This window comes from Impatiens glandulifera, chromosome 1 (assembly GCF_907164915.1).
Source record: "Impatiens glandulifera chromosome 1, dImpGla2.1, whole genome shotgun sequence".
NCBI classification, from domain to species: domain Eukaryota; kingdom Viridiplantae; phylum Streptophyta; class Magnoliopsida; order Ericales; family Balsaminaceae; genus Impatiens; species Impatiens glandulifera.
The window spans coordinates 132,918,433-132,979,380 of NC_061862.1; the positions used below are offsets into that span (position 1 = coordinate 132,918,433).

A 60,948-nucleotide genomic window follows, 5' to 3' on the forward strand; every position below is an offset into this window, starting at 1 on the left:
GGCCAAGAGAGAGAAGAGACCACCGACGACTAGTTGATTGGATTGGATGGACGGCCTTCCATCCAAGTGTGTAGATAGATAACTTACTTTTATTTCTTATTAATGGCCCAATATTGAAATTGACATAATATTTAAAATTATATAATTTTTTTTTTAAATGGTAAAATGTTTTCATTAGGGCACCTTATAATCAAAAATCATGTGACCATGGTAAAATATTCAAAAGAGGAACTCATGATCAAACAAAAGACATTGATCCCATGAGATCTCAAAGCTCGAGATCTAGAATCTACATGAAAGAAAAGGTAAGGTTGATATTATATCATGCCCATAGTAAGCTGATCTTCCTTCATCATGTGACTTACCTAATAGGCATATGAATTTGTCTATTTGTGCGGGCCTTAAAGCCTTCAAAGAGCTTCTTGATCCTCCCCCTCAATCAAAAGTGAGGTCCCATGACCACCTTTTTCAATGATGAATTTGAGACATAACATCTTTCATTTCAATGTGTTTTGCCCTTATCGCATTTTGGAGTTACTCAATATTAGTGTTAGAGGCTTAAATATAATGTAAGAAAAAATGATATCCCACTAAGTTAGTTTAGTGGTAAGAGTCGGTTTAAGAAACTAAAATGTTACGAATTTGATTTCATCTAAAAACGCTTTAAATATAAGAGGAACATGCTTGTGGAATGTTATGTTAGTTCTCCTTTAATTCTAAAATCTAAAAAAAAAAATCAAATTTTTTTTTTTTTTTTAAAAAAGAATCAAACTAATGGTAACATATACACAATTTATCTTTATAACCTTAAACTATTGATCTATTATATATTTCAAAAAAAATGAATGGGCTTAAACAGAATATTGTCACTACATAAATCCACTCATAGAGGCACCTTAGTTTGTGTCTCCTTCAGAAAGTCCCGTCAAACAGTCTCTTCTTAGTTTAACTTTTGATATCAATCACTATCAAAACTTCTTGTTTGAACATAAAATCTATTTTCTCATATAACATAATGAGCATAGCTCATTATTACCTTGTTTGATCTTTGGAATTTTAGATTTTTTAATGGACTTTGATCTAAAGTTTAACTGATATAAATTATTTTTTTATGTATTAAAATACAAAAATTATATTTGATTCAATTATTTAAAATTAATTTATCATTCAATATACATTTAAAATTTTATGTTATTTTCTTATTTATTGATTTGTTTTATTACTTCTCTTTTATAACGTTTGATCGCATATTGCGTTATTTTCAATAAAAATATGACATTTTTTATAAAAAAAAATTATCATTCAAGAGAGAAAAAATATTTTAGTATTCAATCAACAAAAAAAAATCATTTTTTTAATGGTTCCCGGAGCGACACAATATTGATAGAAGCTTCTTTTTCATTATTGGACAATGAAATCGAGAAAATTCACTTGATAGTTTATGGAGCTATTATCCATAACTTTTAGGGCGATTAAAATAGAAAAAAAAAACTACCCAAGTTCTAACGAGCTAGGTGTTCCATAATGAATTTTTTAATTTATTTTTTAATTTTTTTAATTGTTTGATAAAAGAGTGAGTTATTTAAGATAAATGAATTATTAGATGTAGTGTTAGAGTTTAAATTAAAATTTTATACAAGGAAATTTTATTTGATGAATTAATGATATAATACATAATTATTTTTAAAAAGGACACCCTAAAAAAGCATCAACATTTTGGGGATCCAAGCTTATCTAACTTGCTTGTCTAACAAAACTTTGTTCATTTTCATTAAAATCAATAAACCCCATTCCTCTACAACCTTATCTTCTTGTCATAAAGTCTCATATGTTTCAGACCTATCCTGTTGGTAATTTGTAAATATTTCCCCCCAAAAGTACTTGGCTATCCAATGTAGTCAAGTTAAAAGGGTTTTATTTCAACTTTAGACCCTTACTTGCAACTCTGTCTAGGGTCCACTTCAGAGTCACATTCATGGACCTATGCTACTATAAAGGCATCCCCAAATATGCATCAAAATCATCAGATCATTGAATTGCTACAACTAAATTTATCTCTATATACTAAATCAGGCTGTAAATGCTAAAACACATCACAGATTAATTCAAGTAAATATGTTGACTTGTTGCTATACCCAAGTATGACAAATCCTGAAGAATGATCTGCAGGCAGAGCTTGTAATACCTTTCAGTGAGCAATAATAGCAACATGAATTAATGAACTCGTCTTCAAAGTTAAAGACATCAAAATCCAAATCAATTAAATCTATAATAATAATAGTAATAATAATAATAAACCCCACCCCAAAAAATAACAAGATCCATAAAAAACAAAAACAAAAATCTCTAAAGGGATAAAAGAAAAATGAGTGAGGATAATAATATTCTTGAAAATTTTCCGACAGCATATCCAAAATAGGATATGATCTGTCACAAAATGACACTATTCAATGCCTCCCAACTACAAAATGGGGGGAACCAAAACAAAACCTGATGCTTTGATGTTGATGGTTAGTTTCTCAAGCTGTTGCAGAAACATGGGGCATGGCGGTTGTGGCTTTAGCTTCTCCACCACCACCACCACCACCATTAAACCCGCCAGAATGATTTACACGGCTTCCATTATTGCCACCACCACCAGCACCTCGGTTCGGGAAACCTCCCCAATTGCCACCCCTATTATTATTGTTACCAAAATCATTCCTACCATTGAAATCACCTCTTGAATTATTATAACCTCCTCCTCTACCATAGTTCCCTCGCCCTCCTCCTCCTCCTCTTGGTCCTTCGTTCCTAAATCCAGACATTCTTCCTCCTTGAAATCTCCCTCCCCTATTGTTGACTGCAAGGACAAGATATAATCAATTCTTTTTTTAATATTCATGTCAATAACAACTTGAGGAGGCTAGCACGACCCCACATAAATCAGGGCGTTTTTAGTGGGAATCAAACTTGAGACCTTCGGTGAATATAATGTTTTTTAACTCTTCAATAAAATGAGGAACAGATATTTTGATTTTGTCATGTTTTCGAGGCAAGTGCTTATTTTCAGGCGTGCAAGTTAGCTTACCATGGGAGTTATTGTTGGACATCTTTTCCTGGACAAAAACCTGACGCCCACCAATCGTTATTGGGGAAGCCTGAAACAATTAAGTCAATGCTAAAAGGGTTAGGATGGTCCACAAACCACTCAATTACTAGGCGATATGAAAAAGTGTTGTGGAGAAAATTAACAAAAATAAAAGGAACACTGTGAGACCACCACTACAAAAGAAAGCAAATAGCCTTAAGATGCTGGGCTTAATAATATTACTATCAAGTGTCCTGAGATTCAATAGCTGAAGTACGAATGCAGTTTATTCAACAACAAATATGATGAATTCAAAATTGCAATCACGAGTTAAGCAATTATTTCATGGCTAAGAATTTCTTCTCTATCTACATAAATCAAGGCAGGTGCACCTAAATGGCTAAATGTCAAATTGTTGTGCTCCTAGCAACCCAGGTTAAGTATTTAATCATTGCCTTCTCAGCAAAAGTACTTAAGCCTTGTTTGATATGGGGTCATTTGAATAGCCAAGTGAATATTTCCAAATAGCCTTGTTAATGCTAGTTATAGAAAAACAGGCTATTTGAGGTGTTTTGTTTGGGGGTTATTATGATTAGGAATTGTAACCCCATAAGAATGTACAAGCATTTTCCCTAAGCACATAAGCATCTTTAGTATTTATTAGACAATAATATCAGTACCTCAATTGCTTTTTCAACTGCAGAGGCAGCCTCAAATTCCACAAAGCCAAAACAAAACCCTTGCTGCAGTCACAAAAGACCATTAATACCAATTACAAAGATCAAAATTGTATGAAGAAATAAACTAACTGTATACGTACTTTACTTCTAACTTGAATCCCACCACTTTTAATTGTTCCAAACTTCTTGAATTCTTCCTCAAGAAGGCCAGGGTTTGCAGTTAAAGGCAGGCCCTTGATGTAAATTGAGTAACCATCAGCTGTAAACGGAAATGAGAATTATGAATAGTTAACAAACTTATATAATTTCCACTAAATCAGCCACAGGAAAGAATAATAAGATGTGAATGCCAAATTAATTTGTTCAGGAATTTCAGCATACCTTCAGTCTCTTGGTTATTCGCATCTTCAGCAGCACCTGGCCCAGACAAGGGAATTTCAGCTGCTGAAACTGATGCTTGTACAAGATTGGCCTGCTGTTCTTGGATCTTAGGGGCGATTTTACGAGGAGCAGGAGTAGGAGATGAAATAGCTGGTCCATTTCCCTTCATGACCATGACCTAAAACAGCAATTGGAGAGAATTATTTCATTTGATCTGGTCGCATGTTTGCAGCACCAAAAGAATGTGCAATACTTCAACCAACGCAATAATATGGTAAGAATAATTTATTTACTTTTTAGAGCAAAGATTTTTTTCCTTAAAGGAGGCTAACACAACATCCTACTGCAATGACCGCAACTTCAGTCAAGGTTCTTTCAGTGGGACTCGAATAACCTCACTCTTAAGTTTTCAAGACTATTACCACTTGAGTTACCCTTTTTGGTGAATATGGTAAGGATAATAAACTAACAGTGGGATGATTTTCCCAACTAATCGGTTAATCTATTCAGAAAGCTATCAAACCAATATTAGGAAAAGGAAAATCAGAATCCCAGTATAATAACTACTTACAATGGAAGCATAAGACTTCTTTGGCTCCTGGACTTTGGAGTCGGATACAACCTTTTTCAGAGGCTCATTTGGTACTTCAACCACAACTTTAGCAACGGGAACCTCCTCCTTTACAACCACTACCTCTCCATTATCAGCAGCGTCTACAGAAGTTTCCACATTTACTGGAACAACAATCTGTTCACTCTCCACTACAGGAGAAGGAACTTACAACAAGAAGCAACAGGATCAATAATACATACAAGATGCTACATTTACAATTCAACTAGATTCTTAATTGTTACCTTGTTGTGGAGCTGATGCTGATCTATCCACCACATTATTGGAGGAGACAGTGATTTCAGTCGAATTGTTTGCATCCCCTGTGTAGCGTAACATGTCATTCAAGACAAAGTACCCTTTCTCTTGTGTCGCAAGGAAAAAGGTTTGAGTGAAGTTCTGAATTACGTTGTCCTTCCCCACCAGACAACCCGTTACAAGAACATGAACACCACCATTACAAGATTCTTGTGCATCCACAGTCTTAATCTCAGGTGTCAACTCAGAATAGTTTTGAGACAATATCTTTGCATCAATAGCCTGTCAATTAACCAATAATTACAAAAGGGCGTTTCAGGATGGATACAATAAGCCCAATTCCCTAAAACTTTCTATTAAATCCCTTCAACTTCAAAACTTAAAAATCAAAACTTAGTTCATCAGATGCATGGGGGTGAACATATAAAGTAGATGAAAGGGGACACCACCTCCATAGTAGTAGTAATGGTCATGGACCCATCAACAGAAGGACGGCCAAGTTGGCTGATATCCTGATAAAATTGATGAACAAGGGACGGAGACTGATGCAGTATATGGTAGTACTGCTGAACAAAAGCATTACCGACCTAAAAAAACAAGGGTAAAAGTCTATCACATGAAAACATGATCTATATATAAAAAAAAAAAAAAAAAGATCACAGATTGAATCAGAATGAGATTGACATACAACTTGAGGAACGGGCGGTTGAACCGAAGTCGCCATCTGAAAGTGATCCACAATGCTGCGATAAAACCCTAGAACAAAAACGAAGAAACCCTAAATAATAAAAACTAGATCATTGAAGAAGTAAAAAAGTGATGAAATCATAATGAGAGCTAATGATTGTGATGATAAGAGTAAAGAAAGGAGATTTCATCGTGATCTTTTTAGTACCTGATGGATCGCTTTTCTTGAGCAGAGCAAGTGCCGGCGGAGAAGAGAGAATATGTAATGTTTCTTTTTCCTTTATTTATAATTGGGGTAATTCACAAACATAAGGTATCTAAGCTAAGCTGAATTTTATTATTTATTTGGGGCTCTTTATTTTGGCCCAATGTTATTTTGAATTTTTTTTCTTTCAAATTTTATTATTTGGGCCTTCTTATTATTTGTTTGGATGGTATTTTATTTAATTAATTAATTTTATATTTAAAAATTAATGTTTTCTCCTCTATTTTTAATTATATATTTCCTCCTTTTTATTTTTTTAATCGAAAAATTATTATTTGTAATACTCAAGGACGGATCTATGTATAAGTCTACCGGATTGTAACCCGAGTAGTCCAAAATATTTTGTATGTAAATGACAATAACGACAAAAAATAATGTCGTTGTTGATAATTTTGTCGCTAAAAGAGATTAGCGACGGTAAACTACATATATTTTGTTTGTTAGTTTGATATTATTATCATTTTAATCAGGATAAATTTTATGAAAAGTATTTAGTATGAGTATATTTTAAATTTTAGCTCCTTCCTTCTAGATAGATGAAATTTGGGGATTAAGGGATGGTAACTTAAATCGAGAACAAATCTTGATAGTAAAAGATTTGTTGATTCTACTCTTTATAGATCAATAGAAGTTGAAATATGTAAATAGATTGATTCCTTCTTTTTCTTATATGTTGTTTTATAAGCATGCATATTAGGAACAAGATGGTTAATTTATGAAAAGTGATTAATTAGGTTGTGTATTGCAACAAATGTTGCACTTTTAGAACTAGTTAGTAATTATTAATTCTTTAATCCAATTCCAATGTATATAGGTTTTGACTTTCATGGTAACAATTTAAACACTATGTCAACAAATGAATAATCCATGCTTTAGAGTTAGGTGAACATAAATATATATATATCAAAATGATGTTCTGTTTTTTTATATACATATACATCATTTTTAAGATTGAGTATTTTATCGATAATTGAAATGTATGGTTGAAAAACATTTAAGTAAATATTTAATCGAGCAATTAAGGTGCAATGATTAAAAAAAATTGATAAATTTTTAAAATTCTACATTAAGGCCTCGTTTGATCTTTGGGTTATTGGGATAAAATCTATGTTTTATCCCAAACCCCAACAATCACATTACAACTCAAATCAATCATTTTATTAATTAAAATACCAAAACTACCCTTTAATTAAATTTAATATTATTTTTATTAATTACCTTAAATAAAAATAAAAACCCCATATAAATCTAACTATAACATATCATATTATTTATCATAACATTTAAATTTTAAATAATTCAAATAAATAAATAATTATACTAAAAAAATAAAGTTTATATATTTATTTAATAAATATTAATTAATTTATAAAAATACCTCATCTAAATTAAATATTTATAAAAAAAATTATTTTAACTTTTTTTTATATATAAAAAAAATTCTAAATAAATATATTAATTAATTTAAGTTCAAAAAATATGAACTGAAATCAAATTTGAGATCAAATCTGATTTGGGTTAGAAAGAACCTGAATCAGATATTTGATAATGAATTAGTGGAAAATGAAATTGGAGAGGAGAAGATAGAAATAAGTAAAAAATTAGAAAGGTAGAACTGGAAGAAAAAATAAAAACTTGGGTTTTATCTAATTGGATCAAACATGAGTTTTTAGAGAAGAAACCCAGGTATTATCCTTATAACCCAAAGATCAAACGAGGCATAAATTAACATACCTTATATCATTTATAAATATATATAAATTAAATTAAAGAGAAAGGAATTCTATCAAATAAAAAAAAATGAAGATTTTGATGAAAATAATTAAAGAATTAGTGAAATAAAATCAAAATATATTTATTTACAAACAACTCGAACAGGAAATTGAAAAAAAAAAAATCAACGTAAAACTATAGAAAGAATTATGGTATATAAAAGAAGTAAGGTATATAAATCTAATATATATTTGAAAAACTGTTCATTTACAATTTTATTATTATATATATTATAATATAATATATTTTTTAATTTAAAAAAATAATCAACTAATAATAATTTTTTTCTAAACCTCAGCCCACTTGAACCATAACTAGATTTGTCTAGGATGTCAACAATCCAAGAAGGTGACCCAAAATGTTTTTATATATAATTTAAGTGGGAAGTATTTTATGACTTGTTTTAACTTATTTACGCCATTCATGTCTTCCCTCCTTCTTCCAAAGTTTTTTTAGTCTGGATAGAGATTTCAAATCTTAACTCAGCTCTTCAACATAAAAATCAATTACAATTCATTGAAATAGATAACAATACACCATTTGTGTTCAAATATATAACATGGGAAATTGTCTCTTGATAATCAATTATAAATACTAAGTCATAATTTCAATTCTCTACATTTATCATTAAGAATTGTAATCCATGTATACACTAATTTGAATGGAAACTTTAAACTCTTTTGTCATATTTTGCAATCTTTTTTGTAAATTAAGATGAATTAACTACTTATTTGACAATATTATTTTTCTTATAAATGTTCTTCATTTTTAACTTTACTATTTTGTTTATTATAACTCATTTTCTTTAAAAATTATTTCATACCAATACTTCCAACTTATTATTTTAGTAAAGAAAAATTAAAATTTAAGGTGTAACAAATATTGTTAGGATCTAGGTAGCCGCTGGAGGACCGGGGGTTGGACCGGTTAGCGGTTCTCACTCGAAGGGTGGTGGTTAATCCGGTTAAAGATTAACACCGGGGTTTCAATACTACACAACCTGTCACAAACCCTTGAACTAGGTTCAAGCGCGGAAGAGGTTTGCTTTCAAGTTGAAGCGGCACGCTTGTATGATAGGCAGAAGCGGTATTGTATAATGGAGGTTTGAAGTTTGATGGGTCGGCTTCGGTAACCTGGAAGTTTGGCTTGGATAGGATTAAGTCGGTTGAAGTGGTATAAATCGGTCAAGTAATGAAACCGGGAGACAGTAAATAACAAGACAGATTTTATGGATGTTCGGAGATAAAACTCCTACGTCACCCCTTCCTCTCGAAACCGCGAGAAGGATATTCACTAAGGAATACAAGTACAAACCGATCGAGACTTATTTCCTGCTCGATAACACTCTTACAATTTACACCGAAATTGTAAAACACACTTTAACTTTTAACACTTAGGCTTTCTAAAACAACACAATCTTATCACTTGTAGTAAATGCTCTTAGCGCTCGTTAACTCAAAATGTATGTCTCTAGTTGTCCCGCATTTACTCTTCTTCAACTGCCCCTTTTTATAGGTGAAATATGTCAACGGTCATATTTCACTGCCTTGAGTCTGATTGGCTGAGCAGAGGTGCAGTGATTCAGTGTTTCAGACCTGCGGTCGTTTCCTCAGACCTGATGGTCAACCTCAGACCTGGTATTCTGTCTCAGACCTGCCGGTCTGTTCTTCCGGTTTGTAAGACAAACCTGCCGGGTTTGTCTTTTACTTGATGTAGACACTGTCTGTTGGACAGTTGTCTATACTTGGAAGATTTCCTTTCTGCCTTATCCCGAAGTGGAAAGATTCGGTAGTACTGTCTTCTGCAGCCTACAGTCTTTCCTCAGACTTGCATGAATATGGAAGTGTTCAGTCTGTTCCTTTGATATCGTTTTCAACAGATACCCAAATTGTCTTCTTGTACTGGTCGGCCGCTTGACTTAGCCGAGTGGCTTTTGGTATGAGTAATGTAACCGGACTTCTTCCGGCTATTTCTCTGCCTTGTGAATGATCGGCTGTTTGATGATTCCGGTTTTAAGCTTTGGCCGATCCTTTCTTTGTGCGGTCACGTTCTGAATACTCTTGGTCGGTTTGGTAGCTTGACCGGCTAGTTTTCTTAGCTGGTTCTTTTGTTTATCTGGTCCGGTTCCTTGTTCCTGCATGGAAAGTTTATTTAAGTTAGGTTTATTTGAACCGGTCTTATTTTATCTAACAATTTCTCCCTTTTTGATTATTTTATTTAAAATTATCAAAATCATGTAAGTTTGCAACCGTAGGCCGGTTGTTTTGTTTGGCCGGATTTTTGAAACTGACTTGGGAGAATTTTTCGAAAAATGTTGAGAAAAATTTGGAAGAGTCTTTATAAGAGTCTTTATCTTTTATCTTATCAATTTCTCCATTTTTGATTATTTTATTTAAAATTATCAAAACTAAGTAGAAATGCAAAAGATGGCCGGTTTCAAAAAGTAACTTTATATATATATATATAGATAACCGAAAGAGACAAAATATATATATAAAAGCACTAAGGCAATAAGAGGAAAGATAGTCCCTATTCAGAGTCCGTGAAGTCATATAGGTTCTTCTTTTTCTTCGGTTGCTGTTGACCGGTCGGTTCGGAAGATCGGCGTCTTGAAGACCGGGACCGCAGTTGTTCTTCGACTTCATCTTCGACTTGGTCGGCCTGCTGCGATGCACTCGGGATGACCGGTTCAGAGACCTCTCTGAGCAGCTCGGCAATTTGAACCTTCTTAAGGGCCTCCTTCTTAGGGGCCTCCCTCTTCCGCTTTTTCGGCGCTGAGGCGGAGGCGGTCGCCTTTTTCTTCTTGTGTTCCTTAGCGAAGCCGTCCAGCCTCCGTGCTTCCCTTTCCAACCGTGCGGCATCCTCCGCAGCCTGAGCGGCTACTTTCTCAGCAAACCCTGGGTACTTAGCCTCTGCAATTCGAAGTCGCTCGGCCTCTGCTTCTTCTTCGGTGAGTGGAGTGGAACGCGGTGCCTCCTTTTCTTTACTCATTTCGGCATCCAGCGCATCATGGATCCTTTTAGCCGTCTCAGCATCGGCCGCTATAGCCGCGGCATCCGCGTTCACCTTTGCCTTTAGCAGTTCGGCAACCTATTCAGAGAGCGCCTTTAGTTCGGTCACGAGACCCACATTCGTCTTTTCGAGTTCGGAGACCCGGTCAAGTGTCGTGCCGACCAGATCAACACTCATCGCAGTCAACCGTTGATCGGTTTCTCTCTCAAACCGGTCGAAATCTTTCTTTAAATCGGAGGTTACGTCCTCCAGAATTGCAGTTCGCTGAACAAATTTATCGCGCTGAACCGCCTCTTCCTGCAGACATTCGCCGAGTTCCGAGAACCGTTCTTGATTTCTCTCCAGAAGATGCCTTGTGACGTCGGCGAACTTGAGGGCCGAATCAACTATTCTGTTGTATCTATCCTTGAAAGGTTGAACCACTGTATCTTCGAACTCTTGAATACGGTCATCAATCCGTACCGATGTGGATGCTTCAAGCTTTTGAAGTCGGTCCTCAACCCATTCTTTAGTAAAGTCTGAAACAGGGACTTCCGGTAGTGGGGGAGGTGATTGCTCGGCGAGATTTGGATCGGCTCCTTCACTAGATTCTATCGGTGCCGCATTCTCCCTTGGAGGTGTTAGGCAGTTAGCCGGAAACCTTTCGATCTTGGGAGCAGTATAGACCGGTACCTGCATTCGACTGCAAATGGCTTCCAGCCGCTCGACTTCTTGAATTAGTTCCCCTTTGGCTTTTTCAAGCCTTGCTAACACCCGCGGCGCTACGGTGTCCACCGATTCCATCTTGTTGAGCTCTTCCGTAATTTTCCGGATTTTTGTCGTTAGTTTCCGAAGTTGAACCTTCGGTAACAAGAGACAAGTTCGGTGTTGTACCTCTTGGAGTGTGTTGGAGTTCGTAATGTTCATCATCAGGTCCTCCACTTCCTCCAGTCTGTTTATGCATTGCTCATTTGTGTGGCCCGGTAGGATCTCTCTATACGGTGTATCAAACCGGTGCTCGTGCCACTCCAGGTATAGTTCTTCAACCGACTCGGCTCTTCTTCTGATGCATTGAAGGAGTTTCCTAGCTATCCTGTCGGCCTCTGCTTCTTCGGCCTCCTCCCTCTCTGTGTTGCCGCCTTCATCATCGGCTTCTTTATTAACCTCTTCTCCACCCTCGGTGGTCTCAGGGTTGGTGTTTGGTGCGGCATTATTGGGGCTCTGGGCCGAACCGTCTTCATTGACCGTTCTATCATCCTCGGTCTTCTCCGTGTCGGTTCTCTCAGAGACCCACTCCTCATCTTCTGTGTGTTGCGGTGGTTCTGAGAAAGTTACATGCTCTTTTCCTTTGCCTTCGGCCTTCGCTTTGGCTGGGGCAGCTTTCTTGGCGGTTTTCTTCTTTTGGCCACCTATGGAACCGGGGGCCGGCTGTGTCCTTTCAAGGAATTGCCTTGATCTGATGAGGCAACGTTCTGCTACAGCGACGCCGGGACTGATGTCGAGATTTAGGTGGAGGAAGATCTTACCGAGGGGCACGGCGTATCCCCACGACCGGTTTGAATCCGGTTTCACCATGTCATTAGGTTGCTGAACACCGATCTTGCTCAGTTGACCTCTCTTCCCTCCATCAGACCGATCAGCATCTTGATTTTGTCTCTTGTGAGGTTGTTGAGGTTTCCTCCCCTCGCCAGGATCGCCCTTGTGAAGATGTCACATATCGGGATATATTCCGGCTTCAACATTTGTTTGCTGCCGGATGTTTTGATCGGCTCTTTAGTGGCCGATAAAATCTGGCAAGCCGCCTCAAAGGTGTCCTGTTCTATTTCTGCCGTTGCATCCTGGCCGGTTGTCGGAAGACACAGGCTCTCGGCCACCAATGCTTCGGTGAGCACTATTTCAGAACCGCATACAGTCGCGGTGATCTTGTCGTAGGAGATGGTTGCGGTTTTGAAGAACTCTTCGACCGCATCCTTGTATATAACATGAGGACCGCCGAGGAAATATTCCAGACCGGTTTTGATTACCCGGTCAATAACTTCCTTCGCCTCGGGCGTACCATTCAACCAGATTTCCTCGAAATCCACCTGAGAATAGAGTCTGAACAAAGCCGAATCACGCCCCATGTTAAAGAATTTGAGAATGTGAGAGATAACCGCTTTAGAGAGTGAGAGAGCTTAGAGAGAGAAAGCAGATTCGCGTGAGAATGAAATAAAATGACCGAAAGTCCCTTTTATAGATGCGGTTTGGAAGCCCAACCGTCCCATCAATAATGGGCGGGAATTTTCCCTCCAAATTGAAATGAGCGTTAAACCGTGTGCGCCAAACTATGGGCGGTAAACCAAAAAGGAGGGCGGCAGTTTTTGGGCGGGAAATCTCCCTCCAAAAGCCTTTGCTTATGTCATTGATGACGCACTCTTCTTCTGGAAACCGATTGATGATACGGTTTCTAAGTCTAACCGGTCAGTTTGAGTGATCAGAGTGTTAACAGATTATTTTAAGCAGATTTTATGTGACCGGATAAGAACGCGGTTATAGTTTGAAGATGTGAACCGGTTACTTAGATAAATGTTCAAAGAATTAAGAAGACACGGTTATTTAAACTGAAATGATATTAAAATTCAAGAAATAGTAGAGAAAGGGAACCGACATAAGATTCGGTACAGAGATAGGCATACAGAAATAATGTAAAGTACAGCCTATTGAAAAGACATTCTACAGATTCGGTCTATTGCCGAATCCTTGTCGAGGATGTTTGAGGAAGAAGCCGGTGTGCCCGGTCCGAACTCTGGCCGGTACCCAAGAATCAGCTTGCTGATATGCGGTGCATACCCGAGACCTTTCTTAGTCAGCACCATGTTCTTAAGATTTTCGAATATGACCGTTGACCAGTTAATGGCCGATTCGCAAAGAATGTGGGTCATTATGTTGTAGGTATTCCTAGAATACCGTTGATTCGGTGATTGACACAGAATCGACCGGGTCACGATTTCGAGCAGTAGCTGACCGTGACTAGCAAGCTGGGTTTTTGGCCCAAAGTGTTCCACCGGAGAAGAGGTGGCCGACAGATATTGCGCGGTTTCAAATCCCGCAAGGTCCTGTATAGTCGGAAAGTCAGAGAAACCTTCAGTGGGCAGACCGAATAGTGAGGCAAATTCAACCTCGTCTATCCAGAATGTATGGTCTCTGACAGTAGAGACGATGTACTTTCCCCTGATGCAGGCGCTTCGAAAGAAGGCCTTAACATCGTCTAGGAGAATAGGACCGGCCTCTTCAAGAAAAGGTTGAAGACCGGTTTCAGCGAGAGAGTGATACATGAGTTTCTGCTCAGTAGTACAGTCCCTCTCGCCCATGCAAGAGTTGAAATCAATGCTTAGGAAGTTTCCCAGAGTTTTGCTCGGCATGATTTCGGTATTGAGAGAGACGGGATTCAAGAATATCAGAAGTGAGTTTGTGCTTTCGGATGTAATAAAATGAGTAGAGGATGGCTCCTTATATAGGATCGGTTTTGGAGGGAAAGTCTAAGCATTGATGGTCAGTTTTGTTTTATTAAGGAAGAGAATCTTTACCTTTTCAAGGCGCATGGGGAAGCGGCAGATTGTGAAGCCCGAGGTAGATGTTAGTTGGGAAGTAACTAGGTTAGTTGGATTTTAAATGTGCAGGTGGTTGGAGTTATCTCATTAATTGGGAATAATCTCATTAAATGCACTTAAACATAACCGAGATTAATTAGAGTGAAACCGAAAATAACATAGAACAATGCCGAAAATGACATGAAGAACGATGAAGGAAACATGAGATCAAGAAAGACACAAATAAAGCCGAAAGAGACATAGAAGAGGCCGAAACGATCAAACTTGAGTTGGATAAGAATACACCCGGTGCATGAAGCAAAACGATCGGGTGCAAGAGGGAGTGACTTAGTGTGCACGGGAAGGGGCTTCGCGGGGGCGATTGAAGTTCCTCCTCCTCCAGGCTCTCTCAAACTGATCATAGAATGAGTCGGTTATCTCTCTAGTTAACACCTGGGCATGGTTCAATCCCTCGCCAGGACATGTTGGGACACCAAGTTCCACGAGAAGGCTGCTTATTTGGGGAATGAGTCCGACCGACCGGATGCCGACCATCCAGATGAGGACGTCGAATAGCACCCGGGACTAGTTGACCGGCGTGCTAGTGACAATAGCCGCCATCATGTTGAAAGTCGCGGCGCAGTAAGTGTTGGTGACATCCCTTCCAAAGATGCCCCTACCTATTACATCGTTGAGAAGCTGATATTCAGCCCTCAAGTGTGACTTAGAGCCATGATCATCAACAGGCTCATCCGACCGGGCAAGAGAGAGGGAGACCTCAGCTTTAATGTCGGCCGGTGGGTTGAGGTCTGTGAGCCCTTGTTTGGGCAGACTGAAGCACCGAGCGAAGTCCTGCTCGGTGAAATCGAAGATTATATCCCCAACCTTGGATTGAATGTGGGTATCAAAATGAGGAGTACCCCTGAATACTCTGGCATTATAGAAAAACTCCAAAATGGATTCAGGGTAGACAGTTTGCTTATCGTCCAGAAAATACTGAAGGCCAGTATCTTCCAGAGCCTTAATCATCCTATATACTTCATAGTGCTCGGTACTGGAGCAGGATTCAAAATCAACTTGAAGAATGTTTGGGAACTGAGACATGGTTGCCTTAGTGAGAGGATGTGTTTTGTCTTGTGAATGTTTTAGTGAATGTGTGTTTTCCTTAAGTACTAGTTTAGGGACTATCCTATTGTCCAGGTATTAAATGAGATGATATGTATTAACTGCAGGATAAAAGATTTTGCATGAAATAGGCAGGTTTGCAGTCTAGGTGTCGGTCATAGGCCTGGACTGTGAAAGATATCAAAAGATCTTCACGTCTTTTTAGGCGCGACCAGTTTTTCTTTGAGAGGTAATGTTTCAGAACAGATATCCTTAAACCCTGATAATTATTCCTCTTCTGTTTGAAATCCAAATAATCTAGGATAGCCTTCTTCCGAACCGATCAGGTATCAGTTGTTCATCCCGATGCGGTTATTTGGTGCATGCACCAAGTAGCCGGTCGGTTTACTCTATCTGATAGACTGGGCGGTTCTTCCACAGACACCCTGAAGATTCGAAGTTCAACAGTTTAGGAAGAATTACCGGTTTTGTCTGTCTGAACCAGTTTCCCTTTAAGCATCCTTTGGAAGGATTTGGCTAATGTCGGTTAAGCCGAGAGTAAGCCTGAATTGAGAAAACTTAGCTTCCTGTAGAGGCTTCGTGAAGATATCGGCTACTTGTTGATCAGTCGATACGTATTTCAGCCGGATATGCTTCAGCGTGACATGCTCCCGGATGAAGTGATGTCTTATGTCGATATGCTTGGTTCTGGAGTGGAGAACCGGGTTGTAGGTGATTGCAATGGCACTTGTATTGTCACAGAAGATCGGGGACTCTTCGGCTATGACACCGAAGTCCTTCAGCTGTTGTTGGATCCAGAGGAGTTGAGAACAGCAACTTCCGGCCGCCAAGTATTCAGCTTCCGCGGTTGATGTGGCCACCGATGTCTGTTTCTTGCTGTGCCATGACACCAGCCGGTCACCTAAGAACTGACATGTTCCACTGGTACTCTTTCTGTCAATCTTACACCCTGCATAATCTGCATCTGAGTAGCTTGTTAGATTAAAAGATGAGTCCTTTGGATACCACAGACCGACATCAGGTGTGCCCTTTAGATACTTCAATATCCTCTTTGCGGCTGTGTAGTGGGATTGCTTTGGATTTGCTTGGAATCTCCCACAAACACCAACTGCAAACAGGATGTCCGGTCTACTCGCCGTCAGGTATAGAAGGGATCCGATCATTCCCCGGTATGCAATCTGATCTACCGATTGGCCCTCATCATCCCTGTCCAGTTTGATTGATGAGCTCATTGGAGTAGCTGCCGAGGAGCAGGTGTCCATCCCGAATTTCTTCAGTAGCTCCTTGGTGTACTTAGGTTGACTGATGAATGTTCCTTCTTTGAGTTGTTTGACCTGAAGACCTAGGAAGAAACTTAATTCTCCCATCATACTCATTTCAAACTTGTCAGTCATCATTTTTGAAAACTTATCACATAGCTTAGGATCGGTAGAGCCAAAAATGATATCATCTACGTAGATTTGAACAAGTAGGATATGTTCCTTCTTTTCAAATTTAAACAATGTTTTATCCACCGAACCGATGGTGAAATCATGTTGTAATAGAAATACGGTTAGTGTATCATACCAGACTCTAGGTGTTTGCTTTAGACCGTATAAAGCTTTATTTAGCCGGTATACATGGTTTGGAAATGCAGCGCTTTTGAAACCGGGTGGTTGTTCAACGTACACTTCTTCACGTAGATCACCGTTCAAAAACGCACTTTTAACATCCATTTGAAAAACTTTAAAGTTTTTGAAAGCAGCAAAAGCAAGGAAAATTCGAATGGCTTCAATCCTGGCTACAGGGGCAAATGACTCTTCAAAATCAATGCCTTCTTCCTGTTTGTAGCCTTGAGCCACTAATCTGGCTTTGTTTCTCGTGACCAAACCGTCCTCATTGAGTTTGTTTCTGAATACCCATCTTGTTCCTATGACCGATTGATCTTTCGGTTTGGGAACTAGGTACCAGACTTTACTACTCTCGAACTGGTTCAGCTCTTCTTGCATTCCTAAGATCCAATCCGGATCTGACAATGCTTCATCTATTCTTTTCGGTTCAATCTGGGATATGAAAGCGGAATTAAAATATCCTTCCAGAAGTTGACCCCTAGTTCGAACAGGTTCTGAAGGGTCACCTATAATTTGCTCAGGAGGATGTTTACTATTTCTTCTGAGATTTAGTTCAGGAGTGTCTACCAAATTACCGTTAATTTGATCAAGGCTAGACATGTCGGTAGGCTGAACGAGATTGTCAGGCCGACCGACTTCCTCGGATTGGACCGAAGTGTCAGCTTCCTGTTGTGGAACAGCTTGATCCGGCTGGGTTTCAATATTACCCATTTGGTCATGGACAAACCGCCTGAAGACCAGAGTCTCATCTTCACTATCAGAATGAATATCGTTATTTTCCAATCTGTTGTGTAGATCAAAGCATGAAGCAATGTTGCTTTCAACCGATTCATCGAAAATAACGTGAATTGTTTCCTCTATGGTTGCAGTTCTATTATTATAAACTCTATATGCTTTGCTTACTGCTGAGTATCCAAGCATGATGCCGGTATCGGTTTTTGCATCAAAAACGGTGAGTTGGGTTTTACCATTTATGTGTATATAACACTTACAACCGAAAATCCTGAGGTACTTGAGTTTAGGAACCCTGTTAAAGTAAACCTCATACGGCGTTTTGTTGTGAAATTTGTTTATTAAAGACCGGTTTTGTGTATAACATGCGGTGTTGATAGCCTCAGCCCAAAATTTCTGAGCAATGCCGGAATCGGCTATCATGGACCGTGCGGCTTCCTTGAGAGTCCGGTTTCTTCTCTCGGCCAGGCCATTTTGTTGAGGAGTCCTAGCACTAGACAACTCGTGTCTAATGCCGGATTCATCAAGATATGCAGTTAATGTACTATTGGTAAATTCGGTACCTCGATCACTTCGAATGCTATTAATGCGAGTTGATTTTTCATTTTGCAGTCGCTTAAGTAGTGTAATCAGGTTTGATACGGTTTCACGTTTAGATGGTAGGAATATTACCCATGTAAATCTAGAATAATCATCAATAACTACCATGGTGTAAAGCATACCTCCTAGGCTAATGACCTGAATCGGTCCAAATAAATCCATGTGAAGAAGATCTAAGCATCGGCTAGATTGGATATTTCCTTTACTCTTAAAAGATGACCTAGTCTGTTCACCCATTTGACATGCTGAGCAAACCTTATCTTGGTTAAATACTATGTCAGGAATACCTTCAACTAGCTTTTTACCGCGAATGTAGTTTAAGGTTTTCATGTTTAGATGGTTTAGTCTCTTGTGCCATAGTCAGGTTTGATCAGTCTTAGCTATCATGCATATAGGATATTCTACTCTAGTTTTCCAGTCTACCTTGTAAATGTTACTTATCCTATTTCCGGTTAGTAGTACGATACCTTGAGAGTTCTTAACTAAGCATGCATGTTTAAGAAATTCTATAGTGTATCCAGCATCACACATCTGACTAATGCTAAGCAGGTTAAAACGTAGGTTTTCAACTAAAAGTACATTATCAATAGTTAGGTTACCATGAACAATCTTACCCTTGCCCACAGTTTTACCTTTTGAATTGTCACCAAAAGTGATTAAAGCACTGGTTGCTGTTCTGATGTCGGTTAGCAGATTGCTGTTTCCGGTCATGTGCTTGGAGCAACCGCTGTCCAAGAACCATTCGGAGTTTCCTAGCCATTTCTTTGGATCCTGCAAAATGTACATATTTACAACTATTTGGTACCCACATTTACTTGGGTCCACATGCGATTAGTCCCTTGGGTACCCAAACCTTGATAAACCGGACGGTCTTCTTTGCTAGGGTCTTAACTGTCCTTTTGACACTCGGTCTCGTGTATCTAGGTTTTCCTTCAAATGTTCTAAATGGTGATGGTCTTTGGTTCGGTGATCTATAGTTTGACCTACGTGGTTCAGGAAAGGCTTTCTTATGTCTGAGGATTTCGGCTTTTCTTTTCACAGGGTCAAGCCATGATCCGGTTGGACCAACATAGTCGTATTTTAGCTTTTCTTCCCTATAGTATGCGGTCTCCTCTTCTTCAGCGGTCCAGGAGCTCTTAAGAAATTTTATAAAGGGAAAGTTTCATCTTGTAAGCCTTGTTTTCTCTATGGGTTTTCGATCTTTAGAGCTATTCTCTGTGTATCCCAGGCCACGCTTACAACGAGGATGCCTGTAGTGTTTATTCATGTTCTTTACTATGTCGCTAGATCTCTTATAGGCGGCCATCTTATATTGAAGTCGGGCATTTTCTTCCTCGGTTAGTTCTCTAGTTGGTTCACTAGATTGTTCGGTCTTAGGATCTAATTCGGTTTCTAAGGTGTGGGTATCATCAGGTTGTATGACCTCCGGTTCGGTTATGATGAGTACCTCTGGTTCTGTCGGAATGGGTACTATGGAATCTGTTCTGATGTTGAGGTGCTTAGGTAGCATGGTTAGTAGGTTCTTATATTCTTCTACCATGTCATTCAATGCATTATATAGCTCATCTTTAGTGAATTCCTCACAAGGAGAGTCAAATACCTGTTCCTCATTTGCCATGAGACATGTGAGTTCATCGTCGCTGTCACTGTGAGCCCATAGACTTCCTCCATCGTCGGCTATCAGTGCTTTCGGTACCTCACTTCCTTCACCGGTTTGTTGATAATTGTTTCTGTCATTTTGATAGTCCGGTTTCTAGGTATCCCTCCTCGGTTTCCTGCATTCCCACTTAAAATGTCCCAAACAGTTACAGTTATAGCATCTTACATTGGATTTGTCACCATAGTAGTTGTTTGTCGGTTGACTCCTTTTCATGAATCTCCCAAACTTCTGTGCAAGCATTGCCATGACATCCTCAGTGAACTGTTCGGCGGTTCTGATCGGTGCGGGTGCAGGAACCGGTATCGGTGCAGGTGCAGGAGCAGGTGCAACCGGTTCTGTAGATGTGATTAGTGCTCTGGTTGATGTTGAAGCCGAGACTTCCTCTTCGGTTCTAGATCTCATTTCGAACTCATATGCCTTGAGATCTTCGAATACATCGTATAGTTTCATCTTACGTAGGCTCTTTGATTCCCTCATTACCATTGTCTTTATGTCCCAGGCACTTGGAAGAGATCTCAAAGCCTTCATAACTACCTCTTTGTTCTCATACTTCTTGCCCAGAGTTGCTAGTTCATCTAACACACCAGTGAACCGGTCACTGTATTCCTTCATAGTTTCTCCTGGTTTCATTTTGATGCTTTCAAACTTCTGTGTGGCCATCATTATTTTGTTCTCCCTTGTTCTTTCATTTCCTTCGAAGATCTGGATAACCGTGTTCCATGTCTCCTTCGCGGTTTTGCAGTCTCTGATCTTGCAGTATGTGTTTCTGTCCACGCTGTTGGAGATCCGGTTTCTTGCATGGTTGTCCAGGTTGTTTCTTCTCCTATCTTCAGCCGTCCATTCCTTTATGTCTTTATCAATAAATATCGGTCCTTCGGTCAGAATGGACTCCATTTCATCATCCAATGTGACTAGGTGCAGGTGCATGCGTGCCTTCCAGTTGGCAAAGTCATCACCTTCTAGCATTGGAGGCCTATCTTGATACATGCTTGCTTAAGTATTGAAACTAACTGCTCTGATACCAATTGTTAGGATCTAGGTAGCCGCTGGAGGACCGGGGGTTGGACCGGTTAGCGGTTCTCACTCGAAGGGTGGTGGTTAATCCGGTTAAAGATTAACACCGGGGTTTCAATACTACACAACCTGTCACAAACCCTTGAACTAGGTTCAAGCGCGGAAGATGTTTGCTTTCAAGTTGAAGCGGCACGCTTGTATGATAGGCCGAAGCGGTATTGTATAATGGAGGTTTGAAGTTTGATGGGTCGGCTTCAGTAACCTGGAAGTTCGGCTTGGATAGGATTAAGTCGGTTGAAGTGGTATAAATCGGTCAAGTAATGAAACCGGGAGACAGTAAATAACAAGACAGATTTTATGGATGTTCGGAGATAAAACTCCTACGTCACCCCTTCCTCTCGAAACCGCGAGAAGGATATTCACTAAGGAATACAAGTACAAACCGATCGAGACTTATTTCCTGCTCGATAACACTCTTACAATTTACACCGAAATTATAAAACACACTTTAACTTTTAACACTTAGGCTTTCTAAAACAACACAATCTTATCACTTGTAGTAAATGCTCTTAGCGCTCGTTAACTCAAAATGTATGTCTCTAGTTGTCCCGCATTTACTCTTCTTCAACTGCCCCTTTTTATAGGTGAAATATGCCAACGGTCATATTTCACTGCCTTGAGTCTAATTGGCTGAGCAGAGGTGCAGTGATTCAGTGTTTCAGACCTGCGGTCGTTTCCTCAGACCTGATGGTCAACCTCAGACCTGGTATTCTGTCTCAGACCTGTCGGTCTGTTCTTCCGGTTTGTAAGACAAACCTGCCGGGTTTGTCTTTTACTTGATGTAGGTACTGTCTGTTGGACAGTTGTCTGTACTTGGAAGATTTCCTTTCTGCCTTATCCCGAAGTGGAAAGATCCGGTAGTACTGTCTTCTGCAGCCTACAGTCTTTCCTCAGACTTGCATGAATATGGAAGTGTTCAGTCTGTTCCTTTAATATCGTTCTCAACAGATACCCAAATTGTCTTCTTGTACTGGTCGGCCGCTTGACTTAGCCGAGTGGCTTTTGGTATGAGTAATGTAACCGGACTTCTTCCGGCTATTTCTCTGCCTTGTGAATGATCGGCTGTTTGATGATTCCGGTTTTAAGCTTTGGCCGATCCTTTCTTTGTGCGGTCACGTTCCGAATACTCTTGGTCGGTTTGGTAGCTTGACCGGCTAGTTTTCTTAGCTGGTTCTTTTGTTTATCCGGTCCGGTTCCTTGTTCCTGCATGAAAAGTTTATTTAAGTTAGGTTTATTTGAACCGGTCTTATTTTATTTAACAAATATTATGTCAATTTTGATTTCCAATATTTACAATTTGTATTACACATTTTATGAGTAACATTATTAACAACTCACTTTATCCATTTTATATTATAACATAATTTACAACCTTATTAATATTGGTATTTTTTAAAAATTTTAAAATTTTTTATGATTATTGAAACAATATTTTGCAACTCTTTTATGAGAGAAATTCTTAAATTTTAACAATGAATTTAACAAAAAGCTTGGAAATATTGATTGCAACTTTGGCACTAAATTTGCAATATATTATACTATTTTTGTAACATGATAATTATATATTTTTAATGCATCTTAATATATATATATATATATATTGAATTGTTTTATTATATATGAGATAATGATCATATATGCATAACCTATTATATTTAAAATAAAATAAAAAACTTAAGAAATTTCACACATATATTAGCTATTCTCTCTTGTATACATATAAATAAGTTTATCTTAAACATTTAAGAAGGAAACAAATATTTGGACGGATGAAAATGAGATTTTTTTATTGGGTTTTATATTGTTTGATCTGCTATTGAGTGCCATATTCTATTAACTCGACTTATCATGACTGCTCGTAGAGGAAAAAAAGAACCCTTGAACACTTCAACGGACATGACAATTCAACCATCAATATGGCCTCACTCCACTTCAAAACTAGAATAAGGGATCTTGTCTAAGACCACATAAATGAAAGTGGAGAAGGGGTTTATTTGAGATAATAAAATGAGAAGAAACAATATGTAAAAAGAACTATTGTCCGGACATATTCCACCAAAGAAAATTACTAACTAAAAAACAAATTTGTTCAAATAAAAGTCCTTCAAACTATCAACATAAAAAACTCTAATGGCCCTAAAGACTTTGAAGAGAATAAGTAGAATATATGTTTGAAAACACCCGAAGTTCGAATGAAATCGAATTTAAACAAATTTTTTTTTATTAAATTACTAATATATATAATTAAAGTATATTTCAGCATTATTTCATATAAATTAATCAATATCGAGGTGTTTCTAGGACGATGAAAAAAAACCGAAAAATCGATAATTGAACCGAACCAATATCTTACCGGTTTTATTTTACCGATTTATTGGTTAACCAGTTCTAACGGTTTTTGTTAACCGTTTTTTACTGTTAAACGGTTCAATTTTTGGCTGAGCTATTTTTCTAACGGTTTAACCGGTAAACCGATAATAATTTAATTATATATTTATATTTTATAATTTATATTAGTTATTTTTATAAATATTAGATTATAAATAATATTTAATAATATATGTATATTAATTATTTTTAAAATTTTAAATATAATTTGTATAGAATTATTTTAAAAAACAAATGTAATTTATATAGTTATTAGTTAAAATATATTATATTATTAAAATAATACATATTCTAAATATATCTATAAAATATTATATTATAATAATATGATATATTATAACATAGGATTATAATAATATGGCACAAACAATTATTTTAAATAAAATTATTTAATAAATTTAGTATTTAATTAAAAAAATTGAATTATCAGTTTATGGTTAGTGGATTTAATAAAACCAGAACCAATAAAATCGATACTAATACTAATCGGTTAACCAGTTTGTAAAATAAGAAATAAAATCGATTTTATCCGAAATCGTTTAATCGGTTAACCGATCGGTTGAACACCCACATGTGTTTCTAAAGTAGAAGAATATTATTATTGTTTATTTATTTTATTTTTTTTAATGAATTATGTAGAACTAGTCTTACACCTCATAACAATATTATAGGAAAGAAAAATAAAAAATAAAAAAATTAAATATGAGTGAGGAATATTAAATAAAAAAATATAATAAAAATAATTTTAATATATATTATTTATTTTATTAAAATATTAATTTCATACAATATTATAATAGTTAAAGTGTTAAATAAAATTTAAGTTTTAATTTTTATTAAAAAAAAAAATATTGATTCAAAAGGTTAATTTTATAGATTTAAAAAATAAAAAACACTTTAACCTTTTAAATTCAAAAACAAAATATTGGTTCAACATTTTAACTTTTTAAATTTCAAAATTTTAACTTAATACAAATAAAAATTTTAATATCCTAAATTAAAAAAAATGATTAAACTAAAAACTTTAATTGTATTTTAAATGATAAAACAATAAGTTATTTTGTTTAAAAAAATATAAAAATAAAATAAAATTTGAAATTTAATTTTGAACTAAAAAATAAAATTAAAAATTATAAAAAATTATTAAAATTCTAATTTCAATTCTCTTTATAATTCTTAATATTACACTCTTTAACCAAACAACAGTGTAAAATAAAAAAATTGAGTCTACAAATTTTTATTTAATTTTGTTTGAAAGAAAAAACTATGAAAAAAAGTAAAAATAAAAATAATTAGGCAAAGAAACGGAACAAGGAAAGTTTCCTCTAATTGCGGTGGCCGGCCGGAGCTAGCGTGCAAACACAGTTCTTCAATGCGACCGAGAAGATGATGATCATTGACTTCATTATTCATCGAAATTAGTAGGAGTAGAGAACCAATTGAACGAAGTTACGAAGCTGAATGAATGAATAATGGGTATCGTGTTTATGATATTCTCTCTTCTCTTGTTTGTCTCTATGCCCGCTGGTTCTTTCAAAGCTGAACACATTTTGGATGATCCGAAGAGCGAGATTATAGATGTGGTAGGAGGTCCAGAAGATGTCATCTGGGTCGTTCAGCTTTCTGACCTCCATTTCAGTGTTCATAATCCCGAGCGAGCTCAAGACTTTAAGGAACTAATCGGTCCTGCTCTTTCCTTGGTTAACCCTTCATTGGTCCTTTTAACTGGAGATCTCACAGGTCACACTTTATTTACTGTCTTTATCCATCCTCACATTCTCTTTAGTGGGTTGATTGTATTTGTATATTTAGAACAATTTGTAATTTCAATTTCAATATCAGATGGGAAAAGTAAAGATATGCTGGTAATGAAACAAGATGAAACTGAATGGGTTGAATACCAGAATACGCTGAAACATGTTGTTGAAGAAAGTGGACTCAACAAGAACATTTTTTATGATTTAAGAGGAAATCATGACAGTTTTGGTATGCCTGCTGTTGGCTTTCCTTCAGATTTCTATTCAAGATATAGTGTTAATGCACAGTTGGGTAGAAGTGGCCTGGTCAATGCTTTAACTCTTCAGGTTAGTGATCAATCATTGAGCATTTTAACTGCCAGTTTTATTTGATCTGTTTTATATGATTTTGGGAAGTAATGGAGACAATGTTTATGTTCCTTTTCATTATTCATGCTTACGTTTCTCTGATCTCATTGTAAAAAAGGTTCAAAATGTTGTTTTTAAAATTTGAGAACATTATGCAGATGATGTTTCATTCTTTCTAAGTTTTGTCTCCATTGTTTGTGATGAATCAGAATGGTGCGAGGAAAGTTTTATTTCTTGGATTAGATACTGCATCGAAAGTCGAGTTGCGTGGGCCTACTAATCTCTTTGGACACCCAACTGACAGTTTATTAGCCGAAATAGATTCAAAACTCTCTCAGTGGGATACTAAATCTTCAGAACCAGTTACCAAGATTGCGTTTGGTCATTTCCCACTATCATTTTCAGCAGCATCAGAATCAGGGATCACCCTGAAGGACATTTTCCTCAACCATTCTCTATCTGCTTACTTATGTGGACATTTGCATACTAAATTTGGTAAGAATTTGAAGAGGCATCACTATTCAACTGATTCCATCTTATTTTCCCCTAAAATCCAGAACAATAATGTACTTAAAGAGAACTGTTCCTCTTCACCTGTTAAAGAATTCTGGGAATGGGAAATGGGTGATTGGAGGAAGAGTAAAGTTATGCGTATTTTGGCTGTTGACAGAGGACACGTCTCGTTTCTTGACATTGACTTCCAGTTAGGAGCTAGAAAGACCATCGTTTTTCCAACTTTTCCTCTAGATTCACGTTTCATGTCAAATGAATGTTCTCAGGACCTTTCATCCTATATGACAATAAGAGCTTTGGTTTTTTCTGTTTTCCCTATTGAATCAGTGACGGTTAGAATCCACGATTTGAGTTCAGGCAATCTTCATATTGTTTTGGAAGAATCAATGACAAATAGTGCTTCCGATTCTTCCTCAACAGGAAATCTATATATGGCTCCCTGGAATTTCAAAGCTTTTGAGGATCCATCTCCCAATAGATTTTGGTTACAAATTGAGGTCATTGACATTAATGGAGAATCAACTTTGACTGAACTTAGGCCATTTTCCATCAATGGCCTTAGCTCTAAGTTCTCATGGACTTGGAAAGAGTTCTTGGTCATGGGTTGTCAATGGGATGCTTTATATTACCCAATGCTATGGTCCTTCTATTTTGTTATTCTATCCGTTCTTATTATTCCAAAGGTGTTCCTTATGTTTTCAAAGAGGCAATACAGTTTTAAGAACTTCAAAGGTGAAAAAACCTTTTTGAACGGCATAATTTGGATTTTAAGCGAGATGTATGAGGTTCCTTTTGTATGGTCAAGTACTTTAAGCTATCTCTTCTACCTCATACTTTTCCCTTGGATTTATGGACGTGTCTTTTCAGATGAGAAGACTCGAGGATATATGACTTACAAAGGTTGGGTTCTCAAGTCAGATAATGATATCAGAAATATTACATTTGTTGGATCTCCAGATATAATAGTAGTTGTTCTTCCCCATCTATTGTTGATGGTGCTGCCTTCTATTTTGGTGAGCATAGGATTGGCTGCTGAAAGGACTGCATATCGAGAATATGTTCATTCTCAATCGGGCAAGAAAGCAGATGATAATAGAAATGGAAGCTCTAATGGTTTTGTTGGGAGTCGGTGGATTAGGAAACTTCTAGTTTTGGCTTATGCTGCAATTTGTTGGAAACATTTCAAGGTAGGAAACAAATGGATCAAGTTTTTTCTAGTTTCCATGGTTTTGTAATGACATAAATGAAATGATATTGAATAGAAAGTGACTCTATTATATCTCTAGTTAATGGTTTTTTGTTTTGTTTTTCTGTTTTGCAGAGGTGCAGAGCACTTGTGAAAGCATATGAGATGAACCCACTTATCCATTTTCCTATTTACAGTTTCTTTGTACCCATATTGTTGGCTCATGTCATTTACAAAACCATGAAGATCTCTTGAGAATTTTGTTGAATTTCGTCTAAAAACACTTACTTCTTCTTCATGGGTGAGACTCATACTACTTTAGTTAGATGAGGCCTTGTAGAAAATATGGCTTCATAGAGATTCTTGGGGGGTTTGAGATATATTTTATTATTTTCATCTCATCATCATTATCATTGATTTCTCCTATATTCCAAAGACAAGGTTGATGTATAGACATTTTAACCAATTGGCAATTGGAGTGAATAATTGGCTCTTTCTTTTTATTTTTGATAGAAGAGTTTTATTTTCTTCTACTTCTCTTTTAAAAGATTTTTCTTTAATTGTCAAGCTGCTAGACCAACTCAGTTAGCCTGTTTTACAGCAGTTTTAGAAATTGTTTTATTGCAGTAAGCCAGTAACTGAAATGAATAAATCATTGATTCTTTCGGGACTTCTTTCACGCTAAAATTTTGTTTATTAAGCTTGCTTGATTGCGTTGTAGAATCTTGAAGACTTTGCAATGAAAATTCAATTGGTTTTCCATTCGAGCGTTGTAGAATCTTGAAGACTTTGCAATGAAAATTCAATTGGTTTTCCATTGGATCGAATGGGAGTGTTTTCTAGATGTATAATTTTGATACCAAGTCAGATATTATTAAAGAAAATTTTGAAGAAAAATTAATGGCTATTAGTTTTAGTATTTTGCATGAATTAATTACAATGGTTTCTATGAAATATTATATACACAACTTTGGAAACAATACAAGTCTAAATCTCTATAAATAAACAGACTTATGTTCTAGAATTTTATATTTAGCAACATATCGAGTTTGACAGGAATAACTAAATTTTTTTACTATGGAGTTTAGTATGAAATTATAAACTTTTTTTTTTGGTATTCAGTTACATTTCAGATATCTGGATGTAAGTTAGTTTTTAATAAAATAATAATCTAAAATTTAAGCTCAATCAGATAAATGGATGCATTTTAAAGGGTGGAAAATTAAGGTATTAGGGTTATTATCTATAAGTATATGTAGGGATAATTTGAATAAGCATGAACATGATTCATCATTTAAAATTGGCTAAAAATCTTTCTAAGAACTAAATTACTTCATAGAAATAACTAAGGTAATTAAAATGGCAAGGGTAATACCTATAGCAAAAATCGACGAATTTTATTCTCACTAAGAATGCCTTAAATTGAACGAAGCTTCTTAAATTCAAAAAAATAAAATAACTAACAACTTTGACAATGCCAAAATATTTCGTTGAACCTTTCAGCTAACTTATCATTTATCAAGTCTACATTTGGCCATAAGCCAGCCACACAAATTACACAAGGATAGTAGTAGCACAAATTCATAATGCAGTTTATAGTACAGTAAGAATTCATCAATAGAAGACAAACACATTCAATCATGGCTAGGGAGTGAGCAATTTTTGAGAAAACCCTAAACCCAACAGTCTTTATTGTATTCCGGTAATGATTCATTAAGAATGCCCATGCTTCTTCCACAGGATCACCAAAAGAGACATATGAGTTGGGCAATTGAATATATTTCATTAAAATTAAGAAAATAAACATAGATACAACAATTTCTATTGTAAAAATTGAGTTCCCATATATTTCCCTTTACCTATACCAGCTCTCCTAGTCACAGGAAGGAGACTAAAGCCTCATTTTACTCGGTGTGTCAACTTTTCTACAAACTGGTAAATATATATCTTGTTAAATTTTCCAAAATTCCGTTGGACGATTTCAAATGCTCCACAGAATTTCCTGAAACCAAGTTTCAAATTTAATATTATGACATTATTTGCATTACTAGAAGTTGTTCTCCAGACAAACCAGTTAATATAAAATTTAACATTTCAAAAACAAATACTGTTCCATTCAAAAAGAAAATACAGATGGGAGAGAATAAAAAAGGTTTAACAGAGAAGAGTAAAACTTACCCTATATTTGTCTAAATGGGAAGGAGAGGTGCTCTCTCATCTGGTTCCACTTGATGCCTAGTCTGTGAAAGGAAATTTACAGAAGAAATGAACACCATTTAAATGTTACATGCATAATTGATTACACATGAGGCTGGTGGAGAAGAAGGAAGCCTTACATCCTCATTTGCCCCAGCTGTCATATTAAGGAAGGATTTATCCTTTGACCTGACAAACCAGTAAAATTCATATAAATAGACAAGTAAATCATAGAAAAAATATCAATGTAAATGATTTTCTTTTGCAAAAAAAAAATCTAAAGGCATGGTTAGTGGAAAGAAAGCAGACAATATCGCACCTTAAATTATTTGGACCATCAATAATTTCCAAGCTACCATTTTGTGGCACATTATTGCCTTTTGAAAGAGGTGAAAAGAACTGGTGAAAATAAAACAAGCTAAGTTAAGTCAAGAGAGCGGGAAAGAGAAGGAATGTAGAAACAAAGCGAACACGAAAAGATTGTGTAACCTGATGCATAGAGATGAAGACAATGGAAATCCCAAGAATGAAGTTCATGGTTATTGTATGACCAAACAAAAAAGCAGATGCTATGCCAGTAAAAATTGTGGCAACCGTTGATGAATACTTCTTCAAAATTGTATCTGCAAGCAATGAACAGAGAGACCTTCATTGTGTAATATAATCCATTTTCACATCAGGTCCACTTTTTTAGATTACATATTTATTTAAGATTTCAAGAAGAGATCAGCTTATAAGAAAGAAAAAAAAAAACCATTAGGATGGCTTATATTATTGGTGACAAAGACACAAGAATATGATAATCCACAACACATCAGTCTTTTCAATTATTTCTGTTACGAACCATATCCTATTTGGAAACTGGTATTTTATCACAATCCCTGTCAAAATCACGATTCCATTAGAAAACCGCCAAAATTAAGATTGAGAATGATTTTTTTATAAGATGTTTTCTATATCATGATAAGATTGTTTTCACGATTATATTGTAATTTTTTACTCCATTTGGTATAAAGATGATTTTTTGGATTATGATTAATATTGTAGTGTAACATTTTGTTATAGAGATTTTTTGGGATCATAATTCATATTATTTTCTAGCTCATTATTTTTGGCGAAATAAAGAATGTAGAATTTTTCCGAATCAGATCCTGATGAAAAAAAATGCATACCAAAAACAGCCCAATATCTAAAGTCGGCACACACCTTTGTAGAAATGCTACAGGACCAAGGTTTGAATGAAACATTATTCAGAGAACACAATTTAGAAAGAAACAAAAAAAGAAAATCATACGAGAGATATTTGGTGAATGGTGCTTTGTCCTAATCTCAATCACACTGGAAAATCGTCAAAGAAAAAATTGACGAGATTTTTTTTCATTTGGTATAAGTAAGATTGTTTTCTGGATCATCACCGAGATTATAATATGATTGTTTGAATTGGTATAGATATTATTTTATGGATCTTCCAAATTATTGTGTGATTTTTAACTTCATTTGGCATAAAAACTATTTTCTAGATCATGATCATTGCAAGTTTTTATTACGCGACAAAGTAGATTTTTTTGGATAATGATATGGATCCTAAAATAGTAAACTGTGATAACAAATAGGTCAAATGAATTTTCTTATTAGCAGAAACAACACAAAATTTCTGAACTATAATAGATTAGTATACCCAGACAGACCTGCATATTTGTAAAAGAATGATGACAGGATTCCTTGTGCTGCATTATTGCATATCAAAAACATGGTTGCCTTTGAGTGTCCCTTAAAGATATCCAAGCTCTCAGGACCTGAACAGATTTCAAGTGCTTAGCCTAATAAGATTACAAACTAATAATCCAGAATGTATAATTATTGAACGACTGGAACTTTATAAAGGTTAAGTTGGCAATTCTAGTTTCCCACCTAAATCTTTCTCTCTTCTCATCTCAAGTTGTATTCTCATCCTAGCAGTTGAGATTTTCTCTTCTCATCTAATCTCAATTCCACGAATTCAATCTTTTCTCATCTAATTCTATGTCACATTGCATCGCAATCATAAAAGAAAATATAACACTCATATGCTGTTTTGAGTAGCCAAGAACAAAAAGTGGCCAATCTAAAAGGGTGGAAGATGAATGCACTACAACACGATAATACCATTCCTCACCTTTGTACAAAGCAGTTCCAAGGATGGCTAGTAAGTTGAAGATTGCACCATAACCATATAGAAACAAATTCTGCAAGAAATGCACAAATTCAAGTTAATGGCAGTAGAAGATAAGGGTCACAGAAATATATGGTTAAAATGGGTAGCACAAATGTTCACTAGAAGAGACGGATAATGTAATGAGTCAATACTGAGCCTTACGGTTGACCGCGAAGTAGTAGATAATTATGCTATTTTCATTTCTGTTTTATTTTTATTCTGTGGCCAGCTGGAACCTTGTATTACTGGTCTTGTTTTATTTTATCGAATGCCTGCCATTTGTTAGCTGAGAGAGAGAGCAGCTAGGGTTTTGTTATAAGGGCTGCTGAGGTGTGAGGTTGAGGGTGTTATGTATTTTGTATGAACTCTCTGTATTCTCACCATCCATCAATATATCTTCACATCTCAGTTCTTCTAAGGTCTCATTTCCATTCTTATTCCATTCACATCTCATTTCTAGTTATCATTCTTGGATATCTTGTACTGAATCTATCTCTTGTTTGGTTTAAACTATAATAGATTCAGAGAAATCACAAGCCAACCTATAGATACACGGTTTACGAAGAACCTTGCATAACAAGATCAATGCTGAAGTAAACATAAAGTTAGAAAGACATCAATATCTTGTTTGATCTAGGGTTATTTCAATAACCAAGTGGTTATTTTCAAATAACCTTGTTTGATGTAGGCTATTTAGCTAAAAATATATTAGGGGTATAAATATATAATGAAAAAATATATATTTTAAGCAAATAAAGGGTATTTTAATTCATGATTTGAATGATGCGATTGATGATTAGATTGTTGAATGAATAGCCGGTTATTTGGAACTAATCCCAAATAACCCACATCAAACAAGGTCCAAATGGAGAAGTGCTTCCAAGGGTTGTATCAAATCCTAAGCGAGCTAAAAGTTCAGTAACACCCCATTCATGTTCAGTATGATATTCAACAAAATAGAGAAGACGGGGAACTTGCCTGAATGTAAATGCTTGTGTCAAATTGGCTCTTTAAAGCATACTCATTGTATACTGATGCCAAAGATGGAACAATGATCTGAATCAAGGCAAATAAAATTGGTCATAATAATGGTTAGAAGAATACCAGAATAAGAAAAAAAGTTTTTCCTTAGTTGCAAAAATAAGTAGGATTGTTCATTAGATAAAATAAAACTGCAACCAGAAAGATTTAACACTCTCAGCTCCTTTGACTCTCTCTGATATGTTAACCCCTGACCTAGGGCACTATCAAATTACAAGCATAATAGCCATTCTGTGACCCTAACATTAGTCTTCAGAGTCTAAACAAGTTTAAGGGACAGGAGTCTGAAGGGTAAAAGGTAAGGCTAAAACAAAATAAGAATTGGAGTTCTAAGGGCAGTAAGATAAATTCCTTTGTCCTGTTTCATTGTATAAGTACCAAGACAAGGTCTTACGACTTCAATGTCATTTTGACAGACTTATTATAAGTTGTCTTTTAATAACTAAAGCTTTGAAGATATTATTTTTATTGTTACATTGTCATAAATCTTAATCCCTAATAACAAGTACCTTTAAACATGCATCATACAAGAGTATCGAGATAGATCAACAGATATAAAGAAAAGTGACCCTTCCTACAGCAGACAATAACAACCTAGAATCTACTTCTGTAAATATTTGAATTCTGCATGGCATCTGCTACCAGAATGTCGCCACTATACTATTCAAACGTCACAAACAGTAATTTTTTTTTAAAAAAAAAACAACTATTTCAAAAATTAGTAATTTTGCAAATGTCCTTGAATAAACTAACCACACATAAAAAGAAAAGAGTCCTTCAGCTACATACTTACAAATATCACCGTACATAAATATGCCCCTGCTGCAACTGGAAGACCCAAAGCAGTTGTACCCTCTGGGAGAGAGCGCAACTGGTTGACACTAATACCAATTAGCAAAAGAGCAAGAGCCTCCCACTGTAAAATGCAGCTCAACATCATACACATATAAAAGTAGTAGATCTCTTGCTATATATATGTACTAGTTTAACTCGTCTTATACACCATGCATACTAAAGTAGCTGTCACTTAAACTCACCTGAATTACGGAAAATCGACGCCTCATAATAACCTTCAAGAGAACAGCAATAACCAAGACCTGCAAATAATCAAATTTTACAGGACATAAAATGGGAAGAGATAGAAAAGGGCCTACAAGAATAGGCCGCGGAGATCATTCCCAAGAGGCATTTACTAAGGCCTAGTTTGATGTGAATTATTTGGATTTAATCCAAATAAACCATTTTTCCATCAACAAATACATTTTCCATCAAATCATCAACGAAAATTCCAAAATATCCTTATTTTATTCTTTATAACATTTTAAAAATATTAAATACTAAGTATATTTTGGTCACTTAACCCAAATAATCTTATCCACTTTTCATCAAACAATATTTTTTTCAAAATAACAGAACTCTTTTCAAACAATCCCTAAGAAAATTCTACAGAAATAATTTGACAAATGAGAAATGATCATTCTAATGGTTTGATGTTATGCATATTTTTGAAAGAACAAACAATAGAATTATTATTTATGTGTTCTAGTTTTATGCCATAAACATTTTCCAACAATAAATCATTTTGTACAAGTAGAAACACCACATATCACACATTCATCTCTTTGGAAATACTACATAATCTATATATATAAAAAGGGATCCACATTACTCAATAAAAGGTTCATCCTTTTCTTGGTAAAAAACGGATCAACATAATGCAGTTAAATGAGTATGATTTATTGCTTGCTCGGTTCACAAAATTTAAACAAATATATAGTTAGATTTGATGCCAAAGTTCGACCAAATTGCAGCAAGAAACCACTCGTATACAGAACGAATTAGATGAGTATAAATGATCATAATAAATTGCACATAATATTATATTTAATTCATAAGAAGGTTTTTAATATATTAGAATGCCTGTTACAGTCCAACAAATGAATTAGAACTTTTTCACATTCACAATCAATCCTAGAACATACAAACAGTAAGAGCTTTGAACCATTACAAATTCTCTATCTATCTTTGAAAAGAAAGTTGTTGGTAATGGCAACGAACAAAAGCCTACACATATCTGATTTACAAATATCATGGGATAAAGATCATCTAGCTTGTAGGTGGTAAAAAAACTAAAATGGATAAGAATAATGTTACCTTGAGATTGCTCAACATTTTTACTGTCGATGGATTAAAATATAGCTGAAAAGAAAAAGCACCATGAAAATGGAATGAAGAGCAAACATCAAATTAATATGTCCATATTGATCAACTACTAACTGTCCAAAAGTTAAAAACAAAATTCCATGAAACGTTCCCATTTGGAAACACTTGGTTACAAAAATTGTGGATCCATAAACGTATCTACATGAGATTATATTTAAACAAAACTTATTGATAGACAAATTCAAAATTTTATTGATCCAAATCCAGATACAAAAACAGAAAATTATGAGCCTATTTGGAAACTAGTATTTTGTCATAATCACAAAAGAAAATCGCAAATAAAAAAATAAAATGTGAAAGTGTTTTTTTTTCGTCGAGTATGAGAAGTGGTGATTGAGGCAAATTTTTGGACTGTGATCCAATTTTTTTTTGTCAGTTTCCAGTTAGAGGTTCGTGCCGAACATATAGTATATTGTATTTTGATCAAGTTGACAAAAACCTATACCAAAACAGGTCATAAGTGTTTCCAAATGGCTATCTTTTACACAGTTTTTAGCTCAACCTTGAAGCCCAAGCGGATAAGCAAACATGAAATGCACAAAGCTATAGAAGAATTTAAATACCTGCATTGTGAACTTAAGATAGTTATTTATAGCATAAAGAAGAGCCGGAACAGCAAGGAGCACATTGTTTCGAGCTGCCTGCAGAGAAGAAACAACGTGAGACACAGAGTCATGAGCTAAATATCAGTAAGCTTTGCATGGCAGCATGTTTGTTCATCGATAAAAGGTAATGTTGTAGAACGTACAATCAGACATATACAGAAAATAGGACAAATGATCAAACATCATCATTTTGAAAGGAACAATTGAGAAAAAATATGTTTGTTGAAAGTATCGCCAATATATTGGCAAAGAAGTTGAACTAGTAGAAGAAGGACGTCTGGCTGGAAACATAATTCAATAATCCCCTTCAACTTCTATATGCTACATGATTGTGCCATTTTCAAATGAAGTATGCAAACAACATCAAAATGAAAAGAAAAAACTGACCGGGTATTGTCAGGCATCTATTTGGTTGAATGTAACAACAATGAGAAAAGCAGCAGATATCAACAAGTTCATTACCTGACACAAATTAGATGGTGAGAGAAGGGGTTTCTCTCCAACTTTTTGTTGCCGAGCCTGCAGAAGAATGTGGCCAGCAAGAAACACTCAACCTTCACACACAAAAGGATCCCCATATAAAACAAACTCTATTGCTAACAAATAAAACAAGTTGGGATCATATCTCAAAACTTTCATTGTTAATGTTTCAATGTACCATGATTTACCTACTTATTAACCAATATGAGGAAAGTATATTCAATGGTCTTGGAGCAAATTAAAATGTGAACTCGGATTTGCATATATGTTAACCAATACAAGGAAATATTATTAGATGGTCTTGGAGTACATTAACACGTGATGCTACATGTCAACTAAATTCTGGGTGATTTTCGGTATGATGCTACATAAAACCTGAAGACAAACAACATTAATACCACAAAAAAGATAGGATCTCAATTCCTCATTTGGGACCTATATTATTGAATTGCTTGTACTCAATTCTGAAAATGACACAATATTTGAATTTTCTGCAGCTTGCAATGAATTTTCCTTAAAAAAACAAGACATTTTTCTGAACAAATCAAGAACATTTTTTTTGTAGCCTGGGTTTTCAGGTCAAAAACTTTCGCACACCTAGACTAATCTGGGGCTTAAATAAGAATCGAACATGAGCCTTCATGGTAATAAGCACCTTAGTCCAAAAGTCCATTATCACGGAACTACCTAGGGTGGGTAAAATAAATCAATAAGCTTTTTTTTTTGTAAAACGGCTTATTGTCATTTTATTAAAATAAAATCCCAAATTTGTCTTTACAAACAAGTTTTGCAAAGACATTGAAAATAGTTGTGGTTTCAACACAAACAAGAACAACAAAACAAAATGAAACATTTTGCACAAATTTGAAATCTAATTATAAGTGACTAATACAAATTATTTTAAGAAAGTAAGACTACTAGATAAGAAGCACAACTTTGGTAAGATGACATGACATATTCCATCAAATAGAGAAGCTTCACATACCTCCAACAATAACATAACAATGGCAAATACCACTTTTGTCATCTCTGTTAAAAAGTTAACGCTGACAGGACTGAACTTGAAACTCCCATCCACTTTAGACATGTAAACTAGAATAGGCTAGAAGAAAAGGAAGAAAGATCATAAATGCGAGTTTGATATTCTATAAAAATGGATTCTTCTGCAGAATTTCAAAATGTTCAGCAGAATCACCTGTAAACCAACTAGAATGCAATCCCCACCAACCAATAACACATTGAGGGCACGAACTTTTGATGAAATTTTGCTCCTACGCCTGTCGTATGCCTTTGAGAACGTTCTTGCTGATGGAGACGACAATCTAGAGTGGCAAACACTGCATTCTGTTGCCCCATTCATCTTCAAATACAGTAGGTGATTGAAACCTAAATCCAAAACCCATATTCAGTAATACAAACGATACATCATAGCAGTCATAATTCAGGTCGCTTATTATAATAACACAAACAAAATTTACTATCTTTCAGTATATAGAAAGGAAACCCAACAAGTATATCGTACCTTAAAGAGTATAATCAAATCGGCGAAGATGAGAGGAGGAAACAATCAGATCTGATCTGATCTGATCCGATACGAAAAGGAGACGAAGTTAGGATGGTAAAAAGGGGATTATTAGCTTGGCCCCCGATCGCTCGAACAATGAGGAAAATGTGGATCCCAGAATAAAAACGTATATAAATATAGCAAAGAATATATATTTGCACGTGGGTGTGGTTGTAACGTCGCTGGCTGGCTGGCTGGATGACTGACTTCAAGTCACATACAAACAGACGATGAATATACCGTCAGGTTGGTCGGAATCTTCTAGAGGAATGAGTGAGTGAAGACGACGATTTTCCATTTTTGGTTTCTTTTGATCAACGCCAAAACCTTTCCCTACAATTCTCTTCTTTCTAATATGAAATTTAGAATTGTTTGTTAAGTAGCTTACATATGGAGATAACATTCAAATCCATCTCATTCAAGCCGAACAACTTCTTTTAATTCTCATTAAATCAATTTAAAATTTTCATATATATATATTAAAAATAATTAGTAAATAATATGATTACTAAGTAATCATAATGCAATTTTCTATCCTACAAATGGAGAAGTTCTCTAATTCAATCAAGTGATTGTCTATCCTACATGGGAAATACGACAGAATGACCCTAATAATTGTTTTAAATGAGGGGTGATCCGTCCATAAATATAGCCACTGACCACTTAAAATTTTTGGACGAAATTGTCCCCGTTTTGAGACGCAACCGGATGCCTGTGAAAAGTTCTTTCGTGAATACATCTCGCGAATGCATCTCGCGATTGTGGACTTTTCAAAAAAAAAAATTGCGTTTCGCGATTGCCGGTTGCTTCTTGTAATTGGGGTTGCGTCTCGCGATTTGTGGACTTTTCACATAACATCCGGTTGCGTCTCACGACAGAAAAAAATATGAAGTAGTCACCAACGCATTTAAAATTACGCGCTGGTCACCAGCTCATTTACCCCTATTATGAGGGTCATTTCGTCAAATTTCCTACTACATCTGGAAAATCTCCAAATTCTGATTCTCGTTGTGAAATATCATTTGATGGGTGAATGTATTCACACGAGAACACATTTGGAGAAGCCTCTACTTTGATCCAATGGATCACAGTGCGATTGATTATCATCCTCCTTGTGAAATACCATGTAATGGGTATTCATGTGAGAACATATTTGGAGGAGCCTCTACTATAATAATACATTGGATTTTAGCGCGCGATTGGTTATCTTGCTTGTTGTGAAAAACCTCTTCAAATTTAAATTAATTCATAAATTTTCTTTAGTGAATGAAAATGAGAATTTAGATAAATAAAATTAAATGAAATGAAATTTAAACGAAATTCACACGAAATTCACACATGAATTTGAGTGAAATTTAATACAAATAATTAAATTATTATATTAATTTGTTAATTATTTAATTAATATTTAATGGAAAATAATATAACAAATTGAATTAAGTAGTTGTTAACTGTGTCATTGTAATTTTTAAGATTATTATTATCAATTTATTAATAATTAAAAAAATCATTAATGTGACAATCAATATCAAATATCAACCGTTAGATCAAGAATTAATTGTTGTTTTATTTTTATGACAAATTATTACAATATAAATATTTTTCTATCTAATTCCCACTGCACATCAAAAATCACCCATCCTCTACTCGACAAAACAACACAATTATTTTGATAATTTTTATTAATCTTTTAATATCCTACATAATTATACGAGCGCATATTACAAATAAATATATAAATAAGTATATGAAACTGTACTATTTGACCCTAATTTATTTGTTTTAAATATAATAATTAGTGATTTTTAAAAATAATTAGTGATTTTAGAAATAATTTATTCGTCCATAAAAGTGATAAAGTATATATTACCTCCGTTAGATTTTTTGGACATCGGACCACAAATATAGGTGTGAATGAGCTTCAACGATGATTTTGCTCTCCAAGCTTTCTCTTTCGAAACGTCTCTCGATGAATTTTACCAAGAACACATGTCTCGCAAATATTATGCTTGTCGTCAATATTTGGCAACCCATACACCATATTTTTCTGCTTTGCAATTTCAAGCTCTCAAAGTTCACATGCCCAAGTTGTTTATGTCATAACCATGACATATCTTCAACATCGACCTTCATCGATGCACAACTTGCATGTTTAAGATTAAGAAGAAAATTTTGATTCCTCTCCATCTTGACAACCACAATCAACTCTCTATTATTTTTTTGTCAATTTTTTTACAATAATCATTATCGAAGTACAATGCATTATTATTTTGCATAAGTTGTCAAACATTCGACAAATTTTGAGCTAAATTCGGAACAAACAACACATCATGGATTAACAATTTACCTTTCTTTGAATTTATGGCAATCGTACATCTTCCATTTGATTTCACCACAACACCATTACCCATTATGATCCGAGTTGTGTTGCTCTTGTCAAATTTGCCAAAAATCGACTCATCTCCGATCATGTGATTGATGCATCCACTATCAACATACCACTCGTTATCATTTTTCCGATAGTCGTTTGACATGCAAAAAATGTTCTTCCATCATTTTCACAATTCCTTTTCTCCTCGGTATAATTGGTCTGCTCTCTACTTTGATCTCGACAATCCTTTTACATTTGACCAAACCTCTTACAATTAAAAAATTGTGGTTTACCTTTGTGATAACAATTTTCTTCAACGTGACCCGATCTTTTACAATGATGGCAAACTTTGTTATCATGGAAGTTTCTACCTCTCCCTTGGCCACGCCCTCGATCTCTTCCATAACTTCCACCACCATGAGAATATTGATGTTTACTCGAGCTTTTAGTAGAATCTTCTTTTACACTCACTTTCGATTGAAAGACACTTTCGAGAAAAACTTCAGTATGTCACTACATCCGTTGTTCATGAATCTCAAGAGAACCCATCAAATCGTGAATACTAAGTGACGAGAGGTCTTTCATTTCTTTAATAATGGCCACCATATTGTCATATTTCAGAAAAAGACTTATCAAAATCTTATCGCAAACCGTTTTTTCGGTTAAGTCGTCGTCAAGACACTTGATTTGGTTTACAACTTCGATCACCCTTGAAAAGTACTCTTTTAGAGTTTCTTTCTCATTCATCCTCAAATTTTGAGGCTCTTGTTTGAGAGTCAAGAGTTTCACTGTCTTCATTTTGTCGCTCCCTTCAAATTCCTTTTGTAATATATCACACGCTTTCTTCGATGTACTAACCCCTATTATTCTCGGAAAAAACTTACGAGAGATACTTTGTTGAATAATAAACAAGGCCTTCGCATCTTTTTTTTAGTTCTCCTTTAACTTTTTATTGGATGACTGATCTGATGATCTTGCGGCATCCTGATCTTCAGCGTGTCCGTTCTCCACTAAATATCACAAATCTTGTGAGAGCAGGAGTGTCTTCATCATAACACTTCAATAATCATAATCTTTTTCGTAAAAAACGAGTTGAGTTACTCGTATCGTCCAAGAATCTCCTAGCATCGTCATTAATCTATCTCGAAGCTTTTATACAATTATGTTGGATTAAAGAGAAAAATAAGGAAGGGATGTTACAAAAAGAAATGAAATATTATTTTTTTCTGTTATTCAATCATATCATTAATAGGTAAATATATAATCAAGATAAAAATTTTCTCTATCTTAGGATTAAATAATCTTAATCAATACCACAATTAATTAAAAACATTAATTTCAACAAAATCAAGTACGATAGTTTTGGATGAGTAATTACTCTTGATTTCATCGGTGACTTATTTAAAATTCATTATCGAATCAAGCAATCAACCTTTCTCCAATGACTAAATTCTTCAGCCTCAGTTGGAGCGACGCACTTACCATATATAAATCCAAGTTTCGATTTAGCTTCAAGTGCTAGACGAATATCACTGCTTCAACCGATGTAATTTGCACCGTTGAAAATTATTGTCCGATTTGTGTATAATCATTGAATCGTTGTTGTGTTTCTTAATGTCGGTCACTTTTCTGTCTTTTTGAACCTTCTCTTCGTTCGAACTACTATTTGATGAAGATTCACTTTTTTAGTAAACAAATTCTTCTCTTGAACTACTTTGTGATGATGAGGAAGAATCTATCTTGATCTTCAAATCTATCTTGCTCTGATACCATAGAATGATTTAGAGTTCAGAATAGAGAATATTTAGAAAACCTTGAAATCCATTTGCCCCTATCGGGGATATTTTATATATCTCATAAATTGTAATAATTACAAATTAGTCCTTAAACTATCTTGAGTGTTTAGAAATCAGTATTTAACTAATTATAACATCTAACTAATGTATTCATCTTTCAATACATTATATTTCTTACATTTGCGATGTTGTTTCTAGAACTCCATTCAATCTATTTGACTTAGAAGTCGGCAACATTTGTTGGTGTATCCCATTGTAAATGAATGAGGTTTTGCATGCTCTTGACAATGTTACAATGAAGAAGAATATGATCAATGGATTCTTCATTTTTCAAAAAAGTGTTGTATCTTCTAACATGATGAAATCCTTTTTTTTAGTTTGTTAGATGTCAAGACTCCCCATTGATAGCTTACTAGCCAAAAAAACAAGATTTTTTATGAATTTTTTTATTTTCACACCTCTTTCCAAGAAACCGATATGTAATTCTTTAGAGGGACGCATGATAAATATAAATAGTTTTAAAATCGGGAGATCCCGTCGAAGAAAACATGTTGTCGGTCTCCAAGTTAATCGAAACATGGATAAGAGCATCCATGAGGAGAGTGTCTCTCTCATCTTCTTCGATGGAAGTTGTATATTTAAAAGAATTTTCTAAACATTTTAATTAAATGTAAGACAAAAATAATCTGCTATTTTAGCCTCATCTATATCTATATCTATATCTATATATATATAATGATGCTTAATTTCAAATGTGTCCGGATTGTCGGGTCGAAAGCTGTGGTTAAATTAGATATATATGCGAGAGTAAATGGATACTTGGGTCGAATTGTGGGTTGACCCACCATAAACTTAAAACGGTTAAAAATAAAATTAAAAATGTTATATGTATGTTTTGAACTTGTAACTTAACAAAACAAATACAACCCTTTAACCAACTAGGCTAATAAGACTTTATATTTTAAATTCAATACCAAATTTGATGAATGCAAGACATTTTAACAATATAAGTTCAACTTTTTAACTAACATATATATGTATACATATAATGATGTTTAATTTTAAAGTGTCCGGATTGCCGGATCGAGAGCTGTGGTTAATTTGAATATATATGTGAGAATAAATTGATATTTGGGTCGAATTGTGGGTTGATCCGCCCATAAACTTAAAACTATTAAAAATAAAATTAATTATGTAAGTTTCGAATTGCAACCTAACAAAACAAGTACAATCTTTTAACAAAGTGTGGTTGATATGTTGTTTGTTTAAAGATAATAAGCCGATATCAATTCAAATGGTTAAAAAATATAAATAAAATATTTGATTGACCAAAGTTAGAGGTCATGATGCTAAATGTTAAAAAATATGAATCAAATATTTGATTGAAAATTGAAAGTTAAAGATCACGAGATTAGAGGTTCATTCTGAAAAAATATGTGAAAAAATAAGTTGTTTTATAATAAAATATAAAATGAGAGTGTTCTATTTTTTATTTTAACCTATTATTTGTGATTTATTAAAAAAATTTAAACATTGAATACATATTATTATTAATTAATTTATTTATATTTTTTTTAAAAAAAATTATAATTTTTTTAAAGATCTCACAAATAATAGGAAGAATTTGACAATTTTCTACTAGGGTGCTCTGTATTATTTGAGAAATTTTTTTTTTTTTTTTTTTTAGTAATTCCGCCCAAAGAGATTTTTTTTTTTACCCATAACTCCAAGTCAGAATTACTTTTCTAAATTTTTTTTATTTGATAGGTCGAGTACTAATTTCTTTTTATAAAATATAAGTATATATAATATATATAATCATATTATAAGAATATTATATAGTCAATGAGTAGATATAATATTCTTAATTATTTTTAATGGAAGATGATAACTTCACGTTAATGACATCCATTTTAACATTCAGGTGATTTAAACTTTTGTTTTATTAGATATGAATTTATATATATATATATATATATATATATATATTAAAATATAAATGAAAAAAAATATTTTATTTTTATATTTTCTGCTTAAATTATATGATAAACTCTTTTATTTATATATATATATATATATATATATTATATTATATTTGATAATTAATTTTATTCGAATCAATATTTTATAATTATTGTTAAATTTTAATGCTTTTTCATTACCATACATAATTTGTAACTACTTGATAAAATATTTCCTAACAAACACAATTATTTTATAATTTTTAACAATTCTTTTGTAAAATAATAATTGTGTTTGTGCAAATTACTTGTGCAAAATATTTCTTAACAAACACAATTATTCCTAATAATAAAAGTGATATTACAAATAAATATATAAATTAGTATACAAAACATAAACTCTTCACTTATCTATGATAGTTCTTTTGAGTTTTTAAAATAATTAAAATAAAATAAAATTTTCAATCAATTAATTTTTAACAATTAAATTAATTATTTAATTAACTAAAATACTAAAATAATTTTTATTTTAAATTATTATTTTTCATTTCATTAATTAAAATACTAAAATATCATTTATTTTAAATTTTTATTTTTTATTTTATTTATATATATAAATACTTAAATTTTTTACCAAAAATAATTATCAATTACTCAAAATTATTAATAATTATTATTTATATATATAATTTATTTATTTATTTAATATAAATATAATAATTAGTGATTTTAGAAATAATTTACCGGATACCGCACCTTCCATAGGCTGCCGTTGTTAGTACTTAATAGTCTCTCTTTCTCTTTCGTCTCTTTCTCTCCCATTGATAATGGCTCCGGCAGACAATCGACTTTCTCTTCCATCCAAGTCTCTAATCATGGCGAATCAAAACCCTAATCTTTACCCAACAACTGGAAATGGTTCAAACAACAAAACCCTTAACCACCCACCTGCACATTACAACCGCAACAACAACAGTCTTCGTCAGTTCTGCGATTGGTTAGACAAGACTGAAAAGAATAATCCTAACGCTTCATGTTCGTCTTCAATTCCGACATCGGCAATGGAAATTGAAGAACTTGAGGCGGATTCAATCCTTTCAAAATCGGAAGTCTTGACTAGAGAAGAAGTTCTCAAACGACGGTCTATCCAGATGAAACGTCTTATAAAGTTGTATAAAGAACATTACTGGACAATGATGGAGGAACTGAAGAGTAGACATAAAGATTACTATTGGGAGTATGGAACAAGTCCTTTTCAAGATGATGAAGGTGCTGGAGGAGTTGTAGATGGTTATAATAACTCTCTACCAGGAACATCCAATAATAATGGGAGTAATAATTTCAACAAGTCAGTTGTGGGGTTTAATGGGAATCGGTGTGAGGTTCATAGTTGTAAATTGAAGCCGATGGCATTGACACGGTTTTGCTTTGCGCATATATTGTCAGATTCGAAACAGAAGCTTTACAAAGGCTGCTCATATGTAATCAAAAGGTATGATGCTTTCTCTATTAGAAACTATATGTGTATTGATAATTTAACCTCTTACTTTTCATTCTTGATTAATATGCAATCTCATCTTAATATGAATTTGAGGGCCAAAGGGATTGTAACAGTCCATTTGCTTATGGAAATTGGAGCATACATAGATTAAATAACTTCAAAGAGTTTGAGAGTATTTAGAAAGGAAAGGGTACCCTTTAGCTTGTTTTTATGATTATGAATCTTCTACAAAGTCTTTTACCTTACCCCCCTATTGTTTGTTTCTAGATTGTTGGGGGATATTCTGTGAATAGGAAACTTCAATTCTCTTTGGACCAAAAACCTGCATTTCATTCTCGTCATGTATCTGTCCTTAACTATGCCCAGTAATTTAAAAATCACTTTGGCGAGTCCTATGTCTTAGTCCAATTATGGCATGTATATTCTCTTTGTTGGAATGCAGGAGCATTCTTGAATAACGGTTCATTCTCTTCTTCAAATTGATCATTTGCTACTATTGTGTATTGGTTTGCTCCTATATTATCCTTTTTATTTATTTATTTATGATGTTTGTTTGATGAACATATGTCTATAGTGAATGTTGAACATTGTAGAAACAAGGGAAAAGGAAAGGTAGCATCTTCTAGGGTTTAGGGAGTTGGGAGTTGGGAGTTTTCATTGCCTATGAGTCATAGACATGGCAAGAGGGCCATTCTAGAATACAATCATTTTTGGTGATTCATTTAGTGGATGCTTTGTTTTCTTGATCAGTTCTTTAGTAAATGGAATGGCCAAATTTTGTCAAGATGCCGGTTGATACAATTCTGGTTGGTTTATAAGTGACATTTCCCAATTCTACATTTTCTTTTAGATGATTGATTGTTGCAAACATTGATACATTACTAGATACATTTAATTTAAGTCTAAGGGTGCTTTTGATATAATTGAGAATGAAGTGTTGAATAAATCAAATGAAAATATCTGAATTTAAGTGCTTGATATGTGAGTTGTTTTCATAAAATGTTGAACTAATGACGAGAAAGTACTTAATTTTAATTAATTTTACTCTTGTATTGATGTAATTTAATTAATTTTGAAGGGTTTATGTTGTCTTTCGTACGTTCTTACTATATAATTAAGTTAAGGCATTCATATCGTACTGAATTAAACCGATTTTTTAAACTTAATTCAAGCTGAATCTAAATAATTAAGATTTATTTTAAATGAAAATTATCTAATGAACTTAATTCAAATAAGCACTTAAATATTTTGATTAAGTATAAGACGTGTTATCAAAGACTGCCTAATTGTTGTGTTCTAAGAAGATTCCTTTTGCTCTATATGGTTGCTCTTCAATCTAATTCTTGCGTATTATTTTTTTGTTGAATAGTTTACCAAATGGACCCGTTTACTGTATGAAGCCTGTTTTGAGGTCCACTGTTCCTCTCCTTTGCTCAATGCATCTAGGGAAGGCTGAAAAGCATGTCACAAAGGCCCTTAAGAAGGCAGGTCATATAGCCACTTCGAAGAGTAAACCTGCGCCTAAAATTCATATTGTATTGGCTGAGTTTGTATGTCATATTGTAGCCAAGAGGAAGATGAATCCGAATGCAATTGTTGAAGCAGTTGAAGATTAAATGTTGATTTATTATTTTTTTTACTATTTTATGTTTGTGTGTGCTGTGGGAGAAACAAACTGCCAAAGTGCTGATGGACATCTAGTCTACTACTCTAAGGTACACCTCAAAATCCTTGATTTAGCTACCTTAAACGGTTTTTTTACTGCAATCTTTTTGTTATCTTCACTGCTTATTAGTATCACAAATGAGAAATAGTAGATTTAAGACTTAAAATCTCCATGAACGATGTTGCAAATGTTGGGACTAAATTTCTGACTTAAAGGAAATTAGCATGCTTATAAGTTCAATAAAAACAATTCTGATACAAAGGACTGAAAAAAAGGGTTAGTTGATGAAATTTTGTAGTGCTTCTAATGAAGAATGTTCTGAGTCATTGGGAAACATTGGAGTGTTTCTATAAACGATTCATAAGAATTATGGTGGGAAAAGAGTTGAGTTAGTGAATCCTTTAATTTTGCGAGTTGTATGATTAAGGCCAAAATCTTTTATTTCTTTCTACTGATAGAGTGGTATTGTTTGAGGGTTATCTTGTCATTGGGATTCATCCTCTGCCAAATCTGTGATTTTTCTCATAATAAATTAAATGGGCCGTTCTTTGATGGGGTATGAACTACTACTAAGGACAATTAGGATTGCAATTTTACAAAGGCCTTATTTGAAAATAATCCCAAATAACTTACATCAAACAAAGCCTTAAGTTCTTCTATTTTTATGCAATTAAGAAAATTTGATCAAGTATCTATCACTTTTTACATCTGAATGTGATTTTATTTGAGATCACGTTTGGAAACTTAGACACGGTTGCTCATCTAGATTCCAATCGAGAATCAGTTGGAGAAAATGTTTCCAAATGGGTCATAGTTATTGAATCTAGATTATCTCACATTTAGGCCATTATTAGTCTCCCTTACATTTCTTCTTCAAACCCTAGATCTCTAGGCTGGTATGTAACATTTGGAGTTTATTACTCCACTTCCTTGTTTCTCTTTTACAACTTCTGACTGTCACTAAAATTGTTGCAGTTTTCAGGTTTTTGGATGCAAAGAGGGAAGAAAATAATCACATGTTTTATCAAGCAGCAGCTAATAATACTAATTGTTGGATTTTTTAATTTTTTTTAAAGACGACAACACGCCAAATAGGAGTCGAACTCTCGATCTACCTCTGCTACTAATGGTTGGATTCTGACTAAGAAAATGACTGGATTCTCATTTGAAACAATAGGGTTTGCTTGTAGTAATGAGGATATAGATCTAATAATTTGCATTTTTAGTCAGTTTGACAAAACTAATAATTTAAGTAATCTCAGTTTTTTTCTTGCTTTTATTAAGTAATGTTGATGTTCAGTCATTAAACCAAACCAATTGAGAAATTGGTATTTCTTTTGGAGGCATAATAATATAATCATTACTTGCAAAAGCAATGATGATTAATGTGTTGAAAGAACACTAAATATTTATACATTTACAACTAAAAAACATCCTCCTCAAATCAAAAGAAATGTATCCTATACTAAGTTTCAACAAAATAAAATTGAAATACAATACAAGTGTTACAACTAAAATAGAAAAATTCAATATAGTCTATACTTTTCCAAGGAAAGATCAATAATAATAATATGTTTTCCTTTGCATTAATTCTAAAAAACATTAATTGAAAAAATACACATTTTCACAAATCAAAATTTGTAAAAAAAGGTTTAAAATTGAATACAAATGGCCTATAATCCATAATATGAATCTCGAAAAAAAAAATTATTTTTTTTTTATTTCAGAAAGTTAGTTCGATCTCTATGGTCATTCAGATTCCACCAAACCTCAAAAAAGAATCAAATTTTGAATGAAAAAAAACAGAAATGAAAGAAGAAGGCATAAGAAATCTTGAAATTTGTTCAACAACTAAAAAGAATACCCCATTATAAGAACATAACAAGTTTTGTCAAGTATTAAACAGGACAGAACATAGGACACAGTCCTAAACCTGAAAGTCACCAACTAGTAATAGTAGTACTCTGTGAAAGACAGAAAAACAAATTAAATTTTGTCAGATTGATTGGTTAAACAATAATAATCAAACAAAACTCACTTACCAGAAGAGATGTCAGTTTTTGTAGTAGAGAACATCATAATGACCTGGCCGATACAATAACGTAACGAAGGGCTTCTGGTGCTCAACCTCGGCTGGTGGTGGTGGTGGTGATGCTCCATCATCATTGCCATTAGGTATGAAATCGTGATGATTTACAGTTATGCCACCGCCATTCCTGTCATATCCGATGCTTTGATCCAGATATTCAACACGAATAGCCACACCCAATGTATCTGATAAAGCCGTTATGTGTACATGGTCACTTTCTTCACCCATTGGTTCAACAGATGCCTTGCAAAACTATAATCAAGATCTTATTAAGCTCCTTTCATCCATTAACAAACAAACCAACCAACAAACAAACAAACAAACCTGTTCCACAGTTCCATTCGTCATTCCAAGTACAAACGGTTCAAAGAACTCAGAACGCTTTCTTATCTCCCCAGAGGTTATGAATCTGAAGAACATCACAACTAACCAACAAAATAATTACAAATACACATATCAATTTCATCACTTCTTTATTAAAACACCACAACACAACACAACACTCACTAAAATCAGATATTGTCTTATCTCGACTCCTTGCAACAAGATCATCAAAGCTGAAACCCATAACCACGTAAAAACAACCTTAGCAAAAACAAGCATGAATTCAAACCATATTTTCTTGCTACCAACATGCTAGGAATCAAAACCTGATAGGCGCATCATTTCCTTGAAGAACACCGTCCAGCTGTTCTAAGAATAACTGAAAGTAAAATACTCATTAGACAATGAGTGTGTATTTCAAGTGGTGGTTCGAGCTGTAACTTCTATTTCAACTGAGTATTAAAGACATCAAAAAATATATGAGATTATTTTATATCTCATCATACAGCAATAGGAGTTAAGGCTGATGTTTCTTATCTATCAAAAAGAAGTTATCCATGAGGAAGGGTGCTTTGCTGCATAGATAAATTCTCGTAAAAAAAATAATAAAAATAACAATCTGCATAAAAAGGTCTGGACAATGGATTCCTTTATAACGGTCAGATGTATGATGATCAGGATTGGATGGAAAAACATAACTAAAATGCAAATTGTACGTGGTTATTATATGCCAGAGTTTTATCAGGTTTACAAAACATAAATATGGACAAAGTAATAATTACCTCAAAATAATCTTCAAATGTTAATTCTGGGTGTCCTAAACACCGAAGAGTATTTCTACACTCTTCAACTTTTTCTTTGATGCGAACTACTTCAGCTCCATCTTGTGAAACCAAAATATGCTCCTGTTTTCACAATTTCCGTAAGGCTATGTTTGGTTCAAGTGGAATTGGAACTAGAATTGGAATTAGAGCTCCAATTCCAAATTCTTTGTTTGTCTGATGACTAAAGATAGGGAATTGAAATTGTAACTATAATTCCAATGAAACTCAAGGTTCATGAATTTTTATGTTTCAATTTTCATCATTCCCACTTCAGAATTCCAATTCTTTTTTGTTTGTTGGAAATGTAGAACTTTCCAGAATGGCAATTCTATAATTTCTTATTCAAACATAAGAATTGAATTGTATTTCAATTCCGATTCTTATAAAATTGAAATTATAAATTCAATTACACACACCTAAACACAGCCTAAAACAATTCTCCCTTTCCCTTTTGCAACAGTCAAGCACAGAGAAAACTTAAGAGGATTGTAAGATTCAACTTACCAAGTATGAGAACATAAAGGCTCGGAAGAAACAGTTACCATCTCCCCTCACCCGCCTAATTCCATCAAATTGTTCACTAAGAACCTGCAGGAAAAGTCTTGAAATGAAACTTATATGACAAAATAATAAGGACCATCAAGTTCACACTATGACTAGTATTATTTCTTGGATAATGAAAGCCAAAGCATAACCATAACTAGTGACCTTTATTTTCTCTAGCAAAATTGGGCTGCCTGATTGATATTCAGCTTCTAGTGAAGAGAGTGGTTCCTGCATTTAGATTGTGATATAAGTATCACCAATGTGGTATAACATGGAACAAACATTTCAGGAAAGACCAACTGATTTTGAAACGGATTCTTTCACGAGTGTAAGTACACAGAGGATAAATTGTTAATAAGGCATCACCACGGAATCGATATTTAAATTAGTAGATTTGGTTTTGGCAAAACTTTGGCTCAAATAGGGAGGAAACCTAATTCTTAGTGATTTTTGAACAAGAAAACAAGCATAAGTGGAGATGACTGCTATTGGTCGGATCAGAAGAATTTCAAACATCCAGAAAGGATCCAACACCTCAATCGTCAATTCTCAATTACCAAAATGTTTAATTCAGAAAAAGTGTGAGTGGCGACTGCACTTGCCTTATCACCTACAAAAGGAATTTTTTCAGCTTCTGCAGCTAGTATTGCAGATTGCTGTTGCCTGATATCACTATCCATGAAATTTGACCAATCAACATCCAAAGGTCCTGTTTCATATGGTACATGGACTTCAGTTTCATCATCCTTTATATTTGACCAATCAGCATCCAGGGGTCCTGCATCATATGTTACTGTGGCTTCAGTTTCATCACCCTTGAAATCTGACCAATCAGCATCCAGAGGTGCAGGATCAAATGGGTCTTCAGTTGCATCATCCGTGAAAATTGGCCAATCAATATCCAGAGGTCCACGTTCATTTGTTATTGAGACTTTGATATCAGATTGCCGTTGCAAAATTTGATCCCTCATATTTCTCCAATCCAGAGGTGCATGATCAAATGGTATTGGGTCTTCGATTTCAGATTGCTGTTGCATAACATCCTCATCCATGACATTTGACAATTCAACATCCAGAGGTGCCTGTTCAAATGTGATTGGAAGTTCGATTTCCTTTGCAGTGTCCTCCTCCTGATTCACCATCACTCCTTGTGTAACTGTTAACTAGAGAGCAGAATTGTTTACCCATTGAAACCAATAAAAATAAGAGAAGCAGTATGTTTTTCTTTTTTCTATCAATCACAAATGATAAATGATAGTTCAGTTTTACCTGTTGAAGCTAAAAGTACCGCTTCAAACGTTGGTTACAGTTCTAACTATAAAAAACACATTTACATTATCGATTTCATAAATTGGAAAAGGAAGCCATAGAACTTGAAGATCTCACACAAGTACAATGCATAACATAACTTACATTTTCCTTGAAACTGTCAACCATTATCACATTGAAATCTCTCACTTAATCACAAATAATTGAACACACATGTTCATATGCAAAAAAGCTAACTAACCTAATGATTATCTCAAAATCAAATAGATTGAACAAATCAAACACAGATGTGCTGTATTATGAAAGAACTTAGAAACTTACTACACTTAACAAATTACTAGTCCTCTTAATGTTGAGAGTTTCAATAACACGATCATCATGAATTATAACTTGCAATTTCATGCATAAGAATAAAAAAACAATGCCGAAACTCTCAACATAGTTGTTAATGCGAGAAGTATGAAATATAACTGAACTAACATGAACGAGACCTGCGATCACATACATTTCACCTAGAGAAAACTGAAAACAGTAGAAATAGAGACGAAGAAGAATCTGGAAGGGCTTTTACGAAAATTCTGCTTAGTTTTCTGAATATACAACGCGAGAGTTACGAGAAATGGAGAGAATATGCGTAGATACTTACCAGTAACAGCGAAGAAGACGAGAGGAGAATCGTATGTAGAAGAATTTGGAGAGAGAGCTGGGCGGGAAAGAGAAAATCAAAACTGAAAATGAGAGATTAGGGAGAGAGAGATGGGATTTAAGAGGATTTTAGTTTTCAGTGTTCGTAACGAAAAAGGCGACCCCAGTCTACTAGTGAAGAGAAAAACTGACCGTCTTTAAAGAGAGAAATTTTCACGAAACGACTCTAAAAAGGCAGTAAATGAGTTTGATGAAATTCGCTAGTTACCGCTTTATAGATTTTTTTTTTTATTTATGAAATTGACCCTATCGCAAAATACAACCGGATGTCATTTGAAAAGTCCACAATCGGATTGTCGGTTGCGTCTCGCGATTGTCGGTTGTGTCTCGCGAATTCTGGTTATGTCTCGTGAATGCGTCTCGCGATTGTCAGTTGTGTCTCGCGAATGCCAGTTGTGTCTCGCGAAATGTCTCGCGAAATGTCTCGCGAATGCGTCTCGCGATTGTCAGTTGCATCTCACGAATGTCGGTTGCGTCTCACGAATGTCGGTTGCGTCTCACGAATACATCTCGCGAATACCGGTTGCGTCTCGCGAATGCATCTCGCGATTGTAGGTTGCGTCTCGTGAATACCGGTTGCTTCTCGCAATCGGGAGTGCGTCTCGCGATTGTGGACTTTTCACATGGTATCCGGTTGCGTCTCGCGACAGAGACAATTTCGTTCAAAAAAAAATATGAAGTGGTCACGAGCGCATTTAAAATTATGCGTTGGTCACTAGGTTATTTACCCTATTATGAGTGTCATTTCGTCAAATTTCTCCTTTTAAGATAGGTATATTTTTTTTTATTTTATGAAAAAAAGTTCACGACTTAGATATATATACCAATAAAGGGTTCATTTAAACCTACTTACTATCAAATAATTCATTTAGTCTCTTTCAGTAAACAATAATTATTTTTTATTTTTTATTTTTTATTTATATATTTATTAATTAAATAAAAATATATTTTTCTCCCTTTTTTTATTAAGAAATGAACTCTTTAGTTTTATTTTTTTTATAAATATTTTATTATTTTTATACAATATTTTTAATTATTTTAATTATATATATATAATATTAATTATTTTTACTTTATATTTTTTCTCTTTTCATGTTTTTTTCTTAATTAGCATTGATTATTAATTATTTTAAAATGATTTCATTCCAATAGTTAAATATAACAATTTATCATTTTAATAATAAAAATCTTTCTATAAAAAAAGTTTGGAAGACAACACAAAAATAAATTAATTAATAATTAAGAATGGAATAATAATAGTAACTCATTCATCATATAACAAAAGAGTAATAATCGACCAAACAATATTTCTTACTACTATAAGTCATAAATAAAAAATTAAATAAAAAATTATTAATTTTATTTTTATTCCTATTAAATTAAATAAGAAAGAAACACTCCACAAAAATATTACAATAAAATATAAAATTCATAAATAAGTTATTAAAATTAAAAAAAAAAAGAGAATTTAAAAATTAAGAAAAATAAAAATTAAGAAAAAAAAGATGAAATAGAAAGAAAAAAACTAATATTAAAATAATAAAAAAATTATGAATAAAATAAATTTAACTAGTTTAATTAATGAAAAAGAAGGAAAGAGAAAATATATGAATATTTAATTAATAAATATATAAATAAAAATAAAAAACATAAAAGTTAGCTATAGTTTAGTTATAAAAAAAAAAAAAAAAAGTTAAATGAACCTATTTTTGATAATATACATCTGTCTAAGTTAGACAATTGTACACGTATATATTCTTAATAAGTTAGGACTATTTTTTTCTTATTTTAATTTTGATTTGATTTTAATGAAAATATAATATATACAAATATTAAGAGATGGAGAGGGTTAAAATATATTAAATATATTTTATTTGTTTAGTAAAAAAAATTGACTTTTTTTTTATTTTAGTTAAATAAATTGTTAATTATTATATATATATATATAATATTTTTATATTAAAATAATGATGTTGTAATTAATTATACATTTCTTCAACTCGAATTATTAAAAAAAATAACAAACTTATTCAAAGGTGACTTCGGATATGAAATTCTTTCAATTTTGTAATAATTAATGATAAAATAAAGTAGTAAACAAATCAATAGAAATCGTTCCAATAGATTTATTTTTCAATTTTTTAATAAAGAGTCGATGAATAAGATCATTTAAAAACCATTTTATAATTATTCTTCCATTATTTATAGGAGAATTTTTTGGACAATATATATAGATGATTAGTTATCACTTAGTATGATTTTTTCCGGAATATTTTGTAAAGATTCTTCCTACACCATTTGATTGTTATAGTTACCAATCTTTGGAATCACCCTCAATGAATTATAATATTGTTCGATCTTTATTGTTAGAATTTTAATTATTATGAATATGTCATATTATTTAACACCTAATTTTTTATTTAGTTGATTTTATTTTGTTGACATTATTGTGCAATTTAATTTTCGGTATGTAACTCCTTGTTTGAATTATTAAAAATTATTTTTTTTTTCAATAAAATAATATTAAATGATTTAAAAAAAATTTCTCCAAAATATTATGAACATTAATGAAAACTAGAATTATTTCCCTACGTTGTACACATGATAAACAATTTTTTAAAAATAAATATTGTTGATTATAATTTATAATAAGATAAAAGATAGGTGTAAATTAATTACATTATAACATTAAAATTATAATATTATATAAATCACACCACCATTCATGAATATTATTAACAAAATTGAGTGAGTTTAAAAAAAATGACATATTTTTATACTAATAAATTATATTTTAAATATTTTTTCTCATTTTTATAATATTAAGTACTTTAAAAGATAAATAGATCTTATTTTAAACTTTTAAGAGAAACTCATATAATACCTTTAAATATGACAAATTATAAATATAAAAAATGTTTAACAAAAAATTTAACTGAAATTAATCATTAATAAATAATCAAAAAAAATTAACAATATAATAAAAAAATCTTATAAATAAAATAAACAAATAACAATTACATAATTAAAGGAAAAGAGAGGAGAGCATACTCCGGTTATGTGACCCAACTTTTACTATCTATGAGCTGTTTTTATGACCTTACATTTTAGAAGGTTAGTGGGACATGGGAGCCTTTCAAGATAAATTGGTACAGTTCCTACTGTAGTTCATAAGAATATATCGAGCTTTTCCTGGCCTTTTCTCTCTTGTTTATCCGTTTTTTATATTTAATCGGTCCACCTCATTATCATGATCAATTTCAGATATAAAAACTTTATTATTGACTTAAAAATATTATAATTTGACATATTATAATAAATAAATATATTTATCAAACAAATTTTAGAATTAATAAAAAAAAATAATATAAAATTTAAATAACACCATTATTATATTACTCAACTTTTAGGTGGTACAATTTAGCTTCACAATTACTTCGTATCCTTAGAATAATTTGTCGAACTATAAAATATGAAAATATTTGCATTGTTTTTATTATAAAAAAATAAAAATATATTTTTAAATATCTTAAATCAAAGATTATAATATAAAAAATATCATAGTTATAAAAAAATATGATCTTTAGGCACTTTTTTATATAAAAAAATAAAACAATAAAAATTAACTAATAAGTTTTGCTTACAAAATACAAATTACATTATCAAACTATTTAAAAAAAAAATAAGTTCTTTTAAAAGGTTAATCTATATATTTTAGAAAAATAAAATAAAGTTATAAAAATTTCAAAATTAATATAATTTTCTAATTAACTTTTAATGATATGATATTTATTTTAGATTCATTATCTACCTATTTATTATTCAATTCCAAATTCAAGAAAAATAATAAAAGAAAAAATATAATTCATATATTTATATACATAATCAATCAAAAAATATAATTAAATTATAAGATAAAAAACAAAAAGTGAATAAAAAAATAAATTAAACTTAAAATAATATTTAAGAAATTTTGATAAAAATAAAAAAATACAAATTTGGTACATCAAATTTAAAATTACATCATTATTATTATTATTATTATTATTATTATTATTATTATTATACGATAAATGTTTGAAAATATTTAAAATTAATTTAGATATAATCAAATAAAAGTTATATTATCTTATGTCATTTTTTTTTAAATAAATGTTTTGATTTTTTTATATTAAATATTATTTTATATGAGATAATATCATTTAAATTTAATATATATATATATATAATTAAATAAATAAATAATATTATGAGTTTATAACTATAATTTTAAAAATAATTTATTTTTATTTAAGTTATTTAAACTTAAAATAAAAATTGAGAAAATTTGATTGAAGAAAAAAGATAAAATTTAAAATTACATTATTATTATTATTATTATTATTATTATTATTATTATAATATAAATAAAGGTTATATCATTTCATATCATTTTTTTACATTATATAAATTTTTTAAATAAAAAATATTTTTTAAATTTGTAATTTTAATTATAAAATTATTATACCCATATAAAAATGTACTATTAACAAAAACATAAAAAATTAAATCTCACTCTAAAAAAATAATTAATTTTTTTTTGATGTAGGGTAAATAAAGTATATATTATTATTTTTCTTATATTAAATTAAATCTCTCAACTCTAATTTAATTTATAGACATTTATAGATTTACTAGATGGTTCTTAATTCTTAAAGATGAGATTATTGACTATAATTTTTAGTTACATTTTTTTTCGTCTTAATTTATTGTGTCAAAGTGCGAATCCTTTGAATTTTTATATAATTTCGTTGATTGTTTTTTAAAAAATATTTTATTTTATGAATTATTGTTATACAATAATAAAAACAAGAGGAGTGATAGAATGAAGGAATTTGGTGAGGGAATGACTTGGCATCACCCTCATTGGTTGGAAAATGTAATAGTTGGAGGAAAGAGAAAAAAGAGAGAAATTATTTGATTTTTTCAGCGAATAAGATTATGTCAAGTCATTCCCTCACCAAATTCCCTCACCAAATTCCCTCACCTAATTATTTCTCTAAAAACAAATTCATTTTACGAACTTCATAAAAAAAAGAAATTAGAATTCATTTTATAAAAAAAACTAACATAATTCAATAGTCAAAACCCGATTTTAACTTAAAAAATGAATAAATATAAATAAATTATATTGGCTTAAAACTTAATTTATCTTTTGAACGATGTTTGAAAAAAGAGGATTGTTATTAGACTTCTAAAATATTTTATTAAATATATTTTTTATTTTTATATATTTCTAAATGTAATTAAAAAATTAGAATCTTTTTTATAAAAGGCTAATTTTTGTTAGAAAATTTTTCATCACAAAAGAAACGAAGTAATTTACTCGAAGATAAGAGAGAGGATAAACTCATACGAGATGAATGATATAACAGTATATAACACATTTTACCTATCATTGATATAGTTTGATATTATAGTTCAGCATTTAAATAAGTATTTATAACCAATTTTCAAAAAATCTCTTTTTTCTAAGACCAACTTAGTCCAAAAAATTTGAAAGTAGGTTATGGAAAATTTAGATTAATAAAACTCCTTCACTGAATTATAAAAAAAATCTCTTAAATAGTATCTCGTAAAAAAGAAGATTAACCAAATGATACAAATTCTATATTTATAATCAAAGATTAAGTGAGTATTAATATATTTTGTTCAATAAAAAATATATCACTATCAATAGTAACTTAATTCTAATAATAATATTAACTTAAAAGTAATATATATGTTTATATAATATAAAATATGTTTCCATCATATGTATATTGATTATTTTTAGTTGTTAATGTTGACTGTATCAATTTTTTGCAATGAGTTTCAATAAATCTAGTAAAAGAATTGTTGAGACTTTTTTATTTTTCATAAAGTTAGAAAGTGTAGATATACTAGAGTCAAGACAAAAAAATATATTTCAGAGATAGATCACGGTCACACAAGGTCACTGTGAAGATGAAACTACGCGTAGTAGGGTAAATACCAGTATTGATAACATTCAAGAAAAATTATCAAATAATAAAAAAATATTATCCACAAATAAATAGTTTCTTGAACAACCAAATTAAGAAAATTCTCTTAAAAAAATTCAAACTAAAAAAATAGTATTATTTAAAAAAAAAATAAGTTGACTCAATCAAATTTTCTTGAGACTTTTGTATTATCATTTTAGTCTTATACCAACATATATTTTAAGTAAGTTTTTGACAATTTATTTTAAATAATTGGTTATATATAATATATATATATATATATATATTAAATTACAAATTAATTAATATAAATAGAATTATTATTATGTATATATATATTTATATATATTATAAAATATTTAATATAAATATAATTAATATGTATATATTTAATTATTTATTAATATATAGATTATAAAATAATTAATAATAATATAAAATTAAATACTATTAATAATAATTAATAATTTAATAAATATGAAAAGAATTAAAAAAATATATAAAAAAAAGAGAAAAATATAGTAGTTAATATATAAAGAGAAAAAAATATATAATTAATATGTATATATTTATTAATATATAGATTATAAAATAATAAATAAAAATATAAAATTAAATAATATTAATATTGATAAATAATCTAATAAATATGAAAAGAATTTAAAAAAATATATAAATAAAAATATAAGAAATGATTGGGAGAGAGAATTTGAGGGAGAGAATAGGGAACCATTTCATGTTTTACCCACCTTTCAAACAATTTTTACCAAACTATCCACATTTTCATTCACATTTCCAAACTACTCACTTTTCTCTCTCTAAATCATTAATCAACTTTTTAATTACACATCTTTCACATTAAATTCACTAATTACTTTATTTTATAAATACAAATATATATAACTAAAATTAATAATATATATTACATAAATATTAAAATAACACATACATTTTATTTTTACTTAATTTTATAATTATAATATATATAATTAAAAAAACATTATAAATTAAATAATACAAATAAATATTATAAACTAAAACAAATATCATCACCTAACCCTTTAATATTATATATTAAAATAAAATATATTATATTATATAAATATTAAAATAACACATATACTACATTAAATATTAAAACAACACATATATTTTATTTTTACTTAATTTTATAAATATAATATATATAATTAAAACTAAACATACTAAATTAAATATTAAGTAGGGGAAATGGTTCGAGAATAGGGGAGTGAATGATGTGACGCAATTTGATTAGCCTAAAAATTTATAAAATTTATCTTTCTTCTCTCTTTACTCACCTTTTATCATTTTTCCAATGTGACACATCATTCTCTCCCCATTCTCTCCCTCAAATTCCCTCCCCATTCACTCTTCTATTATTATTATATAATGCATTGGACAAATTATTTTAGCTGCCATTTAATTACTTTGATCGCTTACTTTTAGCCCTTAAATTAATTTTTAAAACAAATAGCCCTTTCAACTTTTAGTTAAACAAAACTGTTAAAACTTAAAATATTTTATTTATATATTATCTTTAATCATTATATATTTTATATATTTATATATATAATTATTAAATCTCTTATTTATATATATAATATTATATATATCCTTTAAAATTTATTTTTATATTTATATCATTATTAAATTTCTTATACATATATATTTTATTTATTTTTATCTATATCTATATATTCATCTATATAAAAGAAAGTTAAAAAATAATTTATAATATATATATATATTTTAAATTATTTTTAAACTTTATTTTTTATATAGATAGATATAGATAAAAATAAATATACATTTTATCTATATATATAAAAGATATTTAATAATTATATAAATATAAAAATGAATTTTAAAGGAAATATTATATATATATATAAGAGATTTAATAACTATATATAAATATAAAAAATTATAATTTAAATCTAAACGGTTATGTTTAACCAAAAAGTTGATGGAAGGGCCATTGATGACCTTTTTAAAAGTTAAAGGGGTGATTTGTTTCAAAAATTAATTTAAGGTCTAAAAGTAAGCGATTGAAGGTAATTAGAGGATCGCTCAGAAAATTTGTCTTATTATATATATATATTATACAATGAGATAAAAAAATTATTTAAGAATTTTTTTTTTATAATTTTATGTGAGTTTAATATAATATTAAAAGTTATTATATTGTTATTATTATTATTTTATATATATATATATAAATATAAAGATTAGAGATAAAAAAAATTAGATACGAAATTAATATATATAGATTTTAGTTGAGAGAAATATTTAA

General features: G+C 32.4%; 5 protein-coding genes across 9 annotated transcripts; 2 read left to right on the top strand and 3 right to left on the bottom strand.

Moving 5' to 3' along the window:
- Window positions 1-2,192: 2,192 nt before the first annotated feature.
- On the bottom strand, window positions 2,193-5,966 carry LOC124919807 (nuclear transport factor 2-like). 2 transcript variants are annotated; one of them, XM_047460145.1, is made up of 10 exons: window positions 5,895-5,966; window positions 5,688-5,755; window positions 5,449-5,586; window positions 4,987-5,281; window positions 4,703-4,893; window positions 4,132-4,309; window positions 3,891-4,009; window positions 3,751-3,813; window positions 3,071-3,140; window positions 2,193-2,842 (listed from the first exon to the last, which is right to left on the bottom strand). In XM_047460145.1, the coding sequence occupies exons 2-10, from the start codon at window positions 5,721-5,723 to the stop codon at window positions 2,520-2,522; spliced, it is 1,413 nt and encodes a 470-aa protein (XP_047316101.1). In that variant the 5' UTR covers window positions 5,724-5,755; window positions 5,895-5,966; the 3' UTR covers window positions 2,193-2,519. The 2 variants fall into 2 exon arrangements, with proteins under 2 accessions (XP_047316101.1, XP_047316100.1); XM_047460144.1 differs by having other exon boundaries at window positions 4,703-4,908.
- Window positions 5,967-24,763: 18,797 nt separating this feature from the next.
- LOC124919808 (putative metallophosphoesterase At3g03305) lies at window positions 24,764-27,778 on the top strand. The gene is made up of 4 exons (XM_047460146.1): window positions 24,764-25,213; window positions 25,316-25,557; window positions 25,788-27,278; window positions 27,413-27,778. Exons 1-4 carry the CDS (start codon window positions 24,946-24,948, stop codon window positions 27,530-27,532), a joined length of 2,121 nt encoding a protein of 706 aa, XP_047316102.1. The 5' UTR covers window positions 24,764-24,945; the 3' UTR covers window positions 27,533-27,778.
- A 1,045-nt stretch (window positions 27,779-28,823) lies between these two features.
- LOC124919809 (CMP-sialic acid transporter 3-like) lies at window positions 28,824-37,950 on the bottom strand. Of its 3 annotated transcripts, XM_047460149.1 has the most exons (17): window positions 37,821-37,943; window positions 37,539-37,594; window positions 37,212-37,402; window positions 37,002-37,118; window positions 35,999-36,055; window positions 35,495-35,572; window positions 34,863-34,907; window positions 33,746-33,805; window positions 33,502-33,624; window positions 32,646-32,723; window positions 31,629-31,698; window positions 31,162-31,269; window positions 29,963-30,096; window positions 29,793-29,872; window positions 29,614-29,662; window positions 29,456-29,517; window positions 28,824-29,279 (listed from the first exon to the last, which is right to left on the bottom strand). In XM_047460149.1, exons 3-16 carry the CDS (start codon window positions 37,374-37,376, stop codon window positions 29,467-29,469), a joined length of 1,215 nt encoding a protein of 404 aa, XP_047316105.1. In that variant the 5' UTR covers window positions 37,377-37,402; window positions 37,539-37,594; window positions 37,821-37,943; the 3' UTR covers window positions 28,824-29,279; window positions 29,456-29,466. The 3 variants fall into 3 exon arrangements, with proteins under 3 accessions (XP_047316105.1, XP_047316104.1, XP_047316103.1); XM_047460148.1 differs by having other exon boundaries at window positions 37,212-37,376; window positions 37,539-37,950; XM_047460147.1 differs by having other exon boundaries at window positions 37,539-37,949.
- A 6,579-nt stretch (window positions 37,951-44,529) lies between these two features.
- On the top strand, window positions 44,530-48,172 carry LOC124934926 (INO80 complex subunit D-like). Of its 2 annotated transcripts, none has more exons than XM_047475419.1 (3): window positions 44,530-45,200; window positions 46,579-46,924; window positions 47,851-48,172. In XM_047475419.1, the coding sequence occupies exons 1-2, from the start codon at window positions 44,536-44,538 to the stop codon at window positions 46,823-46,825; spliced, it is 912 nt and encodes a 303-aa protein (XP_047331375.1). In that variant the 5' UTR covers window positions 44,530-44,535; the 3' UTR covers window positions 46,826-46,924; window positions 47,851-48,172. The 2 variants fall into 2 exon arrangements, with proteins under 2 accessions (XP_047331375.1, XP_047331379.1); XM_047475423.1 differs by having other exon boundaries at window positions 47,858-48,172.
- A 527-nt stretch (window positions 48,173-48,699) lies between these two features.
- On the bottom strand, window positions 48,700-52,752 carry LOC124934949 (OVARIAN TUMOR DOMAIN-containing deubiquitinating enzyme 1-like). The gene is made up of 10 exons (XM_047475436.1): window positions 52,574-52,752; window positions 51,261-51,821; window positions 50,821-50,886; window positions 50,617-50,700; window positions 50,071-50,193; window positions 49,615-49,667; window positions 49,472-49,521; window positions 49,289-49,389; window positions 48,918-49,216; window positions 48,700-48,839 (listed from the first exon to the last, which is right to left on the bottom strand). Exons 2-9 carry the CDS (start codon window positions 51,798-51,800, stop codon window positions 48,929-48,931), a joined length of 1,305 nt encoding a protein of 434 aa, XP_047331392.1. The 5' UTR covers window positions 51,801-51,821; window positions 52,574-52,752; the 3' UTR covers window positions 48,700-48,839; window positions 48,918-48,928.
- Between the last annotated feature and the right edge of the window lie 8,196 nt (window positions 52,753-60,948).

Bases quoted from the DNA above. Each gene is read 5' to 3' on its own strand.
- LOC124919807 (XM_047460144.1), bottom strand. From the start codon at position 5,723: ATGGCGACTTCGGTTCAACCGCCCGTTCCTCAAGTT. The intron at 5,587-5,687 runs GTATGTCAATCT...TTGTTTTTTTAG, and splicing joins AACCGCCCGTTCCTCAAGTT to GTCGGTAATGCTTTTGTTCA. The intron at 4,909-4,986 runs GTAACAATTAAG...TCTTGTTGTAAG, and splicing joins AGCATCAGCTCCACAACAAG to TTCCTTCTCCTGTAGTGGAG.
- LOC124919808 (XM_047460146.1), top strand. From the start codon at position 24,946: ATGGGTATCGTGTTTATGATATTCTCTCTTCTCTTGTTTGTCTCTATG. The intron at 25,214-25,315 runs GTCACACTTTAT...TTTCAATATCAG, and splicing joins TTTAACTGGAGATCTCACAG to ATGGGAAAAGTAAAGATATG. The intron at 27,279-27,412 runs GTAGGAAACAAA...TCTGTTTTGCAG, and splicing joins TTTGTTGGAAACATTTCAAG to AGGTGCAGAGCACTTGTGAA.
- LOC124919809 (XM_047460148.1), bottom strand. From the start codon at position 37,376: ATGAATGGGGCAACAGAATGCAGTGTTTGCCACTCTAGATTGTCGTCT. The intron at 37,119-37,211 runs GTGATTCTGCTG...CTTTTCTTCTAG, and splicing joins GCATTCTAGTTGGTTTACAG to CCTATTCTAGTTTACATGTC. The intron at 33,806-34,862 runs GTAACATTATTC...GATTATTTGCAG, and splicing joins AAATGTTGAGCAATCTCAAG to GTCTTGGTTATTGCTGTTCT.
- LOC124934926 (XM_047475419.1), top strand. From the start codon at position 44,536: ATGGCTCCGGCAGACAATCGACTTTCTCTTCCATCCAAGTCTCTAATC. The intron at 45,201-46,578 runs GTATGATGCTTT...TTTGTTGAATAG, and splicing joins TGCTCATATGTAATCAAAAG to TTTACCAAATGGACCCGTTT.
- LOC124934949 (XM_047475436.1), bottom strand. From the start codon at position 51,800: ATGGTGAATCAGGAGGAGGACACTGCAAAGGAAATCGAACTTCCAATC. The intron at 50,701-50,820 runs GTCACTAGTTAT...CTTTTCCTGCAG, and splicing joins TTTTGCTAGAGAAAATAAAG to GTTCTTAGTGAACAATTTGA. The intron at 49,217-49,288 runs GTTTGTTTGTTT...TCTTGATTATAG, and splicing joins CGAATGGAACTGTGGAACAG to TTTTGCAAGGCATCTGTTGA.